Raw genomic sequence first — 72089 nt, forward strand, 5'->3', positions numbered from 1 at the left:
TGAGTGATAACAGTTTAGCCTACTAGAATTGGTAGTGTGGATTAAGAAGTAGGCTGTCTCCTCTTTTTGGCTCTGTATGTGTTAATGGAAGGAAAAGCTGGACTTGGAAAGAATGGCAAACAATGAGATGTGTCTCCAGGAGAAAGCCAGGTCTTGACTGGCTACTTTCCCTTGGATCTTGGCGTCTCACTTTCCTGCTCTGGATACCAGTTTATTCCTTTGTGAAATGAAGGAATTAAATTGCATGATCCATTCCAGTCCTAAAACTATGATCTTAAGATCTAGGAAGTCAAAGTGGAACATAAATTGCAGCAACATAACACAGTTGTGGGGGAGATCATGCTACATTGCATAAAACAGACTCAAATCCTTCATTGTCTCCAAGTCAATTAGGTCTTTAAACCAACACAACAACAAAAATTATTCTAGTATGCACTTACTGAGTGCAGAACATAGTAGAAATGGAAGATATACAAGTTTTAAATGAGATATAATTTCTGCTTCTAAAGTGTTTATATTGTGGAGGGGTGGTGAGGGCAAAAAATAAGACATTAACATAGACAGCTATAATGTCCAATATTATAAGAAGGAGTCACAAAACAAAGAAAGTATTACACAAAGTCTGAAGGGGAAAGTCATTGCTTACTAGAGGAACAAAGGAAACTTCATGGAAAAGTAGTTTTCAAGCTGAAAGGATAAAGGAATGTACCACTAGAGAAAAGTGTCCAGTTTTTAAACTACTACATACAATGATAACAAGAAAAGGGTTCAGAAGAAATTCATTTAGACCAGTAAAGTTTTAGGAAATAGGACAAATGATAGCTTTGTCATAGATGTCTAAATGACAGTCTACAGTATATTAATTGAGGTTGAAGAAAATATTCCTCATCCCAAAAAAATAATCCTTTTCTAGCTTCTCCCTCAGCTTGTTGATAATTTAAGGTCTCTAATTAGTGAATTTTTAAATAATATATAAAAAATAACATTTGGAGATATCACTCAGGCCAGAGCTCCAAAGAAATTCTTGGCATTTTTCGACCATGTCTGTATAATCCTGGGAACCTAATTCTATGAGATCAATTTCCCTCCTGACTTATTGCCTCTTTAAAATACAATCTAAGTATACTTTTTGCCTCAATTTCCATAAATGAAGGTAACTGGGGAAAAGAGAGTTTAGGAAGAAAAATAAGAGTTTTCTTTTAAGCATATGGAATTGGAGGTAACTATGGCATATCTAGTTCAAAACATTCAAAGACATTTAGTGATTTGGACCTGAAATTAAGAAAGAGACTGGAGGTAGAGGAGCCCACAACTGGTAGGCATGAATTAGATGAAGATCTAGCAAAGGAAAATGAGGAGCTTTCAACTTCCCAGACTTTATTCTTACTACATTAGGAACTTTTTCATATTTCCCCCATTTGTATATTTTGGATGGGCTTTGAGTACCATTTTACTCTGAGGACTAAGTTAGGAGGAGGGAGAGGGGAATAACCTTGTCCTGAATTGGTTTTTGATTTGCTTTATTTTGTAATTCAGTTGCCACTGTACATTTTACCTGATTAACAGCTTTTGTTGTTATTATTGCTTTAGCCTAGAATTGTAATTTCATCTGTACAAGGGACTTTCAGTGTAGAAACTTCCTTTGTCAAAGCAGATCGACAATTACTATTTAAATTACAGTTTTAGAGAATTACATATAGTCACCTAGCCATTTGATGTCAGAAACAGAAATTAAGTCCATTTCTAACCTAAATGTCTGCTATTTTATATTGTCTTGCACCATCCTTGCTAGCATGGAAAACTAATAGAAGGCCAGTAATTTAGCTTGAGGTAACAACATTGAAAAACCTCCACAACCTGAAGCCCTAGTCCATGTAAATCCAAATAGAGTTGGTACAGGAATTCCAACAGTAATAGTCATTACCTACATGCAGAGGATCATAGACATCTGTTGTCTATATTCACTCAAGCCAAAACAAGAGGAAATAGATTCACAATTCACTATTGTGGAGTTAGATTAGATCCAGGGATAAATTTCTACACAGAAAACAGAGACATTGAACACTGAGATAGGCCTCTTCTTAAAAAAATAAAAAGAAAGAAAGAAAATCACCATCTGGAAACCTTTAGCAAGAAGCCAAATTCATGTGTGTGGGATGACTAAGGTGTAATCTTTACTGAATTTCGGAAAGTGGACTTGATCTGTTTAGGTCCTTTCCAGACTCCATTTCCTCCCTGAAACTTGACTCAAAAGATGCAAAAGATCTTTCAAACAATTAGAAATGAGGGATGGAAACATTGTAATGACAGATATGATTTGTCTTTGGCTGAAGCTGAATGTACTGTAATAAAATGTTTCCAAAATGCAATCTGAGTAGAACTTTCAGTCTAGCTAATTGATTTGTACCTACTGCCAGAAGTCCACAATTTCATGTCAAAGGTACCATGGAGAGAAATGTTTTTTCAGTGTAATGAAAAGAGGTCATGTCTCTCCCACATTTGACAACCCTTTTTTACCTGAGCCAAAGGCTCTCGTGCTTTCTTCCTTATTAAAAATACGTATTTAGGCTTTTTATACCATAATTATTTACAAATACATGATTGATTACCTTCCCTTATTCCAGGGCATAGTATTTTTTGTTATTGTTGTTTTCTTCGTGGTCACATTTGGGCCTTTCTTGGCAAAAGTACTAGAGTGATTTACCATTTCCTTTTCCAACTCATTTTATAGAGGAGGAAACTGAGGCAGACAGTTAAGTGACTTGCTAAGAATCATACAGCTAGTAAATGTCTGAGGCTAGATTTGAACCCTGAATACTAATTTCCTGACTGCCTCTTTTAAAATTTTGCCTCAAAATTATCTCACTTATTACTATTAAATCTGTCTCTCAAAGTGACCAGTAAAAAAGGAAAAGAGCTTATATGTTCTAAAATATTTTTAGCAGCGTTTTTTGTGGTGGCTAGAAGTTGAGAGGATGTTCATCTATTGGGAAATGGCTAAAGAAGTTCTGGTATATAATTGTGATAGAATACTACCATGATGAATTGACTCTAATGTATAAGAAATCAAGCCATTCTCCAATTGATAAATGGTCAAAGGATATGAACAGACAATTCTCAAATGAAGAAATTGAAACTATTTCTAGCCATATGAAAAGATGCTCCAAGTCATTATTAATCAGAGAAATGAAAATTAAGACAATTCTAAGATACCACTACACACCTATCAGATTGGCTAGAATGACAGGGAAAGATAATGCGGAATGTTAGAGGGGATGTGGGAAAACAGGGACACTAACATATTGTTGGTGGAATTGTGAATGCATCCAACCATTCTGGAGAGCATTTTGGAACTATGCTCAAAAAGTTATCAAACTGTGTATATCCTTTGATCCAGCAGTGTTATTACTGGGCTTATATCCCAAAAAAAAATCTTAAAGAAGGGAAAGGGAGCTGTATGTGTATGAATATTTGTGGCAGGTCTCTTTGTAGAGGCCAGAAACTGGAAACTGAGTGGATGCCCATCAATTGGAGAATGGCTGAATACATTGTGGTATATGAATGTTATGGAATATTATTGTTCTATACGAAATGACCAGCGGGATGATTTCAGAAAGGCCTGGAGATACTTACACAAACTGATGCTGAGTGAAATGATCAGGACGAGGAGATCATTATATACCTTAACAACAATAGTATATGATGATCAATTCTGATGGATGTGGCTCTTTTCAACAATGAGATGAACCAAATCAGTTCTAATAGAGCAGTAATGAATTGAACCAGCTACATCCAGTGAAAAAACTCTAGGAGATGACTGTGAACCATTACATAGAATTCCTAATCCCTATATTTTTGTCCGCCTGCATTTCCGATTTCCTTCACAGGCTAATAGTACACGATTTCAAAGTCTGATTCTTTTTGTATAGCAAAATAACTGTTTGGACATGTATACTTATATTGTATTTAATTTATACTTTAACATATTTAACATGTATTCAACCTATCATCTAGGGGAGGGGATGAGGGGAAGGAGGGGAAAAATTGGAACAAAAGGTTTGGCAATTGTCAATGCTGTAAAATTACCCATGTTTATAACTTGTAAATAAAAAGCTATAATTAAAAAAAAAGAATACTACCATGCTTTAAGAAATGAGCTGGTTGGTTTTAGAAAAACATGGAAAGACTTGCATGAAATAAAGAAAAGTGAAATTAACAGAATCATAAGAGCACATTCAATAACAGCAATATTGTTCAAAAAATAATTGTTAACAAACAAGTTGTTCTGAGTATTATAAATACTCAAATCAACTAAAAAGGACCTATGAAGGAAGATACTGTCCAACAACAAAGAAAGAACTGATAAACAGTATGTGTAGTATGGTTTTACATATATTTAGAAATCTATGTCAGATGGTGGCCTTCTCTAGTGTTAGGTGGGGAATTCAGAACTTAAAATGTAAACAAAAAAATTAAATTTAGGGGTCTGCAAATTAAAAGACACAAACCACTGTTGAAAAGTAGTTGAATCCCATTCCACACTTAGTAGAATCCTTTTGTTGTTTATTCATCTTGTTCTGGACTAAGAGTTGACTGGTTTAGGAAACATCCCATCTATCAAGAACCTATACTAATCAGCAGCTCATTTGTAAATTTAGTCCAGGAGAGTTTTGGGGGGGCATCAAAATGTTATGCACATTACCATTGTTATTACAGCTGATATGTTGAAATCAGGTGTTGAACTCAAATCTTTCTAACTCCAAGAGTGACTATCTACCATATCACTGTTTTTTTTTCTAGGAAATTAGAATATCTGATATATCTAGATACAGTCTGTTAGAGATGCTGATCATAGATTTAACTGGACATTACAAATGGAAGAGTTCTCAGAACCATTCTGCTACCATGCATACACTCAGCATGTATCACTCTGCTATTTCCACCCTTCTGGAACTAACTTGTCAAAATGCATGAATTTTTTAAAACCAGGATATATAAGATAAAGCTCCCTAAGCCTTTCCTTCAGTCTTGTTTCTCTTTACTGTGCCTAAATTAGCATTATACAGAAATATCAGCATCATTATGACAATATATTGGTACCATTAATGGTCCTGCTTAGGTCATTGCTATTATAAATCAGAAGAAAGTATTAATAAGAAGATATTTTTCTTTTAAGTCATGAGAAATAAATATTAGCCTAAAAAAGAATTTAAAGTGCATTACAGATAAAAGCTAGATTTTTTCTTTCTACTTTTAAGCTTCAAATTATTTTATAGGAATATACAGATAATGTATTGTGGTGTGGAAAAAACTGACAACAAGCTTCTAGCAGCTGAATCTGAACTGAAATTATCTTAAACAAAATTCTAAAGAGAATTAAGTCATATTTGTTAGCAGCAATTGTAAAACTTCGCTACCTTTTCAACAAAATTCCAACTTTTATTGGTTTCACACTGATTTTTAAAGGTCTTATTTGTATATTATTTCAAATTTTCATTATATATTGTGTTTCTTAGTATTCTCCCTGATTATGTTTTCACTGAACAGATGTACTACAGTTTCACTGAAGCAAATTCTATGATCCATAATTAGATGTCAATATGTTTTCTTTATGAACTAAATACATTTTTAGTTACTTGGACATTAATTAAAATCACATGCTGGATTGTTACATCCTTTCAACACATTTTTGAGGAAATATTTTTGGTTTACTTGAATGCTATAAAACATTTCATTTTAATACTGTATTAGTTCTTTCCCTATATGATTCTTTTCCATAAGAGCTGATATTGTAGCTAATGCATAAATATTAATTTTAGACTTACACCCAAGAGGCCATTAATGAGATATAACCATTCATATAAAAAAACAAGTGGCATTTGATGAATTAAGAAAAATAGGATGGTTTTTTGTTGTTGCTTTTTAAATATAACACAATCTGTGTTTTTATTCATATAACTCCCGGTAAAATGAATGAAATTAAGTGATAATTTCATTCATTGATTTAACAATATTTATTTAATGAAGCACCTACTGTGTATAAGGAGCTTTAGATCTGTTGCCAACAATATTCCATTTTGCACTTTTCTAATGAGTTTATCATATATTATTGCTTTCTGTGTTCATCTCTGATGTCTCAAGGTGCAAGCTCTATGAAAGCAAGATCAATGTCTCATTTAAATTTTTCATCTCTCAGGACTTACTGAAATGCTTTGCACATAATAAGTCCTTAATACATGTTTGCTGGATTTAAATTTACTATGGATACTAATTTATGAATCAGAGGTTAAGTTCTCCTTAGAGCTCAGTCATCACAAAATATATGTGTTTTGCAATTGTAAGTATGAAGTCTTTTTCTCCCTTTGAACTATACTAGAGAGCAATTCCCAGTTTATTAAGTATGAAAATGAAAAAGTCTTGGGTTTGCCAAAGTAGCAAATTCAAATAAAAATGGATTCTAGAGGGATGACATATTAACTTTAAAAATACATAATTAACATTATCTATGTTGCATTCCATATTTTATTTATTTTGTTAGACATTTCCCCTTTATATTTTAATCTGATTTAGGCCTCACTTGGGAGTTTTCTGACTTCAGATAAGTAGTGAGCACTGAGTTTAACACCTCTGTCCTAGAGAATAGATAGTTTTGCTAATCTGTAGACAAAACTTTTGCTATGGGACAGCTAAATGAGGTTCTATTCTATTTTTCTGTGTTTTATATTTGTAAACTTTGGCAGAGATTGGGAGAGTGGGGGGGAGGGATTAAAAGGGATGAGAAATCCAAAAGGTTATAAGTAAGGGAAAGTGACATCCTGGATTCAAAGAGCCTGGACCGGAATTTCAATTCAACTATTTACTACCTGTGTGATCTACCTTTCACCAGGAAGACAATGCTCCTCCTTTTACCAGGCTTTTGTTTGTCCAACTTTAAAATAAGAGAATTTTGATATTGTGGGGTCTCCACTAGGGAAACAGAGATTAATTAAGCTGAATTAATTAATTAATTAGCTTAATTAATTAAGTTGATTCAGGGGTTTTGTTTTCCAGTGAGTTAGCTGATCAGATGTCCACAATAGGTATAGAATCACTATGAGATCAAGAAGTGGGGAGCCAAGATAGGATCCTGAAGTCAAAGATGGACCTGGTTAAAGTTTTGTGCTGACATACACTGTAATCAGATCTCTGAAGGACCACTGTCACTCACAATCCACTCGAGATGGGGAGATCTAATCTTAAAAAAAAAAGAAAGAAAGAAAATGAGGAAATTAGCTTAAATATATTGAAGATCTTTTCCAGCTCTAAACTTACAATCTTATGACCTCTGATGTGGAATTTCACAGAAGCTTAGAATTAATGAGAAAAAACTTTAGAGAGAATATAGATGATTGTGGTCCCCACCTGAAACATAGTTATTTTTCCTCCATGTATCGACCTGTGATTTTTGTGGTGTTGGGCACTCTGAGTATGAAAACTCCCTCCACTGATCCAGATTGCCAAGTTATCTTTAATTCAGTTTCTTCAAGAGCTGCTAGGGACTTGTGTTTTTTGTGTTTTGCTCATTGTCACATAACTAGTAAGTTCCAAAATGTGAAATCAGTTTATTCTCCTTGTCTTGAGAAAAGGTGATATATAGAAAAGAATGGGCCAGAATTAAATTTTGGAGAGTTTTTAAATATATATTTGAAATTATGGCTATCATAACAGCCAAAGTACTTGCTAAAAGTTAAAAAAATGAAGAATCTACTTCTTTTTTAAAAAATCGAGAAGCAGAAATATGGGAAAGTGTTTCTTAAATCTTCCACATTCAATGAGAAAACTAGGTTCCATCTTTATAATCACAAATAACCACACATGTTCATAGTCCTGATGCTTTGAAAAGAAAAGGGACTAACTAGACATATTAATCAAGAGATCACTATTAATTGAACACTACTCTGTGCTATGTACACTGTGGGAAATTAAAGCTTGGGTATATTATAAAGAATCCAGAACCTTATCACTAATCATGAGTTAGAATATTAGCTTAGTTATTGAATGTAATCAAGTAAAATTACATCTGGTTTCCAGCTTAGTCATCTATAAAATGACTAATAATTGATCTTTGAGGTACATTTAGTTCTAGATCTATAAATCTGTTTCTTTAAAGAAAAACATAGTCCCTGCCCTCAGCATGTTCATAGTCTATCTAGGGACACAAAATTATGACTCTTGGAGGAACAATTAGGTTTTTAGATCGATGTAGAAGTAAATAATAATAAATTTGTGAAAAGAAATGATCTCACCTTTAAACTAAGTTTCTATATATTATAGGATAGAGGTGGAAAGTAGGGATTGAATTAAATAAAGTTCAACTCTTAAAAGAAAATGGATTTTTCTTTCCTATAAATTTTATTGAAAACTTTCCCCTGATCTAAAGCTAAATGAGTTTTCTTACAGATTCAATAAATATCTGTAGAATACCAATAACTATATTTTGAACATAAACATACCAAAAGACAAAACAAGTTGTGGGCAAGTTTCCAAAGTCAGCAGAAATCTACAAACTTGAGAAGATTTAATACATATGTCAATTTATTCCAAGGAAAAGCTTTTTTCAACTACGTTTTTTGAGACATTTTACCTTAAGTGACCTGCCCAGGATTACTCAGCTATTTTGTGTTGTGTCTGAGACTGGATTTGAACTCAGCTCCTCCTGATTCCAGACTCAATGCTGTATCCTTTATACCACTTAGCTGTCTCTCAACTAAGATTCTTATTGTTAATGTTCAGATTAAAACTGGCAATAAATTCTACTATCTCCGATCTGTATCATTAGGAAGAGTTTTCACTTTCAGAGTCTCCATGCCAAAATCGCAGGTCCAGATATAAAGGGGAAAAACACTCATTGGCAGGTGGGGATCACAGCAGGCTATATACTCTTCTTAAAGCCCCTTCCAATTCTAAGATCCCATGAAATACCACATTAGAAATCATAAGATCGTAAATTTAGAGCTAAAAGAGACCTCAGAGTTATTTTATTCATGCATGCATTGTTATCCAAAGGATGCATTTATTCAATTTAATTCATCATGTGTTAAAATTTTATTATACATAAAGCACTGTTTCTAGGCATGGGGGAAGATTCAAAGTTTAGCTAAGACCTGTTGTGCACTGTGTTTGACTTATATCAGTTCTCTGGTGTATATTTATACAGTTTATAATTAGACTTGGAACCAAAAAAAAGGCCCCTATAGGTTTACTCAGCCATTATCTCTAACAATTTATTTTGTCATAGCAAAAGAAGACTATTCAATGAAGACATGCATAAGGACTGCTCAAGATAATTCAGCTGAATTAAACTTCCTTGCCAGAGCTACCTATCATCTTCCACTATCTAAGTATCGGCATACACCTGGAGCTGCCAGGTTTCATACCTGGAACCATGTAAGTGATCACAATCAGTGGGTAATCCTTGGTAACCAGAAAATGATGTCAGTAATTTATGTTTTTTAATCCTCTGAGTTAATGAAGTCTCAAAGATAGTCTCAAAATCTTTAATGAAAAACTAACCTAAATCCCATAAAGATAGATTGGGATATTGCTCCTACCACAATTACCCTCATGAAAACTAAGAAATCTAGACATTAATAAAATAAATAAAAAGACAATCTATTAAGTGACTACTATGTGTAATGTGTTGTAAAAGCTGAAACAGGGAAGAATAATACATGGTCTCTTCCCTCAAAGAGTTTACAGTAGAATAGGAGAAATATTACATTTTGCCAATGAAAATTAATAATCCACTAAATTAAGCTTAAGAGTTAGCTAGCTTAGAATTATACCCTCTAAGAAGAAACTGTTTATGATCCAAGAATGGATAGTGGATGGAGACTCAGCCCTGGAGTCAGAAAATCAGATCCTGCCTACGAATCCTATCAGTTGTAGACAAATATCAACTTGTTAGTACCCCCTCAACAAACTTCTAAGATATAACATGCAAAGGAAACACTGATCAGCATTAATAAAGAAGATTTATTCACTGATACCAGTGAAATCACAAGTTCAGTCCATTTCTACCCTTATTCCCTGAAAAGTTCTCTCTTACCCAAGGATAGAGAGTACCTAATGAAGGTTGGTATCAAATAAGAATAACCAACTATTGAACATTTTAAACTGATATAGTGTAAGCCTCTCAAGATCAAAATAGAGCTCATATTTTTTTTCTAAAAATCTACCCCTCTATAGTTTAATTAAGGGTGCCATAATCTTTCCAGTCACTTAGGTTCATAATGTACATGTCATCCTCAACTTCTCATTCTCACTATCCAATCAGTTGCCAAACCTTGTAATTTCTCTACAACACGTCTTGCATACATCCACTTTTCTCCATTCACAGTGTTCTCACTCTTCATCAGGTCATCATATTGTTAAATCCGTACACTGCAAAAGCCTCCTCCTATCTTATCTTCTTGCCTAATTCTCTTCAAACTTTAAGCCATTCTCCCTAAGATTGAAAATGTTTTTTCTAAAGGACAGATCATTTCCCTTATTCAAGAAAGCCATAAGCACTCTGTCTCTAGGACAAAATATGAACACATTTATTAGATATTTAGATCCCTTACAACTTGGCTCAAATATATATTTTCTAGTCTTATTACATGTTATGCCCTTTTCCATATGAAATGGTTTAGCCAATCTAGTTTTCTTATTTTTCTTCATATGCTTTCTTCATTCATACACCTTATTCTACACATTTTTCTTCATACACCTCATTTCCTAACTTCATGCCTTTGTGCTGGTGCTATCATGTGTCCTGAAGATACTGGGATGCATCTTCCCATTATCTCTTAGCATTTGTAGCTTCCTTCAAGCCTCAGCTGAAAAACCATCTTCTACATAAAGCTGTTCCTGATATACCTCGCTGCTAATGTCTTTCTTCCAAAATTATCTCAAATATTTTTGCATACTTTTTAAAAATATATATTCATGTTTTCACACTAAACTTTGTAGTAAATTCCTTGGCATCAGTTAATGCTTCACTCTTGTCTTTGAATCACAAACACCTAGGAAAGTGCAAAGGATCTAACAAGTGTTTAAATAATCCTAGCTTCACTTATAAAAATACATTTCCCTAAAGTTTATAAAACAAGAAAATTTTAAACTAAAAAGAAATTAAAAGGGTAAAGATAGCCTATATACTATATATTTGTCATTCTATATTCCACAGAGAATAGTGACTGTACCAAAAGAATAGAAATAACAGTCTCAAATATCTAGTAACTCAGAGATAAAATGGAAGCTTAGATAGCTTGTATTTCTCATACAGAAATTCACATATATGAATGACAAGCAAGGAATAGTCAAAATTTAAGGTAAGAAGATACAAGTAACTTTACTAATTATTATGAAGAAATGAACTAGGACTCATAACTATTGCTATATGGAGATGGAAGGATGCACTTACTTCAGAAGGAACAGAATAATGGAAAAATGAGTTCAAGTGCAGGGAACAGAATCATACCATATATGAATAAGATAAGTATGTGTAAGGAAAAAAGGGACCAAAAGAAGAAGCATGGTGCAGACCTGGTAGGTGAAGGCAATTAAATTAGTTAATAATCAAAGTATATTTGTCATTGGAGCATAAAACAGGCAAATTGAACAGAAAAACAAATAAATTTAGAAAAGAGATCATGTGCCCTACATGGAGGTCTAATATAGTAGTGATGAGAGATTTCAGGCTACCAAATATCTTCTTTTATTTCTTTGCCTCTGTCTCTGTCTTTCTGTCCGTCTCTCTGTGTCTGTCTCTGCCTCTGTTTCTGTTTCTCTGTCTCTATCTCAATCTCCCTCTCTTTCTCTCTCTCTGTCTCTCTCTGTCTCTCTCTCTCTTTTTCTGTCTCTCTCTCTTTCTCTCTCTCTGTCTCTCTCTCTGTGTTTCTCTCTCGGTCTCTCTCTGTCTCTCTCTCTCTCTCTTTTTCTCTCTCTCTGTCTCTCTGTCTCTGTGTATATGTGTGTCTCTCTCTGTCTCTCTCTCTCTTTCTCTCTCTCTCTCTCCCTCTCTCTCTCTCTATCTCTCTGTTTCTCTCAGAATAAGCATATGAAAGATTTTGCTTGTTTAACAATTTTGTTTTTCAAGAGGTAAAGGAAAGATAAAAAATGTAATGAGTCTAAATCTAACTACTGTCAGGCCAAAAAAAAAAAAAAAAAAAAACCTTAAACTCTAAGTCATATACATACATAAGATATAAGATTTTACAATTTCCATAACAAACAATATGTTTTGTGAAAAGGAGAAATACCTTCAACAGCAATCAAGTTTTATCAAGTCTGAAAACAGGATTACTCCACCTTAACAAGAAAGAAATGAAGAGAATGTAATAGTAAGTAGTATGATATGCAAAAGAGTAGAAGGTTCAAACTTCAAACTAAATATCATGTCTGGCAAAACTGAACATAGAGAGCAATGAAAATATTGAACCCATCAGCCAAAAAAAGGCATTTGTGTCTTTCTTAGAAGTAAACAAAGAATATTCAACTTGCAAACACCTCAAATTAGATATTTACAAAAAAAGATAAAGAAGTATGATTTTCAGGAAGAGACTAAGTGATTTTAAAATGTTTTAAAATGTCACAATATTAAATACTTATTTATAGACCACAAAGAAAAAATAGAGTGAACATAAGCAAAATATACAAAACCAAATGGAAATTCAATAATGACAACCTGAATAATTAGTGGCTCGAGAACAAATTATAGGAATGGTTACTTATTGTGTGAAAGAGATCTATAACAAACAGCATACTGAAAATTTCTATGTTACAATTAAGTTGCCCTCAGAAGAAAAATTTTATCACTGAAAATATATATTAAAAAAAATTTAATAAACAGAATGCTTTTAAAACTAGAAAACAAACCAAAATAAGCACAAAATAATAAATATTAAAAATTAGGAATTAATATATGTACACACTCAAATATATGTACTTATATATGTAAATAATTAATAAAAAGCACATTGCAAAAAAGAGAGAAATAACAGATAATTGGAAGTGTATTCATTTTTCATAGCTTGCCATGCAAATATAATAAAAATGACAATAGAAACAAAATTAAATTTAAGATCTATTGCTATACATTTTAAAATAATAAAGGCACCTTATAGAACTAGAAAAATAGCAACAGGATTCATTTGAAGTAAAAAAGGTCCTCAAATGAAATATGAAAAATAGCAATATTAAGGGAATTGCAGTATCAAATGCAAAATTGTATGAAAAAGTAGTAATCATCAACATTTTTGATACATGTTAATACAATTAGAAACATTCTCAAATGGATAATGATCAAAAGATATGAATTAGTAGTTATCAAAAGAATCAAAAATTATTAGCAACCTTATGAAAAATTTCTCCAACTTATTAATGATATTGTAAATCCTGAAAGTTCACTTAGAGATGATAAAATATAGATATCGCCTAATTAGAGCAGCTGCAGAAATACAAGAGTGGTTAAAGGAGCTATGATTGATCTACCTATTCAAAAAAGAAATTTGAAATTATATTTGAGAACTAAAAGGTTAGGTTTGAGCGGCCATAAGGGAAGATGATTTTATTAGGTTTTCTGGTTGTCTATGAAAAGAGAGGGATGACAAAAACTTGAAGGGCTATATGGGGAAAGTGCTATTCTTTAAAGGATGTTGAATACAAAATATTTGTAAGACCAGAAAAGAAACATTGTGTAAAGATTAGAGAAAAGTGTAGCTGTTTAAAGGACCAAGATCTCAGAGTAAGTGGGATGAAATCAAGAGCACTAGTAGAGGGCTTGGCCTTTTCCAGGGAAAAGGGTCATCTCTTTTTCCAAGACTAGAGCTAAATGGTAGAATATAGTTGATATACTTGAAAGGATTTAAGGTATAAAATTGGAAAGAAGGGAGAGCTCACATAGCAGATGTCTTCAATCTTCTTAGCAAAGGATGAGGTGAAATTCTTTTGTTGAAGAATTTAATTGCGGTTAAATTTAATCTTCATGAAAGTTCTGTACTTGGATTCAAAAAATTAGTTCCACAAGTAAAAGATTAGGGAGGTCTAGGCTGAAATCTCATCAGTCCTTTACTATCTGTATCACCAAGTTCTTTTATTCATTCTCAGTTTTTGAACAGAATAGTCACACTAAGGAAAACAACAATTTCTAATGATGGACTCATGTCCAGAGAACTTTTTGTGTTCTAGGGAGACCATCCTAATATACTGCATTCAATTTAGAAAATCAAATTTTTAAAGGTAACATTTAAAAAGAGCAGAGATAATGAGGGGACTAGAGGTTTTACACATATGTGTTAAGAAGCTAGAAATGATTAGCCTAGGAAGAGAAGTTTTCAGGGTAACATGAAAGTTCTTCTGAAGGATTTCCATATTTATCCAAATAGTTAAGACATAATATGTTTGCTGGCTGATCTACTGACAAAATTTCGAGGCTTTTTAGCCTTCTGACTGTAAATATGATAATAGTGACAGTGTTCTTCCATTTCTAATTATTGGTGTCAGAAAGTTAAATAAAGAAGGTAGAAACAATTGTACATCTGTCGATTCTCATTTTTTTTAAAAAAAATTTATTGAAATTTGGTCTTCTTTTAGATCTTTATACTCTGGCAAATCAAAGGTCTGATTATACACAGAGATTTGATTTAGAAATAACTCACACAACTAATATGGCAGAAACTAGGCAATGATCCACACTTAACACCATACACCAAGATAAGGTCAAAATGGGTTCATGACCTAGGCATAAAGAATGAAATTATTAATAAATTAGAGGAACACAGGATAATTTACCTCTCAGACCTGTGGAAGGGGAAGGACTTTATGACCAAAGAAGAACTAGAGATCATTACTGATCACAAAATAGAAAATTTCGACTATACCAAACTGAAAAGCTTTTGTACAAACAAAACTAATGCAGAGAAGATTAGAAGGGAAGCAATAAACTGGGAAAATATTTTTACAGTCAAAGGTTCTGATAAAGGCCTCATTTCCAAAAATATATAGAGAATTAACTCTAATTTATAAAAAATCAAGCCATTCTCCAATTGAAAAATGGTCAAAGGATATGAACAGACAATTCTCAGATGAAGAAATTGAAACTATTTCTAGTCATATGAAAAGATGCTCCAAGTCATTATTAATCAGAGAAATGCAAATTAAGAAAACTCTAAGATACCACTACACACCTGTCAGATTGGCTAAGATGACAAGAAAAAATAATGATGATTGTTGGAGGGGATGCGGGAAAACTGGGATATTGATGCATTGTTGGTGGAGTTGTGAACAAATCCAACCATTTTGGAGAGCAGTTTGGAACTATGCTCAAAAAGTTATCAAACTGTGCATACCCTTTGATCCAGCAGTGTTACTACTGGGCTTATATCCCAAAGAGATCATAAAGAAGGGAAAGGGACCTGTATGTGCACAAATGTTTGTGGCAACCCTTTTTGTAGTGGCTAGAAACTGGAAACGAAGTGGATGCCCATCAGTTGGAGAATGGCTGAATAAAATGAATATTATGGAATATTATTGTTCTGTAAGAAATGACCAACAGGATGATTTTTAGAAAGGCCTGGAGAGAATTACACGAACTGATGCTGAGTGAAATGAGCAGGACCAGGAGATCATTATATACTTCAACAACAATACTATATGATGACCAGTTCTGATGGCCCTGGCCATCCTCAGCAATGAGATCAACCAAATCATTTCCAATAGAGCAATAATGAACTGAACCAGCTACGCACAGAGAAAGAACTCTGGGTGATGACTAAAAACCATTACATTGAATTCCCAATCCCTATATTTATACCCACCTGCATTTTGATTTCCTTCACAAGCTAATTGTACAATATTTCAGAGTCTGATTCTTTTTGTACAGCAAAATAACAGTTTGGTCATGCGTACTTATTGTGTATCTAATTTATATTTTAATATATTTAACATCTACTGGTCATCCTGCCATTTGGGGGAGGGGGTGGGGGGTAAGAAGTGAAAAATTGGAACAAGAGGTTTGGCAATTGTTAATGCTGTAAAGTTACCCATACATATAACCTGTAAATAAAAGGCTATTAAATAAATTTTTAAAAAAATAGAAATAGAAAAGACCATGACCATGAAAAAAAAAAAAAAAAGAAATGACTCACACTTTGGTAACCAATCATTTCTAATCAACATGTAATTAATACTTTTGTAATGCTATTCAATGTTTTCCATGATCAGCATCTTTTGAGGTTTTTTCCTTTAACAAAGTTTTCTAATATGCAATGAGGAAATAAAACTATTATTCTTCACAGATGATTGATGATACACTTAGAGAATCCTAGAAATCATCCAAAAAACTATTGGAAACAATTCACAAGCTTTAGCAAAGTTGCAGTATATAAAACAAACCCACACAAATCATCAGCATTTCTATATATTACTGACAAAGCCCATCAACAAGAGATAGAAAGAGAAATTGCATTTAAAATTACTGTAGACAAAATAAAGTACTTGGGGGTCTACCTGCCAAGATAAACCCAAGAAGTATATGAACACAATTACAAAACACTTCTCACATAAATAAAAGTATATCTAAACAATTAGAAAAATATTAATTGCTCATGGGTAGACTGAGCTAATATAATAAAAATGACAATTCTGTCTAAATTGTTCTACTTGTTCAGTGCCATACCAATCAAACTGCCAAAACATTATTTTATAGAGCTAGAAAAAATAATAACAAAATTCATCCGGGAGAACAAAAGGTCAAAAATATCAATGATATTAATGAAAAAAATAAGAAGAATGGTGGTTTAGCAGTACCAAACCTAAAACTATATTATAATATAGCAGTCATCAAAACCATTTCATACTGGCTAAGAAATGAGTGGTGGATCAGGGAATAGATCAGATACATGCGACACAATAATCAAGGCCTACAGCAATCTAGCATTTGATACAACATTAAATTCCAGGTTCTGAAATAAGAATTTACTTTTTGACAAAAATTGCTGGTAAAACTGGAAAAATATTGTGTCAGAAACTCAGAAGAGACCTACATCTCACACCCCATACCAAAATAAGGTCAAAATGGATATATGATTTGGGCATAAAGGATGTTATCATAAACAAATTAGGAGAACCAGGGATAATTTGCCTATCAGATCTTTGGAGAAGGGAGGAATTCTTACCCATAGAAGAACTAGAGAACATTATGAAAGTTAAAATGGACAACTTTGATTACATTAAAATAAAAAAGTTTTATACAAACAGAACCAATAGAAATAAGAATAAAAGGGAAGTATAAAACTGGGGAAAATCTTTACAGTCAGTATTTCTGATAAAGGTCTCATTTCTAAAACATATAAAGAACTGTGTCAAATTTATAAGAATACAAGTCATACCCCATTGGATAAATGGTCAAAGGATGTGAACAGACAATTTCCAGATAATGAAATTAAAACTATCTATAATCATATGAAAAAAATGTTCTAAATCACTATTGATTAGAGAAATGTAAATTAAAACAATTCTAAGATATCACTTCACACCTCTCAGATTGGCTAAGATGACAGGAAAAGATAATGATACAAGTCGGAGGGGATGTGGAAAAACTGGGACACTAATGCATTGTTGGTAAAGTTGTGAAATTATCCAATCATTCTGGAGAGCAATATGGAACTATGCCCAAAGAGCTATAAAGTACATATATTTTGACCCAGAAGTACCATTAATAAGTCTGTATCCTAAGGAAATAATAAAGGAAGGGAAATGACCCACATGTACAAAAATGTTTGTAGCAGCTTTTTTGTGGTAATTTGGTAATTTGGAAAATAAGTAGATGCCCATCAAATGGGGAATGACTGAACAAGTTGTGATATATAAAGGTAATGAAATATTATTGTTCTATAAAAAATGATGAGCAAGCTGATTATAGAAAGGTTTGGAAAAATTTACATGAATTGATGCTGAGCAAAACAAGTAGAATTTGGAATACATTGTATACAATGACAGCAAGAATGGGTGATCAACAATGAAAGACTTGTTTCTTCTCAGTGATTCAGTGATCCAAGGCAATCCCAATAAACTTTAGACAGAAAATGCCATTTGAATACAGAAAAAGATCTAAGGAGACTGAATATAAATCAACATATACTATGTTCACTTTCTTTTTCTGTTTTTTTCCTCTCCCAGGGTTTTTTCCATTTGCTCTGATTTTTCTCTCCCAACATAATTCATATAGCAATGTATGTTAAAATAAACAAATAAACAACAACAAGAACAACAACAACAACAAAGTTTTCACCTTGTCCCATTTTATTGGCTCAAAAGTTAATCTAAGCATGTAGGGCCTAAGGTCTCTCAATTTATAAAATTGTCCGTCACCAGATACATCAGTTAAAGTCAAACCAAGAACAGAATTGACCAAGAGACTGAAACCGACATTCTTCCTTTTAGAGAAACTCCCAATTATAGTTATACAAGCAGTCCAAAAAAAGGATTCCCCCCCAAAAAAAATTGTGATTACCAGACCAGAACCAGTTACAGAATTTGTTAAGTATGATAAGGTCTCTTCAAGGGCGCACTCTATTAGAAGTAGGCTCCTCAGTATCTCCATGTGGGAAGATGCTATCAACGTCCTTTGCAATTGTGTTGGTCTCCATTACATTTACCTGGAAAAAGATAAAGTAGGATGAAAATCAGTGCAAATCCTTCTCTTCTATTTTCCTTTAAAAAAAATTACCAAACCTGTTATTTCACTATCCTAGAAACTTCTCATCAAAATAATTCCCTCTACAAATTCAGATCAGGATCTACTCTTAAACTTATCAAGTTCCCTGGCTCATGGAGATGTTAAATGATTTATCACAGGTAATATACTCAGTATGTGCCAGAACTGGGACTTGAATCCAGATCTTCCTTATCCAGAGGACAGTGTTTGATCCATGATGTCACGTTGCATGTTAGTGTCCTTTGTACATAGAGAGAAAATAATCATTTGATTTTACATTTCAAAAATGCATTCCTCTTAACTTTTTCTGCCATTTGCCCTTGTTAAGATTTTATTATCTCATGCTTAGATCATTACAGTAAGCTTTTACTTGGGTCTCCCTTGCTCTGTAGCCTAGGATCCTATAGAAAGGTAGCATGGTATGGTGGAAAGACTATTGGAGTTGGAGCCAGGCAAAAATAAGTTTAAATCCTATCTCTATCACTTATTACCTGGGTAAAATTAGATAAGACACAACCTCTCTGGGTCCCAGTTTTCTCACCTGGAAAAATAAGGTAGCTAGACTAGATGAGCCATAAGGTCCCTTCTGGCTGCAAGTGTGTGGTCTAATGATCCTATAATGTTGGGGTGCTCCCTTGAAACCAGTTAGAAGTCCAGCAAGCTAGTCAGGCATCAACATGGACTATATTGAAGAGCAGATTGAAGTCACATTAACACTGGCTCCCTAGAAAGACAATTGATTAAAAATGCTATGATGGCAGCAGGTAAAGAAGTGGGGGGTGGGAGGAAGTAGTCTTCATATTGTGTAATGAGTATTCATGAGAGGTAATATTCATATTGGAATTCAAATATTAGGATTCTGGAATATGAGCATCATTTTTATTCATTTTGCTCATTTCTAGGATTCTTGAAATATTTTAGAGATATACATTATTAATCAGAATCCCCTATGAGAAAGAAGAAAAGTATCAAGAAAGACTGTCTGCACTTCACAGTGAATTACTTAGAAATTTGTACTTGAATCAGTTTCCTTGGCTATGAAGAAAATAGGAAATGGACTTTTATGCTACTCTGTAAATCATTGTCAAAAATCATTAGGTCTGCCAAAATTCCAGGGATTGGGGCACATAATTTGCGTTCGTCTGCCCCCCAGTTCACCAATAATATCTCTACCCTTTCCTTGCTAACCCCTCTCTTGCAGCCCTTGATAGCCTAGAACAAAAGAACTTGCCTGAAGAAAAAAACAGTGAGTTTTCCTTGAAACAAAGGCTTCTATAATAAACTAAAAACAATATTTTTACATGGTACAAAGAGGAGGTGAATATATTAAATTTCTTTCTGTCCCACTACCTCATTTCTATTTTGACTATTCTTATATTTTTAGGTCTTGGGCACATGGATCAGTGCATATTTTTAAGACTGTATTATATCCATTTTTATAGAGGGGATGAGCAAAGCACACAGAAGTTAGGGAATTTGCCCAATCAATGAAAAAGCCAAAAGTGGAATACCAGTCTCCTACTCTTATCCTTTGCTCTAACTACTCACTATTCCTCCCTGTGTCTTCTTTGTAATGATGACTAATGCCCCCCCCAAAAAAATTTATAGCACAATGATGATTCAGAAACTATAAATATCTTTCTTCAACAGGAACAATGGAGAGATCTCTATTTCTCTGTCTTCACCCACTTCATATGCTGTTTCTAATGAGTAATCCTTTTTTTAAAAAACACATTCTCTTGGTTGAAGTATTCTTATCTCCAGTAAAAGTTATATTTTCTAGTAAACAGTTTTAACCACATTCCACAACTGCATGTGTGTATCTATCTGTTTCTGCCTCTGTCTATCGATCTATGTGTGTGTCTGTCTCTGTCTCTGTTTCTGTCTGTCTCTATGTTTCTCTCTCTCTGCCTCTCTCTTTCTTTTCCTCTGTCTCTGTCTGTCTTTGTCCCCCTTTGTCTCTCTATGCGTCTCTTAAAAAGCAAAAAATACTTTTTTATATCAGCATAATTGATTTCTTCTGTAATCCTGCATATTTCATTTTATGCATTTATAAATATTATTCTACAAGGGATGCAGCAACTTCATCAGACTGTCTAAAGAGTATGTGACAGAAAAATGAGTTGAAAATCCTAAGTCTAGGCAGTGATAATGTGATTGCATAGATATAATGGGGAAAGGGATGAATCAGTCCACTACCTCATTTTGCTCATTCTAAAATGCAAATCAGATATAGGGTATCTATTTATTTCTTCATATGTACGTGCTACCATTTGTAAGCATCTGCCAGTATGATACTAGGGACAAGAATCCCTCTCCATCTCATCTTCTTAAGAAGTCCTAAAGAAAAATGTCCATGTAACATTTTCCATAGAGACTAAGAAAAAATCAAATGGAAAAATCTCTCTCCTTTTAATCTATTGAGTGGATGGCTCTTCTTTTCTGAATAACAGTCCTCTTTGTTGCTCCCTTTTCCCCAGACCTGACACCATCATAGGGATCAAAGCATTACTATATTATGCATAAATTCCCAGTACTTCAATGCTGAACCAGAAGTTATAAGCATAACCAATTGGAACTGGCTTAGCTCAGCTCCATGCATATTTTCTATAAAAAGCAATAGAGGTAGGGGGCTTGTCTCTCCCCTCCCCATTATGTCTATATCAATGACATTGATATAGCTTAGATACAGTCTAGACTTAGGATTCTTAATCCATTTTTTCATCATATTCTCTTTTGACAGTCTGATGAAGCCACTCAATTTCTCCTTAGAACAATCTTTTTAAATGCATAAAGTGAAATATGTAGTATTGCAGAGGAAACCTACTATATCGACATAATGAAGTAATTTTTTTCTAATTCATGGATCCTTTAACATCTATCTTCAAACTCCAAAAGGAACCCCAGGTGAAGAACTTCTGTTTTAAATGTATACACACACACACACACACACACACACACACACATGTACACACACGATTACTCTTTCTAATTGGTGAAACATAGCATGGAGTAAGAATGACATTCATGTTTCTAAGTAATATCCTACTGGGTTAATCAGAAGAACATTAGGAGTGTGATGACATTTCTAATGTATTCAGAAAATCATTGCCCTTTTCTAAGGGATAATATAACAATAGAGCTAGAGCTAGACGGGTAGCAAAGATCGTTTTATCCAACTTCCTCATTTGATTAATGAGAAAACTAAGGCCCATAAGGTCCGGTAATTTGTTAAATTCACAGTCAGTGGGCAGTCAGTAAATATTTATTAAATGCCTATTATCAGGCCCTATGCTAAGTGCTGTGATATAAAAAGAAGCAAAAGACAGTCTGTCCTCTCAAGCAGCTCACTCAGAATAGGATATTTCACTATATCACTGTTCTATAGAATTTCTCTTGAAACACATATAACTACTTTAGTTATTGAAATACTTGACTTGCAAATGAAATAGTGATCAATAAAAATTATTAAGTGCCTACTATGTGCCAGAGAGGAAGCAAGTAGGTAGCTCAATGGATAGAGTACTGGGAATCAAGAAAATTAGAATTTAAATCCAATCTCTAAGACACTTGCTAGCTGTGTAACCATAGGCAAGTGATTTACTTAGCTTCTATTTGCCTAGGAGGCAAGTAGCAGGTTCAATGGGTAGAGTGCAGCACCTGTATTCAGAAAGACCCCAGAGGCATTTACTAGCTGTATTACCCTGGGAAAACATAATCTCTGTTTGATTTAGTCCACTGAAGAAGGACATAGTAAATAGTTCTAGTGTCTTTGCCAAGAAAACCCCATGGATAGATAGGAAGTCACAAAGAGTCATCATAAACAACTGAAAAATTAAACAATAACAATAACAAATGTGCAAAGCGCTATGCTAAATGCTGAGGATACAAAGAAAAGTAAAAGACATTTCCTGCTCAAGGATTTCACAGACTAATGGGGGATACAACTATGTATAAACCAACTATAGACATGATAAATAGAAAATAATCAAGAGAGAAATTACTAGTTTTAAGACAAATCATGAATAACTTCTTGTTAAGTCAAAACATATCTCATTGCAAAACCTATTTCCATTCCTTAGCAAGGTGTGTATGTATAGAATTTATAGCTACTATTCTATATAATTGTTGTTACTCATTAATATTCCAGCCAAAATTCCTTGTGTACATGTAACCTGAGGCACAAGCTCATTTGTATAAAACTCTGCTCAATGATGGAGAACAGTAACTCCATACTACATGTTGGAAAGAATTACTGAGAGCTTGCAAGAGAAGAGATCCTTCTTCTGACTTCTTATTTCAAGAAAGGAAACATGGGGTTCCACATAACCTTACATAGACTTTGAAAAACAAATAGTGGCTCACCTAACATTGACTACATTTGAACTAAATCATTTGTGGGGTTGTCTTTGGTCAAATTGCCGCTAAAGAATATCATTGAATAGGAGTTTCTTTAGTTCATTGGTCATGAAAGCAAATATGGAGGGCATTACCTAATGAGGCAAAAATGGAACTGGAAATGTAAATAGGACAGTGGTTAACAGAAAGTTAGGTTTTTGTTGACAGATTAATGTAGAACTTAGTGTATTCTGGTGGTTTAAATATGAAATTAAGAATTTGACTAGGAATTCAGCAAACAGAAGGCAGGGAAATGAGAGCAGATTTGTGAATTTCCCCCCTTCTGGAAAAACTTTAAAAATAGGATGGCTGTAAGTCTTGCCTATGAGCATAAGGTAAGCATGACTCAATTCATCTTACAAGTTCAACAAACATTTATTAAGTGAGTAGTAGAAAGAGAGCTAGATCTGGAGTTAGAGGGCTTAGGTTAAAATCCTGACTTTCTGATGCCCCATCTCTTTGACCTCAGTTTCCTCAACTGTAATATGAAGTAGATTAGACTTGTTCTCTACGGAGGTTCTTTCCCATTCTAAATCTATTATCTTATGTAACTATATGTGTAAGGATTATATTAGGCCCTATGTGATGGAGATGCAAAGGCAAAAATAAGACAGGATGTCTTCAAAAATTTTACATTCTACTGCATCTTATGAGGTTTCTTCTAACTCAATGATCATTTCTTTAACAGGAAAGTAGACCCCAGTGTCCCTAAAGCAAGAGAACAAACAACATATGGGAGAATCTTACCTGATACAGGATGCAGCTATTTTATAGAGGGTGCTATTTAAGCCACAACCTGCTGCTGTTTTTATCTAGATTGGACAGAATCATTCTGCAGGATCAGCAGGAAATGTAGTCTCACTTCAAAAGACAAAATTAGAAAGGATTTCCTATCCAAGAGAGTTGATGTGGTCATGATTGCCCTTGAGTTCTCAGATGCTTTCTGAACCTTTAAGTCACAGGGTAGGTCACCTCAGCTCAAAAAGAAGCTCAGAGGTTTGTTTGTGTTCTGTTTGTTTTTCTGGGGCATGAATGTTTCTCTTGCCTTGGACTCACTTTTTTTCCCATTTGACCAGAAGCAACAGGTTTCTTTTTCAATAATAGTTTTCTCATTGATGATGGCAATATCAATGGTATTTCCAAAGATTTCCAAAGAAAACAGAAGATTCTGTTTTGTTGATTTTTCAAATATTCAGACAACAGGTCTCATTTTAGAAAAAAGGATCCAAATAACAATAGCTAACATTTATGAAGCTCTTTAAGGTTTGTAAAGTATTTTTATACATTATCTAATTTGATATTCACCATCTTACAAAATATGTGTAATTATTATGCTCATATTCATGAGGAAACTGAGGCTTAGAAAGGTTCCCCAGAGTCATTGGATTAATAATTGTCTGACACAGGATTGAATCTCAGTTTTGCAGTTCTCTAATTCCTCTATGTCACTTAGTTCCCCAAATCCTTGTACATGTCAAATTGTCAAGCTATTTGTGCATTCAACAAGCATGTACTTTGACCTACTACATGCACAGCTGAAAGGCACTAATGGAAATAAAAGATTATGTGACAATGAATCCTGTCCTTCAGAAAGGTTCTCGTTTGAGACATGGGGTGCACACACATATGAACAGCAGTACAGTAATAAGTGAAAAGTCAATGTTTAAGTAGAGTCTGGGGGTAATGACAAAAGAACTTGGAATCCAGCTAAATCCAGCTAAGAGTCTGGCACATAACATGATTTGTGGTAGCAAAAGGTCACAGCCAGGAGACCAAGTGCTATTGGGAATAGTGTGCAAGTATTTAAGGGTCCAAAATGGAAACTAAATTCCAAGTTCAAGAAATCCCTTTTAGAAGGAGGAAACAGATGCAGGATGAGTTCCAAGTAAGCATACTGGGTTTGTTGACTTGGTTTTCAACATGGTTAAGAAAAACCACAAGGCAGTAGCTTCCGAATAGGCAAGCCAGGATTCAGTACAGACAAGAGGGAACAAATAAGAAGCAGGGTTCAAGTTGACACTTGGAGTTTCAACATCCATAGGTTCAGTATAGATAGATTCCTAGGTCCAAGGTAAAGCTGTAATCTTCTGATGATGTGTTTGCCCTGCTCTCTGCTGACTAATCAATGAATCAAAATCATTTATCAAACATTTACTGTGTACCAGGAAATTGTTCTGAAATGAAACTAAAAAGATAAAAATTAAATAGCAAATACTCTCAAGTGGTTTGTGTTCTATCAAGGTAGCCATCATTCAGGAGAGCAGAGCCCTGGGAAAGAAAATTTAAGGTTGAAAACCATATCAGTCACCAGAGCATAGTTTCTGATGCAGGTTGATGAGCTTGTTACAGAGAAGGTTTAGGAATAGGAAGGGATATGAAGCATGACTGGAGCCTTCTTGGAATATTGGCCCAGGAAAAGCCATCATTAATCCTGAACAAAGCCTTAGAGTGGAAAGTCCAGAGATGAAAGGATTGAAGTGGATGGTACAGTGGAAAGAGCATCAGCTGCATACAATAGACTTATCTCTCTGACAAATACCTTTTTGACAATGAACAAGTTCTTTTCCCTATGGTGGTCTCAGTTTCTTCATCTGGAAAATGAAAAGGTTGAACGAAACAGCCTCTGAGAATCCCTCCAGAACTCAGATCTATGAATCTATCCTGTGACTAAGCAAAGAGCAGTGGATTTGCTGACATAACCTTTGAGAGAAGTTAGCAATAAAGAGAGGGAAGTGAGAAATAAAACAGAGGGTCAAGAGACCTAAAAGGAAATGAGATGAGGAAGTAGAAATAAGGGGTGTAGCCCACTCCTGATGGCAATGATAATGCCTCCTTGTAGAACCATCTATACATCTTATTTATTAATTTCCCATTTGGAAGAACATCCAGAGAGAATCATTTGCAGAAATAAGAATTAGAAAATTTTTTTTTTTTTTTTTTTTTTTTTTTTTTGCTGGGGAGAAAGATAGGAAAAAGGTATAATATGTAATTTCATTTATCTGAGGAACTTCTAGAGTGATAGTTCCTATATCTATTCAGATCATTACCTAAACTTACAAATTTGCACTAAGACAAGTGAGTAGAATAAGTCCACATAAGGTATATAGATCCAAGGCACAGCAAACCAAATCTTCCATACCACACAGGCTCTGTAAGGATTACTATATGACAAAGGGATTTCAGCTGCTCATTTTACAGATAAAGAAACCTAAACTAATCAGAGTTAAGCAACTTGCTTGAGATCACATTATTAGTAAATAGCATATTGAGATTTGAATTCAGATCTTCTGACTGCAACATTATTATTCCTAGAAGAGTTACAAAGGATTATCAAATTAATTAACTTGATAATGTGTACCATGAAGTTTGAAGGGAGTTCATTTCAGCAAATTTCATACTTTTAAAAAGATATGTAAAACTCTTAAAAAAAAAAAAAAGTAGTGCTAATCAGATAGGAATTAAGTCTTCTAGATTTTGCCTGTTAAAACAAATTATTCAAGTAATGTCTATAGTCAAAGTTCCATGAGAACTATAAATCTCAGTTTGGTCTGTGTTAAATGCTATGAGAGACCTCCATCACTATCATGACCAATACTTCCTAAAGAATGAGGTAGGCCTTAAGGGTGAATTAATAGGATACATATGCATGTGGTCCTTCAGTTTGGAATTGAACTCTTGGAAGCTCTTGCCCCTGGCATATACAATATATCAACACGCCAAGTCTATTATTTTGTCTTTCACACCATCTCCTCCTTAGTTTCCTATTTCTGTTCATACCCCAACTGCAGCTCTGCCTTACTTAAATTCAAATTCATATGCAAGTCTCCCTCATGATGTCATTATTCTTGAAGGGTGAACAGCAAACAGACAAAGCAAACAAGTCATAACCATCTTTTCAGCTATTCAGTCTCAAACCATAGGAGGCAACTTGTAGTAATGTTAGAATCAATATAATCTAACCTATCTAAGAAGATAAACTTCTTATCTATAAGACATAAGACAAAAGGAAAAATAATAAATGGTCATCCAGCCTTTGTATGAAGATTCCCACAAATGTAAATGACTTAAACATTATGGAGCATTTTTATTCCCTGTAAAGGAAAATATAAGCCACATTCAAGGTATTGAAGTGGTAAAGGTATATCATGCAGTGCCATTTCTCATCAGTTTTTCTTAGGAGTCCAAGCTATCTTAGCTGAAAATGTCAGGGTCCTATGGCTTTTTTAGTATTGATTTTGCACCTCATTCTCGCATCATAGCAATACACCTGCTTCAACTCAATTTAGCCAAATCAGTAACTCAGCAGTAAATGTGTCTTCATGAATATTTTATGAAATTGATCTTAGCAAAGATTTCAAAGTGACTCAAATTCTTATCTTGGATCCTGCAAATATACACAACTGTGTACCAAATCATTTCTAGACAGAGAAATAGAGACTGTCAACTCTCAATTAACTACAAGTGGATTATTCTATTTGTGGATTGTCCATAATAATCTGAGGCCTTCCCCTAACTCTCAACCATCAGTTTCTAAGATGCTAATAATACTGAGAAATTGTCAGAGATAGACAGGAAGAAAATAGGTGTATATCTAAGCATATATCATTTATATTTATGTATGCATACATATATGTATAGTATACATGGCTGATTAAAACACGTAAGGATAACTACAACAATAGCTAGCATTTACAAAGTACTTTAAAGTTTACATTCTAAGCAAACTATAAATGACATTGTATTAACTATTGTTTTGATTTATGGGTAAGTTTACCTTCCAAAAACAAGAAATGATCACTACCCAAATGTCTATGAAGACTTATTTAAAGCTCTAATCAAATAAAAGTTTATATTTTCAAATGCTGCTTTTCCAGCATAACATAATTAAAATAGTATTAGATTTTGCATCAAAGAGAATATATAAAATAAACTATAAATATATAAAATTATAAAATAGCATCTACTATGTTCCAGGCACTGTTCTAAGAACTTTTTTTTTTTTTTAACAAATATTATCTCATTTGATTTTTCCTGTAGGCTAAATGCTAATATTATCCCCATTTTATAGTTGAGGGAAGAGAGGCAAACAGAAGTTAAGTGACTGGACAAGTCAGGGACTCACAGCCACTAATTACAAATTCAGGTTTTCCTGACTGGAGGCCCAGAATTCTATCTACTACATCACCAGTTGCTTCTGGGACATCAAAGTATCTATAATACTGAATAATATAAACTATGTGACCTTAAGCAAGTCACTAAAACACATGGGATCCCAAGCAACTTCAAAAGTTGCAGAATAATAGCTCATTTACATAAGTAGGAGTTTTCTTACCAAAGAAATGAGAAGTATTTATACAAAATGCAAGCATGTGCACAATTTGTGCATATGTATATTGTACAGGCATGCATGTGTAATGTGTGTGTATTGTATATATGTGGATATACATATATTCCTATACATGCATATGAGGCTAATATTTATATAGCAATTTAAGGTATGCAAAGTGTTTTACAAATATTATTTTATATTATCCTCCCAAAGTTGCCCATCTACATTGGCAGAAGAAGTTTCCTTACAAAAAAAAAAATCAGAGGCCCAAAAAACATACATAAATATATATCTATATATGCTTACATATATGTGTGCTTGTATGTATTTTACATGTGTGTTTGTATATGTGTATATATGTCTGTATATGTGTGTGTACATGCACACACTCTTGTACATTATTACATAACTAAAATTTATATAACACTCTAAGGTTTGCAAAGTGTTTTACAAATATCATATTATTTCATTTGATCCTCATAAAAACCCTAAGCTAAATGCTATTTTTCCAATGTAGGTCAATACTTTTTCTTCAGCTTATACCTAGAGCACTGAAGCATTTGTGAGTTGCTCAGGATTAGAGTTGTTATGTATCAGAGGAGGATCTTGAACTTGAGTTTTCTTGTCTTATAGATATTACAGGATCCTTGTGTCCCCAGCTCTTTACACACTGCCTGGCCCATTAGTAATTGCTTACTGATTACAAGTCAATTCTGCTTATTGACTTGATTTCTAGGTCAGTAGGCTCTGTCCTCTAGACCTTCCTTTGCCTCTTGTTCTCCTTCTTTCTCTTTCTCCCTCACTTCTCTCTTTCTTTGTGTCTTTCTCTCCATACATGTGTGTGCATGCAAGAGACCATTATTTGTATATATAAAACATATATTACATATACATATAATATCCATATGTACACAAAAATATTTGAATTATTTGTGTGCATGTGTGTCAGTACATTTGGGTCAGCATAGCCTAGTTTAAGAGAAAAAAGAATGAGGGGAAAATTAATAAGATTAGCTCTAGCATTCCCAGGTCCCTTCCCAGCTAATAACGAGAAAGCCTCCATTCTTTTCAAAATCTCCAAAATGCAGGTACTTATTCCAAATTTTATTTTGCTTCTCTGTACCTGTAAAATTCCAGCTGAAAATCTCATTAGGAGTTAAGAATGTTCCTCTCTTAAGACCTTCAGGTTTTCGGCTTTCAAAGACAGTAGGCCTAAGTTCCTTTCCCCTGAGTGATTAGGTTTCAAGGTCCCAGGCAGTAAGACATTTAGGCAAGTTCTCCACAGAAACAAGGTGCTCCCTGGAGAGTCGATTGTAATAGCTAAAAGAGATGCACTGTTTCCCTATATTGAGGCTTTTTTGTCCCAACTCAATCACAAAGTGAGAGAAAAATTGATGTGGGGCAGGGGACTTTTTCAAACCTCAGAAAGATCCTTTAGCAGTTCAATCTTTTCATTTCTCCATTGTGGTAACCGTCATTATGAGGGAGGGTAAGTAAAAGACAACAAAAGAGTAGTGTACAACTCTTTTCTGAAGCTTCTGAGATGTTGAAAAGTGTCTTTATTTTTAAACTCTTGACAATGATTGGCAGGATCTGAGGAAACCTCACAAGATGAACCCCACCCTCTGATAATTATTATCAAGAGAACAGTAATTGGGAGCACCTAATCCATTCTTCTAACAATTGAGGGATTATAACCTAATTGCTGCTTCATAGGTTCTCCTCAAATGTCATAGGAGGGAGGTGAACAAAGCACAAATCGATATAGAGCCCTCTTAGAGCAAAAGGAAAGCTTCCAAAGAAGGGGCAAAGTTCTGATCTTCTGAATTAAGCTGACAAAATAAAAACAAGTTAAAATTGCTTTGATTGACTGAGCAAATGAGTGATTACTAACAGGCCCATCAGACCAATGTCTCCCCAAGCACCTGACATTTAAAATCTTGAATAGGACAGGGCTAATTTGAAATTTTATAATTAGGGGATTTAATTTAAATGTGCAGGAGAACAGAGGTATATATACCAACCCAAATTAGTACAGTTAGAAAAACAGACATAAATGGAAATTAGCAAGTCAGTTCAGAATAGACATAATGGAGCACGTTGATATTTGATGTAAAATAGTTATTTGGAATGTTTATGGCCCACTACTAGTCACTGACCTTAGAATCATTTAAGTACTAACTTCTGAACTTCTTTTTTTTCTCCACAGCTTCCATTAACACCAGCATAAAAGAGCCCCAGAGTAGGACTTTAAGACATTGAGCAACAACAGTGTTTGTCACTCTGTGGTAGATGATTAATCAAATAACTCCACTTTAGTTTGTCAGACCACATTGGTAGCCCCCTTTGGTGCAGACCACTGTAGTATTATAGGTGTTTAACCACCTCTCCCAATACACAGCCATAAAAGCCAAAAAAACACAGCTGCTGGTCTGATGGAATGTCTTGTCTGGCTACCTGGGGTATCCTAACTTATGCTACATGAGTCAGTCATATAAACAAGTCCTCAAACAAAATTTCTGTAGAAAAAATCCTGAACCTTTGGCATTAAATTATAGATATTTTTAATCTTTGGATATATTAAAGGGACCTTATAAAAGGAGTTTTTTTAGTTTAAAAAAATTAAAGAAATTTAAATATTGCCATTTAAAATGTGTCCCATCAATTTTTATTTTTAAATGTCCATGGGAAAAGATCTATTGAATGCTGGAGCTTTGTTATTGCAAATCTATCAATGTTTACCTGGCTCTGACAAATATTCAAGAACAGATTGAGGTTTTTGGACAGAATTTCCCAAATGGCTATAAGCGAACAATAAAAACATTCTTTAGCTACCAATATATAATCATGTCTTTCTTTTCCACCACACAGCAGATGATATTTGTTTTTCTGTTTCATTTTTTGCTTTCTAACCCAAGCCACAGGCCAGATTCTCCTCCTCTGTAACTCTGCAGGGATTCTTCTGTTTGTACCTTCCATTTAATTCTGTTTGGCAGCCGAAATATGGTTGTTTCTCCTAGGCTGCAATGTTCAACTATAGACCTTCAGTGTGGTAAGTCCCAGTAACAAGGAGGAGGTTTAACATCTGAATAAATTGAGTATATTAGGAGGTCCAATTTGCTATAACCTTCTGTTTTTCTGCTATATCAGATCAGGGTAAAAATGTACTATCTTCAAAAAAATAATTACATCACATAGAAATTTAAACAGTAATTTAGCTTTAGAATACTAAACAACTGGGTATGGTGACACATGACTATAATTTCAGCTAGTAGGGCAGCTGAGACTGGAAGATCTCTTGAGTTCAGGAGTTATGAGTTTCATTTAACTCTGCTGATTGGGTGGCCAGACCTAGTTCAGTATTAATAAGGTAAACCCCAAGGAATAGAGGACTATGAGCTTGCCTAAGAAGGGGCAAACTGCCTCAGGATAGAAATAAAGCTAGTCAAAACTCCCTTTCTAGTCACTGGGGAAATCAAGCCTCTGAGAAGCCTTTGCACTTACTGAGCAAAATAGGGAGACTGGGTGATAAGAAAAAGAAAAAAAAATGTTAATGGTCAGGAAGTACAAGATTAAAGGATTATATGTTTAGTCAGTCATCAATAAAAATTTAGAAAAATTTTGTTATGTACAGGTTACTTTGCTTTCTAACCTAGAAGCTGATAAAGTCATCCAAAATGAATTTCTAACCATGTAAAGGGGAAATTCTCCAAATGCATTTAGCATATTCTAGTTCAATTAATCCCTATTTCTTCAAAAAAAAAAAAAAAAAAAAGGCCTGACACCTTTTCATTGCTCAGACCACTTGACTGAGAAACAATAATTCAATGAATCAGTTCAAATCCTTACATTCTCTCTGTATTCTTCCAAGAATATACTTTCCTCGATCTGGGTATCTTTTGCAAACAGTTGCAATACTTGAGCAATATGGAAGATCAAGAGATCATATAAACCTGCAAGATACAATTGCGTATTGAAAACTTTCTTAATCTTTCTGATCATTGTTTTTCTCTAGTCCTTTTTTATGATTCATAATAAAGTTGGAGGATAACATGACTGTATTTGTCCATGGAACCATAAAAATGGTCAGAAAATGTTTTCTTTTAGCCATAACTACTATGTATCTTATTAAAAAAAATCTTTTCAATGAGTTTTGATTGTATTGGAATTAAACAACATTCCAATTAGATAATGTCCCTTATATGTGGAACTATTTATATTTAAGTAAGAATCTATTTTTACTGAAAAAATATATTTGATTTAAAAAATCCATCTAACTTAATTTTCCCACTTCAAAACTTAATATTGGGATTTATTTTATACCTAGTTAACATAGGAATTTTTCTTTTAGAGAACAATGTCATAAGCTAAATGAAAATATGTAAATCATAAATTGCTTCTCAAAGTTAATTTTTGAATGCTAATAACTTTTCTCCATATTTTATCATTCTCCAAAATAAATGCATATAATATTTTACATATTATACATGTTTATACACACGAACACATATGCATAATGCAATTGAAAGGCAACATGACAAAGAAAATAAAAGGCCAATTTTGGATTCAAGAAAACCTAAGTTCAGATCCTGATGGACATATAATAGATATGTGATAATCAATAAATCATATCCCTTCAGCAGAGCAGGCAAACTTTGGAGATGAATTGCAATCTACATTACTATATGGAATTTTCACATCAGAAGTTTCTTATAACAATGAAATCATAGGTCCAAACATAGATACACAAACATATATGCATTTAACATATATGTAGATGTGTATGCATATTTTAATATAATACATACCTATACATATATGATAAGTTGTATATGTTATACAAAATAATTTGGTAAGCATAGCATATATAATAGTTCTGTATGGTAAAATAGTGTGTATAAATTTATGTATTCACATCCTATGAATATATGTATTATATATTGCATTGTGAATATGTGTATTACTAAATTACATACATACATACACACACACTCCATCAGCAAATTTTTGTCTCCATCTTCTATTAACTTAGTTTCATCCCAATAGTTAATTCATTTTTGTAAAGATTTTCCAGAATAGATGCAGAGATTTATCTGAAAGAATATATATATATATAGAGAGAGAGAGAGAGAGAGAGAAAGAGAGAGACAGAGAAACAGAGAGAGACAGAGACAGAGAAAGAGAGACGGACAGAGAGAGAGAGAAAGAGAGAGACAGAGAGAGAGTGAGAGAGAGAAAGAGAGAGAGAGAGAGAGACAGAGAGAGAGAGAGACAGAGAGAGAGAGAGAGAGCTCCTCATGGTGGGAAAAGAAGTGAAGCATTTGGAAGTTCATTTAACTCACAAATCAATTAAATTATAAATATCAAATAATGCCCATGCCCCCTGTACAAGGGTAAAAATTGAAACCAAATGTATAGGGTTGCCTGAAACTTCCCACAAAATCCAGGTTTAAAAAATTTCTATTTGCACAATATTTTAAGGATAGAATGGAATGTGGATAATTTTCTTTTTAAAAATGGAATATGAAAACCCCACGAGAAATTCTTTTTAGTGAAAGTCAATTTGTACAAACTCGTTACAAAACTGAAATGGCAATAAATATGAACTCAAAGTATTATTGTTAGTCATGGAAGCTGCTCAACTTTAAAAAAAAGTCTCACAATAAAAAATAGAAATGACCTTTTATAGTCATTTAAGTTGTTGTAATAAAATAGCTACAGCTTATTATGAATTATTACATTCCTGAGACAGATTTGAATTGTATTTTAATATTGTTGGAAATTAAAATTGCTTTGAAATTCTTAGGAGAAATTTATTACTCCAATGAGTAATAAGTATGACATGTAAGCTCAATGGTTGTTTCTTAGGATGACAAATAAAGAATTGTGCAGTCACAAATTCTAGATGTGTCATTAATAGAAGGAGGTATCATTATGATTTCACCAAGGAACAATATGATGTGCAAGAAAAATAACATAATCTGGACTCTACCACTTAAAATAATCATCTGAATGTTAGAGCTTGAAGAAATCTTAGATATCATCCAATAAACAATTTTCTTATTCAATAGATCACAAAATTGAGACCCAGAAAAGCAGTGATTTGTCCAGAATCATTTAAATAGTAAAGACTAAACAAGAGTCTATGCCTCCTAACTGCCTAAAGGATGACTTTTCTCTCATATACTATGTTATTGCTACTGTTTATTGTATGACAACAAGCAACTCATTTAATTTCTGAGTCTGATTCTTACTTTTAAGTATAGAATAATTATATTTAGACAATCTACTTCAAAGGGTTGTTGTGAGGAAAGTCCTCTTGAAACTTGACTCCCCCCTCCTAAATCTGTCACCTAAAAATATAGCCTTATATTTTACTAGAAAAAAAAGCAATTAAGGCCATTTTCAGAGAGCTTTTTTCTTCTTTCTTCATTTCACAGTACACCTATGACTTCTACAATGATCTCCTTCCTTCTCTTTTATCTCACAGGAAGAAGTGACCTTTATCCTTTCTAAGGCTGATCCCTCTTCAAACACAAATAATCTCATTTCATCACATTTTCTTCAATAGATTGCTCCCCTGCCCCAATTATCCTCATTCTCTCATTTATCTATCTCTGCTTGTTTACTAGCTGCTTCTACCTAAAAACATGACCATGTCTACCTTATCCTCAAAAATCTCTTACTCAACCCATCCATTCTTGCTATTATTCTATATTTCTCATGTCTTTCGTGGCTAAATTCCTTAAGAAAGTTACTACAATAAGTGTTTCCTCTTTGAAACTGATAGCTACTCTCTTCTCTTTAACATTCTTCTTGCTAGCTATTTGGAATACTACTATGAGATTCTCCTGCTACATAATCGAATACTCTTCAATCTCACTTGCTGGATCTTCTTTCAGCTCATGCACACTAACTTTGAGTGTGCTCAGGGTTCTTTCCTAGACCCTCTTCCTTTTTTCCTCTATACTACTTCACTTGATAATCTTATCAGTTTCTATGTACAATTCCAAAATCTACTTGTCCATCCCTAGGTTCTCTGCCAGCTTCCAAACTGGCATCTCAAACTGAATAATAGATATCTCAAACTGTTGATATTTTGAATCCAAAATGTCCCAAACTGAATATAGATAGAATTTATCAACCCCAAATTCTAGATGTGTTATGAATGCAAGTATGACTTCACAAAGAAGCAGAGTGTTATACAGGAAAAATAACATAATCTTGGCTCTACTACTTAAGATAATGATATGTTAGACCTTAAAGAAACTTTACATATCATCCAGTCAACAATCCTCACTTTTAACTGAAAACTGAACTCCTTATCTTTATCTCAAAAGCCTTACCTCTTCTAAAAATCGTTTTCAATCCAATTCAATAAACATTTATTAAGCATTTATTAAGCATTTACAGTGTTCAGTACAGTAGTAAGCACTGAATTTACAAATTAAAAAAAAAAAGAAAAGAAAGAAAGGACAGTCTCTCCATTCAAAAGTCAATCTAATAGGGAAAGAAAACATGCAAAGAGGCAAAAATTGGGAGTAGAGGGGAAGAAAGGCATATGATATTTCCTATAGTTCAAACCAAGGACTGCTAATGAAAAATTGAAAATGAATTCATTCCCCTTCCCAAAAACTTCCCCCCCTTTCAAATTTCCCTGTTACTGTCAAGGTCACCATTATCCTCTCCTTGACTCCTCACTTTCTCTCTCACCTCCCATATCCAATGTAACTTTGAAACATTTCTGGTATAACTCCTCTTCTCTTCCCTAATGTTGTCATCACCTTGATGCAGGCCCTCATCAACTCATGCATATTATTTATTACAATAGTCTTTTGTTTCCCACTCCAATGCATCCTGCATTGAACTATCAACGTGATCTTTCTTAAGTACAAGTCTGACCATACTCCCTTCTACCTATTTCTCAGTAAGCTACATTGGTTCCCTGTCACCTATATAATCAATCATCATTAGCATGAAAGGTCATCCTTGCTTATCCAGGAAGTGGAAGTGAGAAAGAACATTCCAAGTATGAGCACAGTCAATGAAAATATCTGGAGTTGAGATATTTATTAAATGTCTTGTTGGAAAAGAAGAAAGGAAGTGAGAGCCTTTGGATTGAAGAGCAGGTTATGAAGTTTTGAACTTCCTAGCTTCCTCTGAGTCCCAATTAAAATCCTATCTTCTACAGGAAGGCTTTCCAATTCTTAATTCTTATTCCTTTCTTCTGTTTCTTATTTTCTATTTATACTATATCTAGATTGTATGAATAGTAATTTGTATGTGATCTCTTCCTTTAAATCTCCTAGATCAGATTTTTGTCATTTTCCTTTTTCCTTTCTCTTTAGCATTTAGACCATTCCCTTGTACAAAGTTGGCAATACACAAATGTGGAGGTTTTTTCAGGAAAAGTTAAGTGACTTGCCCAGAGTCACATAGCTAGCAAGTGTCTAAGGTTGATTTTGAACTCAAGTCCTCCTAACTCCAAGATCAGGACTCTATTCACTATGCAAACAATACAAGTTTATTGAGAGGAAGCTAGCCGGCTCAATGGATACAGTATCAGCCCTGAAGCCAGGAAAACTTGAGTTCAAATCTGGTCTCAGACACTTAATGCTTCCTAGCTGTGTGACGTTAGTTAAGTCACTTAACCTCAATTGCCTCAGCTAAAATAAGATAAAATAAAACAATAAATGTTTATTAAGTGACTAACTAAACTAGAAATGTGTTATTTTTTGAAATTTATTATTTCATTAAGGTATATTTTAACAGCGAACTATTGTATTCCTATTCAAAAATATTAAGATATGGGGCAGCTAGGAGCAACAATAGATAGAGCACCAGCCCTGAAGTCAGGAGGACCTGAGTTCAAATCTGGCCACAGACACTTAATACTTCCTGTGTGACCCTGGACAAGTCACTTAACCCCAATTGCCACAACCCCCCCCCAAAAAAATTAACATATCCACTCTAAATCCACCACTTATTCATTTGTAGTTTATAAACACATTTACATATTTGACATCATTTGATTTTCATTATAATCATATGATAGGCTGGTCAAAAATTACTATTATTATTTTATAAATATCAAAACTTTTTTTTAACTTTCAATGATTTATTGAAGGAAAGTGATGAGATTAGTAAATGATGAAACTTGTATTAGAATCTAAGCAGAATCATACTCTCTCCAGCCTTACTGAAGTCTAAAAACATGAATTATTTAATATTTTAAAAGAAAAAGTACTTTTCTTCATTGTGACTATCTTTAGTAATTTGCATTAATCAATAACAAGGCATTTGATCCTACTAGATCTGAAGTAAATATAATCAATGATTAGGTTTGTTTCTAGTTAGCACTGTCAACAACAAACAAAAGCATATGAATCCTTAAAAATATCTATACTTCTAAGAGTTATCTAAATTTGTTCTCCAATGACTTTGCTTTGCACATTGCATTTCTAAATAGTTTGAACAAACACAACATTCCAGTTAAATCCAAATGGATTAATTTAAATTAGTAAAATCATAATTAATGGGGATTTGCTGATAAATATGACAATTAATGAATATAACTATGCAAAGAAAACAAAGGAGCTTGATCCTCTCGTAACTATTTCAGAACAAAACATTGAGATAAAGGCTTAAAGTTATTAAAAATCTCTATACTGTCAGATTTAGTTGTTGACAGATACCAGTCCATCATTTAACATTGTTTCACATGTATGAATTGGGTCTGGAGAGTAGTTTCCTTGTTGATTATTTTTAAAATTTATTCTATACAATACAGACTCTCAGTACCTGAATAGTATCTTATACATTTCCAAAGAAAGAAAGAAAAAAAAAAAAGAAAACTTGACATAGGGCACAGAATTTAATTATTTGAATTGGCTAATAACTTATTCTAAAATGGCTTCTTTCTTGACCAAAACTATTCTTGTGGAATATCCTCAAGGTTTTGAAATAAGAATTGTGTTGTTAATAAAGTTAACATTTTCAATTCAGATTGACATCACTCAAGACATAGGAATGACTGTTATGTGTCCAGTAATAATAAGATGTCATAAAATCTTTGTGAAATGTTTGATACCTATAGTAGACCAAGAGGCAAGTGCTGGGAAAAAATATGTTCTTGATTGTTGCAAATGTTCCTAGATAAAATAATATTCATATGAAAAATAATCTGGGATTTTTAACCAACACAAAAGGAGAATTCAGTCTTCTGGACATGTTTCTCATTTCTTTGAATTTCATATTAGCTCTTTAAGGGAAGGATCAATGTCTTAGTTCAACTTTGTAGCAACTAGTACCATGCCTGAAGCATAGCAGATATGTAACCAGTGCTACTGAATTGATTTGAATTTGTTAGTATGAGAATTTGTAGGTATAATATGTCAGAAGAAATTAATCCATTTGAATTTATGATACATTTTAGTTATATAAAAGAATATGATGACTGGTATTTTCATAAGTTCATAAGATTTAGAGCTAGTGGAACCTTGGGAAATCATATAGTCCAATCCTTTTTTTTTTTTTTTTTAAGATAAAGACCAAAGAAATCAAGATAACTGCCAAAAGTCACACAAGGTGTAAGTAGAAGAACAAGAATTCAAAAGCAATTGTTTTGACTCTAAATCCAGCACTCTTGTTTGTGTATCACTGCTTTCCATTTTACCTTTTTTATTGACATTACTTTTCTAACTGGTCCACTGATTACTAACTATAGAATTCATTCAGCAGAATAAAACCATGAACAAAGCCTTTCAGTGTTGACATAAGATCTCTACGGGACAACTTAAGAAAAATTATGTGGTTTTTAAAAAGGATAGTGAAAAATTAGACAAGGAACTAATTTTGGAAGGAAAAACATAAAAAAGAGGGAAGAGGCAATCTGCTACAGGACTGTGTATTTGGTACCATGCTTTTATGCATGTCTTAGATAAAAAATATAATAGGCAGGCTTTTCAAATTTTAAAAGAGTAATAAATACAAAATAAAGATTGAGGGTAGGAATAGCTCAAGATATAGCAGAGACATAGAAGCAAACTTTAGCTTAAAACTTCAAGTGGATGCAACAATGTAATGTGTCTCCTATAGTATCTAATAAACCTTATCCTACATTAATAGAAATATTACCTTCAGTTAGAGAAAATTAAGAGTACCATTATAATGTCCACTGACAATTAAGACCATTTGTATTCCATTTTATGATAGGTGGATCCAGGAAAAAGTGGCTGATAGGATTTGAAAATGGAAAGATAGCGATAAGTTAAGGGGATAGCAAAGCTTCCTTCTGATAGTTGAAAGGTTTTCATACTCATGAGATATTAGACATCCTGTATTATTCTAGAGGATGAAACTAGAACCACTGGGTGGAGATTTCAGGGTGGCAAATTTGGGCTCAATAAAAGAAGATTTTATCTTGCAGAACAAAATTCCATTGTTAGAAAAGCACTGAATTCCTCTCACTAGAAGTGGTCAAGCAGAAGCCAAATGACCATCTGTTGGGAATGCTTTAGAAGAGATTTTCACACTGAGTGGAAAGGCTGAATTAGAAAATCTACAGTCCATTCCAATGTTAAGATTCTATGAAAATGGGAGAAGAAAACTAAGAGATAATTAAAGAAACCTGCCCAAAAAAATGAAGAAAATGTAATAGGGAACCTTAATAAATGAAATCTGGGAAAGACATTCTTTGATTCAGTGATTCCAAGCCTTAGGGAAGATAAATTTTCAGAACTGAATGGATTAATGTGAAATACAAAGGAAAAGTTAGGAAATGTACATATAAAGAAAACTAGGAATATATAGGACTAAAACTTTTTAAATATTATATATTGGAGAATAGATCAGGTAATACTTCTTTATGAGTCTTTTACTGGAATTTTAGAATATGAATGTGACACGTGGGAAAAAGTTGAATAGGTGGAAAATGTTAGTGAAGTAAGTTTCTTCAGAATCCAAGGGAAAGAAAAACATTAAATAAATATAAGGTATTATTACATTATTATCATAGAGTCATTTAAACACAGTCTGCTTACATGGAACAAGTTACTCTAGAGAATTAGTATAATCAAGATAAGAATTTTTCCCTAAACTTTTATACCTAATACATTAACTGCAGTCATTTCACCAGCCAAATTAATCAAACAGATATATAAACTATTTAAGACGTTTGAGTGGGAGAGCCAGAGCCACTCTTTCTAAGCTCGGTCTGCCAAAAACCATTGGAGGCGTCTCTATTTCTAATATTAGATACTACAATTGGACCTCCGCCTCCTGTCTCCAGATAGCTACTCAGTAGGGTTGACTTTCTCTATGATTCCGCAAAAACAGAACCTGACAAGGTTTCTGACATTTGGAGATTTTGCCAGGCTTTGGTGGGCAGTAGGACCAAGGCCAAAGGCCAAGTGACAATACATCTCCTCTTGTTCTATGTTGAATCAACAGCCATATTATTTGTATTCAGAAAGAGAAATAAAAAAGAGAAAAAGAAGGAAATAATTTACTTTTTGAAAGTGTTACTCTAAGAAAAATAATTCCAAGTTAAAGCCAATGTACTGGGAGGAAGAAGGGAAGCTAAAATAAAAAAGCTTAGCTTTAGTTCATTAACTTTAATTGGTTTTTGTTGCCTCTTTTCAGGTTTCCTGGATCTTTCAGCCTTCTCCTCCCCCAACTTTCTGCTTCCCCTTCTTCTACCTCTCGCCTCCTCCCCCTCCAATCTGGCTTCCCCTCCTTCCTGGCAGCCTTTTTAGCTTTAATTTGATAGTAAAAAGGCTGAATCCAAAGTTACCAAATACTTTAGATTCAACTTCTAAGGGAAAAAAAAACACAGAAAAACCAGAACTATAGTCAATTTTCTGTTTACTAGCTATTATTTTACCAAGTATACACAGAATCAAGAGGCCAGTTTCATCAATGGGGTTAACCAACCTCTAAGCAACTATAATAATTTAAAGTCCCTCTGGACATGGACTCCCTAAACAAAAGCTTATCATCATCATCATCATCATCATCATCATCATCTTCATCATCTTCATCATCTTCAAACTGTCCTGTACCATTCAATTCAAGCTATTTCTTTTTTTCTAAATATTTTTAAATTGATTTAATATCTTTGTTTTTAATATTCTCTATGTTTCCCAAAGTGCCCCTCCCACTTTCAGAGTTATCATTTACAACAAAAATAAAAATAAAACAATAAATAAATGAAAAGAGGTCACCAAAACTGACAGATAAAAAAGCACAACTTTTATTGGCAATGTTCTACACTCAGATTACTTCACCTTTAGGGAAAAAAATTTGCTTTCTTTGGGGCCAAATTTGGTCATTATAATTTTACAGGATGATTCATTTTTGTTATTGTTATTATTTCAACTTATTTTTAGCCATGTGTATATTTTATAAAGTTTTGCACGCTTTTCTGTAGTTATCATATTTATCAGTTCCCAAAAGGAAAGTGTATTCCATTATGTAAGGAATCTGCCTAGTACTTCTAGTCAAACCATTTCACATCACCTAAATTAAAAAAAAAAAAAATCTTAAGAACTTAAAAGTCTCAAAGTTCTTAGAAATCATCTAGATCGAGGGTTCTTAGTCTATTTTTGTGTCATATATTCCTTGGCTCTGACTAAAAAACAAGTGAACAACAACAGCAACCACATTTTGGAAAATGGATGGAAGGTTCTCTGCTCTTCCTGTTATTTGTGCTTAGATTTTAATTGTCAGTCATGGTTACCATTAGAATTCTTAGAAGTATTGCTAAATAGCTAAGCCAATGCCAGTTTAATCAAAGTGAATTTCAGATTTCCATCTAAGGAAGTAGAAATGTTTTCCTAAAAAGCATTAAGTATTGCTGGCATTCTTCTCTAGAGTTGTAGAGAGAAAGTAAGATCTTGGGAGACCATACCATCCCTTCACATCTGCACCCAAAATTATTGCTGTATATCATCCAAGTAATAATATATTTAAATGAAAGCTCAATCCAGAATTCTAAAATTTGGTCATCCTATGAACTATATCCCTATGAACTTCACAATCAAAGCAGATACCAACTACCCCAAAATTTAGTTTTAATCTATCTTCTCATATTAAAAACTCATGAAAAAGTGCCCCAATCAAATTTATGGCCTCAAATTTAAGATATAAAGTTGCTTAAGAAGATTCTTAATAGTATCTACTTCCTGACAGTGATTTTCCCCAAGATCACAAATCTATTTAATGGCTGAGTTAAGATTGGATCTATGTTTCTTGACTTCCAAACAATTACTCCTCCCTATGGGCCTTAGTTTCCTCACCTGTAAAATGAAAGGAATGACTAAGAGACGCCCTTTATTTAAACTCTACAGAATTTTTGACATGCAGAGGACCTTCTCTGATCTAAAAGATAAATAGATGACAAAAGGATTTGGGGGGAGGAGAATTCAAGGATGATAAACTAATAAAAGATGTTAAGATAATGTACTTTGATGCTACTAATAGTCAGTGTGAAGATAAATGAAGAACAACAATAACCATGTGTCATTTCTCAATTATGTTGAGCCAAAAAAAAAAAAAAGGAAAGAAAAGAAAGAAAAAGAACAAATTATAAAATGAACGATATACAGATACAAAATCTTTATAGTAAAAATACAATGAAAAGAATGGTGGGGATGGGGGGACAGAAACAGATAGAGAGAAGAGGAGAACACAGGAATTCAAATTTTTAAACACAAAAGAAAGGAGAAATGTAAAGGTATGTTTGAGGGTCATGAAACAGACACAAACTCTAAAATGCTAAGACTAAAGAAATTGAACTATCTAATAAAAGTTGAGGTGTATGTGGGGAAAGATGAATGCACTAAATATAATTTATTTCCATATCCTTGGAAACAAAGCCTCCATTAACTTTAAATGTTTGAGACCAAGTTTTTCCCTGGGGGCTATTGCTAGGGCCAAAGAAAAGAGATTTGGAGTTTTAGTGCCATTTTTATCACTTACTCATCAGGAAGAAAGGTTACTCTGCTTCAGTTTCCTTATCTGTTAGGTGAAGACAAATGCAGGAAAGTAAATACATCATCTAAGTGAAATCTTTAGGAGCATTTGAGTGGCACAAGGGATAGGGTACCAGGCATGGAGACAAGAAGACTCTTCTTCCTGAGTTCAAATTGAGCCTCAGACATTATCTGGGCAAGCTAAGTAAGCTGGGCAAGTCACTTAACTCTTGTCTGCCTTAGTTTCTTCATCTATAAAATTAGCTGGAGAAGGAAATGTCCAAAAAAAAAAAAAAAAAAAACCAAAAAAACAAAAAAACAACTCCAGTATCTTTACCAAGAAAACCCTTAATGGGGTCACAAATAATCACACATAACTGAAAAATGACTGAACAGCAACAACAAAAGTAGCATCTTTGCTAGAGAGACAGGAATAGTGGTCTGCTAAATATTCCCTTCTTGTTGGTCCCATCCACTTCATTTTACCATCCTTAAATTGGCTGGTTGTTGTTCTTTATTCTTGAAGAGGACCAAAATGACATGTTAGAGTCAAGTTACATTGTTTCTGATTGAGGCTGATCAGACCAATATGAGCTGCGAGTGCTCTGCCACAGGTAGGACACAAATAATCCATGTGAACATTTGAAGTGGATTTGCTACTTTTATACATCTTGATTTCTTTTGAGTTTCTTCAGTTTTGCTTTGCTCATAAAATACAGTATCTTCTCCCTCATCACATGATTAGGCCAGTGTCTCCCACATCACATAATCAACTCTAAAGTTCTTAAGAAAAATTTTTGAGAGTGTCTTTGTATCTCTTCTGACCACTGTGTTTCCTCTGCATGAATTCTCCATAAAATAGGCAAGCATGTGTTTGGGCATTCAATAGGAGTAGTTCTTTCTTCAGTAGAATTTGAATGCTAGTTCAAGAAAGGACTCCAAAACCCTGTAACTTATCTTCCTAGATGCTTTTCAGAATTTTCCAAAGATAATTAAAATAGAAACAAGTCATGGTGCCAAGTAAACTGTTCAGATTTCATAGGTTTACAACATTGAGGTCACCACAATAGCTCTGTAGTCCTTCAGTTTGATGGTCAATCTAATGCTTCTTCTCTCTTAGACTTTCCTTTGGAGCCTCCCAAACATTGAGCTAGCTCTGGCAATGCATACATCAATCTTATTAACCAACATGTACATCCATGGAAAGTCTGTTGCCAGAGAAGAGGAAGAGAAAAATGAAATAGGAGTATATGGGAATCCCTGTCATCTCCTGCCTTCTTTTCCTTGTGGTTTAGGAGACAAACATTTAAGCATTTTTTCTCCTTTATCCTCCGGAAAAAAAGGACAGGTGGTAGAGATTAAAAATTGTAATTATTTTAGATAATCCTCAAAGTTTTTTTTTTGTTTTTTTTTTTTTGGTTTTTAAAGAACTTTTCTATCATGTCTTATAACTATTTCTCTCTTTTTTAAGAGTAAAATTAAATGTCCTAAAGGGCAGGATCTGTCTCATCTTGACCTCATATAGTGTCTTACCTATAGAAGGCACTGAACAATTATGAATGAGAACAAAATTGTAATTAATAATGAGACCCTTCTTCTTTTGCATACCTTTATCATCTCAGCCAGCTGAGATGGGAATCTAACCAGATCTACTAATACTCCAAATCCAGTGATCTTTCCTCTATACCATGATATCTTAAAGTATGAGATCTTAACCTTTTTTGGCATCATGAAATCCTTTGACTGATAAAGTTTATGGACTCCAGAAAATAACATTTTTAAATGTATAAATTTAAAAGTATAGGATTATGAGGGAATTTGATTATACCAACATGCTATCAGTTTTTTTCCTATTTAAATTCATGGATCTCCTGAAATTTATGAACCTCTTAGGGTTCAAGTTAAGAACCCCTATTCTAAAAGCAGTTACATTTTTATAAAGATAAAAATGTTAACATAAAAATGAAATTCTAATGTGCTTTCAGGCACAATCCAGCAGATAAGATGATTTGAGGATTTGGTGATTGATTGGTACCAGTGATATACTGGTAAATGTTTAACTGATTTTCCAAGTTATTTACATATATATTATATATAAATATGTATGTGTATATACACATATATGTGTGTTGCACACACAGAGACCACACTCTATGTTTAATCTGAATTATTAGCATCTTCTCTCCCATTTTCATAAGTCCAAATAATAAACACACTTCTAAGACATAAATATGAACATTGAAAGTTTGACAATTGAGCTCTCTCAATCGGGTTAGAGATCGTTCAGCACACCCTCATCAGTACCATATAAGCAACTACTTCAAAATCAGCATATTACATGATCACATTTTCAGGTACCCCTCAAAAAGTATTATTATAGACAAATAACTGACTTGAAAATAAGAAGTCACAAAATATATTTTACATGCTATTTAGTTAGTAAAAAGTCATCATAGATTCAAATTATTCTTATAAGACTCAAACCAGATAGAAATATAATACTTTCATAGAAGTATTATTGTTCATAATATTCCTTCTTTCATTTTAAAACTAAAGACCCAAGATTTGGATTTCAAGTTTCAGATGTTTTTTTTTTTTTCCATTCTTATAAAAGAATTGTTTCAAAAATAAAATTAATAGATGGCATATATCATTCTTTACTTTGGACAACTAACATCTTCATAAAGTACTAGAAGATATGTTTGATCTACTTATCCCCCCCCCAAAAAAAAAAGAAAGAAAAAAGAATGAGGAGAAGAAAGAGAATAAGGAGGAAGAGAAGTAGAAAATAAGAGATGGGAAAGAAGACAAAAAAATCGAGACTCAGATAAAAAAGAATAAAGAGGGGAAAAAAAGATAATTTTAGAAGAGAAGAAAATAAGTACTAATTAGTTAAACCTTACTAAAATATTCCTAACATATGAATCCCTCTTTGTTTTAAGATAGGAAGGAGGAAGTCTAAGGAATACAGGGGAAAATTAAGTACTCTAAAAAAAAGATATCAAGGAAAATTAAAATTTATAATATATTAATTTACTCTTCTGTACCACATATCAAGCCTCATTTAAATATTAATAATTAAATTTTTCAGTATGAAGGATAAGAAGAAGTATGAAATAGTAGAAAGAAATTGCTAGAATTGAAGTCTGGAAGTTATGGGATCAAATTCTGCCTCAGATACTTATTAGTTTTATATCCCTGAATAAGTCTTTGAAGTTTCCTAGGTCTCAGTTTTCTCACAGGAAAAAGAGGGAACTGGACTCATTGATTACTGGAGTCCCTCCTAAGTCAAAATCTATGATTTATGTGATCATCCTTCTAAAAATCAAATTATTTTTCTATCATCTAGATAGATATGGAAAAGGTATGAGATTGGGACACATATGGAACTTTTTTTCCTGAATAATCCCTCACACTAACAAAATTTTTGTTTTGTTCCTCCTTCTAAAAAAAAGAAATCTATCATTCTGAACATTCTTATATTAAGTGCTATAGTTAAATTTTGTCTTATCTTTTGATTAAACAGAAAATGGCTTGATATAATAGAAAATTGGCTAAGAATAAGTATGATCTGAATTAAGACATGCCTCTGATGCATGCTGTTTGAGTCACTGTGGATAAGTCACTTAGTATTTTATAGAATAGGAAAAAAAATAACATATGGAAGCAAAAAAAATTAAGAATCTCAAGGAAAGTAAAAGAAGTCAGAACAAAAAGTATAACATTGTTGAGATCCCAAAATATATTACAAAGAAAATTGCAAATATAACAATTTGTTATTGGCTAAAAAGTAAGTCAATCAGTAAAATTAAGTATACATTATAGAACATAAAACATATCTAATATATTAATATTCAAGTACAAATCCCAGCTAATAAGATAAGGACGCATTACTGGAAGGAAAAAAAATTAGGAAAATTGGACATCCATATTGAAGAAATTAAGTTTAGATCAATACATCATGTCTTATCAAAAAAAAAAAAAAAGCTCCAAATAAGTAAATGATCTAGAATAAAAGATCACATCATAAACAAATTAGAGAAAAAAGGAAAATTACCTATCAGTTCTATGGATAGAAGAAACATTCATTATAAAGAAATAGAGAAGATCATAAAAAAATAAAAATTATAATTATGATTGAATTTTTTTTTAATTTGGACAAATGCAATAAATCTAAAATAGAAAAGGAAACAACTAGAAAAAATATTTGCAGTAACTTTCTTTGATAAAGATCTTATTTCCAGAATGGATAAGGAACTAATGCAAATTTGTAAGAGTAAGATTCACTCAATTGAATTGGCAAAAAAAAAAAAATAATAATAATAAATTAAAATGATGAATGTTTGAAGACCTGTAGGAAAACAAGCAAGTTCATGCCATGTTGGTGGCTATGAATGAGCCCAACCATTTTGGAAAGCAATTTGTAAATATATGCAAAAAAAATTACTTGACATCAAATATTATATACTTCAAAGATAAAAGATAGAAAAAGTCTCACATATTCAAAATATTTATAATAGATTTTTAAGTGACAAAAGAACTGAAAACTAAAAGCATGCTCATCAATTAAGGAGGGATTAAATAAGTTATAATATATGAAGGTAAAATATATTATTGTACTGTAAGAAATGAAGAAAGAGAATTTCAGAGAAATGGAAAGACATGAAGTAAGCAGAAGCAGAGGAACTATTATATTATAACATCAGTATTACAAGGATTAAAAAAGTTAAAGGTCTTTATAAAATAATGAAAATGAAATAGAGCAGGAGAAAAATTTATGCAACAACATGGCTTTTTATTGTAGTTTATTAATTCTTTGGTTTATTTATTATAACTTTTTTTAAAACTTTGAGTTCCAAATTTTCTGCCTCCCTCACATTTCTCTCATACCCATTGAAAAGAAAATAATTTGATATCAATTTTATTGTAAAATCATACAAAGCATATTTTCATGTTAGCCATGTTGAAAGAAAAAGCAAGAAAAACAAAGAAAGTGAAAAAATGGTTCAATCTGCACTCAGAATTCATCTGTTCTCTCTCTGCAGGTAGATAACATTTTGGATCATGAGGCCTTTGGAATTGCTATGAATCGTATCAATAAGAGTAATTAAATCTTTCTCAATTGATCATCATTATAATATTGATATTACTGAGTACAATGTTTTCTTGGTTCTGTTCACTTCACTTTGTATCTTCCCAGGTTTTTCTGAAACTACCCTGTTCATCACTTCTTATAGCACAATATTATCCCATCATAATCAGAGAGTCCACTTGTTCAGCCATTCCCCAAATGATGAGTATTCCCCCAATTTCCAATTCTGACACCACAAAAAGAGGTGCCACAGATATTTTTGTGTACAGACATTTTTTTCTCTTTTTCTTAGATCTTTTTTTGTGATACAGACTTAGTACTGGAATTAATTTTTTTTTTATCCCTTTCTACATTATTCCAAATTATTCTCCAGAATCTCTAGGCCAGTTTAAAAGTCCATCAACAATGCATTAGAATCATAACAAAAGTTGTTTGTAAAGACAAACAACTTTAAAAACTCTAAGAACTCAATCCGAACACCAGTGACAAAATATCCTAAAAATTTCTGAAAGAAAGGAAATAGATTAGGGTAGAGAATGAGACATACAGACAGATAGACAGTACATATAAATATGCATGTATATATATATATATATATATACATATATATAAAACCTCATTAGATATATATGTGTGTGTTATTTGTGTATATATGTGTGAGTATGTGTGTGTGTGTAGAAAGAGAGAGAGAGAGAGAGAGAGAGAGAGAGAAACTTGTATGTCTAATATCAGTAAGGGAATTTGTTTGGCTTGACAATGCATATGTGTTACAATGAATTTATTTTTCTTTCCTCCTTTTTTTTTATTGGGATGGGGGTAAGAGGGAGAGAAAACAGATTTCTGTTCGTTAAAAACAAACTTAAAATAGGTTGAGGGAAGGCTATAGGTGTGAAATACAGGTGAAATCACTGGATTGTTAGTTTAAAAAAGACAATTCCTGTGCTCTTTGCAGCACAGGAAACTCTAAAAATTTAAAATGAAAAGCTGACGACCATTTAGTTTTGTAGTTTGAGTCCCCTCACCCAAAATTGTCTATAGCAATGAGATCACAAGGAAAGGTTAAAAGGAATCAGGCTTGTCCTATAGTTTATATGTCCACAAGGTCCAAACAAATAAAAGTAAAGGATCCTTGGAGATACCTTTCTTGTAATCACTGTTACTATTTTGACAAGTAGTATGTGCTCTATTCATTCTCCCTCCAAAATATAAAGAGGTGAGGAGGAAGAAAGTCAAAACTCATCATAGGCTATACCTCTACCTGCCCATTAGGGCTTGCATAGGATAGAACTTTAAATCAACAGATATTTATCAAATGCATACTATGTACCAGGTACTTCTAAGTTATGGGAATACAAAAAGAAGTAAATGGCAGTCCCTGACCTCAAGGAATTCACAATTTAACAGAAGAGATAGCATACAAACAAATATATTCAAAACAATCCATATAGGATAAATAGGAAAAAATAAACAGAGAGAAGACATTGAAATTCCCTTCTAGACACATCCCATTGTTCCAGCTTGCCTCCTCCTATCTATCAGAGCAGGGCAGAAGGGGAAGTGAACCCCAGAAGATAGTGATTAATAATACAATTTATATGGCTGGATGATTCGGAGGAAGGTGTCTGATTTTTTTTTTTTTTTTTTGAGGGATTTGTTGTCTTCTTTTTTGCTGTCAGTTTGTCATCTGTCTTTCTTGCTTCTGTCTGGGTGCATGCCTGTTGAAGCAGCCCTTAATTCCCACTTCCACTTTTAAATGGATTATGAATACAGATAATAACCATGCTTGCTAGAAGCATGTCTAAAAGCAGAGTTAATAGGATCTGAGAGTGGAGTATAAAAGCAATTTTTCCCCCTGAGTAAAATAAGAAAGAAAGAAAGAAAGAAAGAAAGAAAGAAAGAAAGAAAGAAAGAAAGAAAGAAAGGAAGGAAGGAAGGAAGGAAGGAAGGAAGGAAGGAAGGAAGGAAGGAAGGAAGAAAGAAAGAAAGAAAGAAAGAAAGAAAGAAAGAAAGAAAGAAAGAAAGAAAGAAAGAAAGAAAGAAAGAAAGAAAGAAAGAAAGAAAGAAAGAAAAAGAAAGAAAGAAGGAAGAGAGATAGGAGAGAGGGAGGAAGAGAAGGAGGAAGAGAGAGGGAAAGGGAGGGAGAAAGTGAGGGAAAAAAACGAAAAAGAAAGAACGTCCTGGACATTTTGACTTCCTTTGAGGAAGATCATAAGGTTCTTTTGCTTCCTTTTTGGTTCTCAGCTGAGATCTGAATTTAGTGAAACTGAATCCAAAGGACAGATAAGCAACTACTGAAAAATTAAAATATTACTGTAAAATAAAACTGCAAGTGAGGAAAATCTTGTCATTTTTTAAAGCATACATTTATTTCTATGCTTCTCTTCAATGGCTTTTATTTTTTCTAAAATATTTATTTTGCATTTTCCTTTACTTTTTCAAATCTTACTTTGAATATATCCACTTCAAATAATATACATTTAGAAGAAAAAGCAAATTTGAGGGCTTTTAAAAAAATTTCTATTTCTATCTTTATTCCAATATACTTCAACTTCTTTCTTCCCTAACACAAAAGACTTTGAAGGGACAGAGGTTTAAGAGTGTAAGGACTGAGGAAAAACCCCATATGCTGACCAACAGTTAAAATTAGCACCTTTATTGGCAGCTTCCCAAAGGCTCCTAGAGGTTGGACCACACCCCCCAATCCCATTCTCCAGAGATAATCTGCCACATGTCTAGAGAGAAATTTTAGCTGCCTGCTACCTCTGGGAAAAGCTTTGCTTGTCTTTGCTTATGCTGCTTACATAGTATTTCACCCTCCCAACCTGTCAATCTGATACCTTTCAGTGATTACTAAGTACACAAACAAAAAATTCAAAGATAACAAAAACACGATTACCTCTGTAAGGAAGACAGCAATGAGTGAAATATGGATACATTATCGCTGATTGCTTTTAGTTTAATAGAAATATTTTTGTAACAGCAACTTGAGTTATGTACATATCTGTGATTGTGATTGCTGTATACAAAAAATAATGAATGCATTTTTTTTACATTCTTTCAGGCATATAATCAAAACTCAATAGTTTTAAGGAGATTGTTTTAAAGCACTCTTTCCTATTCCCAATCATGTAAACATACTAAAGGTTTCCTTGTGGCTTAATTTATTTTTTGTGTGTGTGTGCGTGTTTCCCCTCCATTTTCAGTTTTCTAATTGGTTGGGTTTTCAATAAAAACATATTTCTTGAAAGACCTCAATTACATGTTATTCTTAAATGTTTTGCATTGCAAGGATTAGAGGTGATAAATCACATTCCATTTATCTCCTACGGTTTCTTCTAGCACATTGTCAACTCCCCTCTCACCCGCACTCACACACACCCCCTGCATCGTGCCTGCATATGGGACACTGGAAAGGCTGTGGCATAAGTGACACCATTAGCACAGTGTGGTGGCTTTGATGTGTGGCTCTCGGCAGGGTTGCCAGCAGAGTGACAGACTCCTGCTCTAATGCAAAGATCATTTCTATTCATTTCATTTCTAATAGTCCTATATTACCATCAGTGGCACAAAGCAGACAGAAGTACCTCATGGCTTTTTTTTTTAATCCCATATCCCTGAGGATTAGCTTTGCCCTCTGAGTGCTAGTTCTCAGGCCTCCAGAGGACATTTATCAAAAGAAAAGAAAAAATAAATAAACAAAAGTACAATAATGATCTTAATCAGGTCATTCATTATTACCATTCCATTTAGCAAACTTGTTTTTAAGAGAAAAAAAAAAGCTACAACTTTTTACTCTTCCTTTTTATATCTGGGGTTAAGACAATATTTTCTTTGCTTGTGCTGAACCAAGGAAGAGTTTTTCCCCTTTTCCCAGCTCCTAAGAAACTTCTGCAAAATGTATCCTTGAACAAGTTTGTGTTTGGTCTTTCTTTTGTTTGGCTTTGTTTTCTTTTAATTGGAAACTCAAGCCTAAAAATACCACATTAAGTTTCAAAATTGGAAAAGATCAAAAGAAGTTTAAAAAAAAAATTTAGGTAAGACTGGTTTCCCCTGTATGTGAATGAATGAGGAGTTAACCAATGAGCAGTTAACCAGCAGGTTTAAAAGTAGGAGCCACAATACCTATAAATGTGGGAACATTTTATGTGTGAGAAAGCTGTTAAAGGGGACTTAAAAGAACAAAAAGTACCATTTGTTCCCCTAATTAACTTTGAAGAGTCTAATTAAGGGCAACATAAAAGCCTAAGAAATGCTTGTTATTAGGCATGTACTTTCACTTGATCAGTGAGATGGTATTCTTGTAAACAAAGATGCTAATTTAACCCAGCCCAAAATAAACCACTCTGCAAATATCTCACAACATAAGCATGCAGTACCTTGGGAGCAAAAACCCCATCTAGTGCACATTGCCTCTTGAGGGTCCTAATTTTGGGCATTAATGGCACTCAATTTAAAGATGCAATAGAGGATAAAGAACATTCTGATAATTTAGTCTCCTCCACTCGGCCACCCCTGTGACTACCTGAACAATGTTGTAACTAAAGGGGACTGATCTAAGTATTGACCTTTTCTGTGTAAAGCAGATATAGCTTCATGTGTTTGTATTTGATTAAAACACTTTATCAATATTCATCAAAGGTAAGTATTCAGGTTTTGCTATTGTTCTGAAAAAATCCTTAGATTGAGGGGGGTGTGGTTTTCATATACGAGACTAGGAAAAGGAGATGGTTTTCTTGCTCAGGACAGAATATATTTCTGTGTGTGTGTATGTGTGTGTGTGTGTGTGTGTGTGTGTCTTGTTCTCTCTCTCATACTCTACACACACACACACACAGAGACAGAGACAGAGAGAGAGAGAGAGACAGAGTCAGAGAAACAGAGAGAGAGAATTATATGACAGACTATCTTAGTCCAGTTTCAAACTTCCAGCTTTCTAATTAGGGATTATAATTTAAACAGTAGTCATCAGCTCTGATGTCAGTGACTTACTATCAAAACCTCCCTTCAGTTTCACCATCAGTAAAATTAACCTAAAGATGTTTGTTAAGAATATCTCATGGGGAAGCTTTATCAGGTTTATGTCCTGAGTTTCTTATAAGAAAGGTGTTTCTTGTTTGACTATTGCAAATATCAATACCTAGTACAAGGAAGTAGGAAAGGAGAAGTGATAGCTTAGTAATAGAAAAGGATCAATTGATATTTCCAATCCTTTTTAGCATTTGAAATTAGTTATAGCCTGCAGTAGAAAAGATAGTATGTCATTAAAAACTAACCCTACACCTAACAAGTAGAAGAAGATGGAGAGAGAGAGAGAGAGAGAGAGAGAGAGAGAGAGAGAGAGAGAGAGAGAGATCTAGTTGCAAAGCTTTGAGACTTCTCTTCTAACACCAGTATTAAAAAGGACAGGTCTCAAGAAAGGACAATGTCTAACAGCCTGGAGCATAAAGTTTATAATCTATAAATAGAACAGGCTTTAAAAATACAGTTTGGCATGCAGAAACTTCTAAAGATTTTACACTCCTAGACCTACAGCAGCTGTATTTGTTAAATAAAAATCCTTGTCTTTAACCTGGTAAGTGGAGAGAGAAGAATTTCTTAGATGATGGGTTCTTACTGCTTGAATTTTGTCCCTGAAAGTTCTATTGCATACCTGGGCATTTGAGAGCTCCCCTCTTCCCCCTAACCTCCTGAAAAAAGATCCAGAACTACTTCTGCATATGCCTTTGAAGAGTTCTACCCAAAGAAACTCCTCTAGGCATGGTGAAAGAGCCACACACAAAAATGCACACCTTAAGGGATGTCTTTTATTCCTTTTTGCATCATTATGAGCTTATGGAGTGCCCAAGGTGCACATAACATTGTAATTTAGCACAGAGGGTAGCCAAGTAGAGGGGGCATAATTGACATAAGAAAAGTGAAGGTAGAGAAAGCAGAAAACATTGCCTTTAAGCTAATGTCTTTTGGTCAGGCATTACAAATGTTTTCTTTTCTTTCTTTTTTTTTTTTTTTTTTTTTTTTCAGAAATCATTAGAGCCAAAACACATCCAGTGGTCCTGTCAACAATTTGTGCCATGCCCTTTATGATTCAGTAACGCCCTTCTTCTATTTCTTTTCTTTCTCTTCTACCAGAACGCAATCATCTGACTAGAACAAGTCCCACAAGTTAACTCCATGGACATAAATTTCCATGAAAAACAGCAAAAGGGAACAGAGGAGAGGTATTTTATATAAGTTCTAAATCATTGACTAAATTCCTTCTATTATTTTAACAAAATTATCTTTTCTGTTGTTAATAATCATGGACAAAAACAAATATATTAATATGCAAAGGGTGAAAAGAGGCTGATATAAGAAATTGGATAGCTATGTAGCAAAGATAGAGCACTGGGCTTAAGGAGGACCTGAGTTCAAATCGAACATCAGATAATTACTAGCTGTGTGACCCTGAGCAACTCATTTAACCCTGTTTGGCTCAGTTTCCTTATCTGTAAAATGAGCTAGACAAGGAAATGGCTAACCACTATAGTATCTTTTCCAAGAAAACCCCAAATGGAGTCACAAAGAGTCAGATACTGCTGAATATCAACAATAAAATAAGATACTGAGATTTTATATTTTGTAGTTTTGGTCTATTTATGTTATATTATGTGTCTTCATTATCTCTATCTATATTATATCTATGCATTATAAATGCATACATTAAAGTTGTCTATATTTATTTGGCTTCTCATGACTTCTTTTAAGCCTTGAGCATGCACATCCACATTTATTCTCATTGCTATGTATAAATCCCTTAAGGTCTCAAGAGTAGCTACGAAAGGATAGGTATACAAGAAGAGATTCCATTTCACTGAAACAAGGAAATTTAAAATGGTCACATCTTCCTGTCCTAATTGACAGTCGTTGGGCACTCTAGAAGTGCATGGCTTTCACTGGTGCCTGCACCACTTAAAAACATACTAAGATATGTGGCTTTCCTTGCCAATAGTGAGAGACTAATTTAGTGCTAATTGTTCAGTGTTGTCTGAAACACCTCCCTACCTATGCTTAGCACACTGTTGGAATGCTTATTCTGAAAACATACATATTTATTTGCTTTTTGATTCATTTACATTCTACATTTATGCCCTGCCTCACTCCAATGATATTAATTACCAAAGCTTGAGAGAGTACTTGGAACATAGAGACTGGTCTCCTGAATCCAGATAAAACATAGATAACCTCCCATAATGGCCTGAATTTAGCAACAACATAAAGGGCAACCAAAAACTCTTGGAATATTCTGTGGTTCCAGGCATGTAATTACTTCTCTTTAAAACTTCTTTGATTTAGATTTTCTTTAAAAAATAATAATAGTAATGCATTTCCCAAAATATGTCTATGAAAGTTGTGCTCTTGTAGTAGAGAGAGTGATAAATAAAAAGAAATTATAGTGCAAAATGATCCTATGTTGCTCATGTCTAAAATGAAAACAAGAACTATTTTGAGGTTTCAATAATATTAAAAATAATAATAGCATTTATATAGCACTTTAAAGTTGCAACATAATTTAGATGTATTATCTCACTATATCCCTCATTGCTCCCTTGGGAGACAGGTACTATTACTATTTCCATTTTACAGACAAAGAAACTGAGGCTGAGAGAAATTAAGTGAATTGGCTAGGATCACATAGCTATTAAATGTCTAAAGCCGAATTTGAACTCTAGTCTTTCTAATGATAGATCTGGCATTCTGCCACATAGCTGTCTTTAATGTTTATAAAACATCACATATTTACTTTACATGGTTATTTCATTTGATCCTCACAATAATCTTGGGATGTAGGTGCTATTATTGGCCCCATTTTACACATGAAGAATCTGAGGCTGTTAGCAATTAATGATTTGTATAGGACCACACAACTTTTGGTAGCAAGATTCATTCTGGTCTTCCTCGATGTAAGATCAGCACTCTATCCACTGAACCACCCAGCTGCTAAAATGCAAAGACCAACAATTACCATTGTTTCCAGCAAGACACCAAAACTATGGATATGCTTACCCAGATTTTTATTCTGATCTTAAAATCAGAAACAACCCACAAAGCATCTATTTTCCAATTCATTTTATCTGCAGAGTGGAAGAAAGAATATCTATGCATTTGTTGAAGGTGGAATTTTGAACTAGAACTTCGTCAAATAACATAATTTTGCCCAATGAACTTCCCTTCCCAAATATAAATGCTGTGTTCTCTTTTGCCAAAGGTTTAAGAATTGCCAAAAGAACTTCAAAATGTTCAGATGATCTTGAAGATAGGCTTTTGACTTCGGTGTACCCGCAATGAGATATGTTCTCATAATAACTCCAATTCAGTTCTATTCACATCAATACATATTTATTAACGCATTCTTCGTGTTTGAGACAATGGGAATAAAAACATGAACAATCCTATGCTCATCATTATGATACGTCGGATGTTCTGGCTATCCTCCATGACAGAAAAAATTAGCTGGGTGTGACAAAGCATAATACTGGGCCAGCTAGAGATAGAGCTGCATCAAGAAAGAATGCTGGATTTATAATAGGAATTCCCAGGTTATGACCTGGGGTAAACTGTTTCAAAGTTCTAGTCTTCATTTATAGTTTCCTCATCTATACAATCAGAATTGTGGTCTATGTGATAACTAACTTTTTGACTAACTTTAACATTCTAGAAGTTCTCATTCCCAATTCAAAGCTGTCTCCATGAATCATACATTTTACACCCATATACATACATATAACATGCAAAAGATATACATGTTTTCTCTTGCTTCTATTTTTTTTTTATCAATTGCTATATCAAAGTTTTGAGCATTTGTGAATCTTAGGATACTCTATACTAAGACTTGATACAGCATGATCCAATGGCATCTGAAACCAAAACACCTACTATAGAACAGATCCTGAAAGTTTTTTTTTTTTTTTTTTTTGTCATGGGTTCCATTCTCAAAATTATGTTTTTAAGTGAATAAAATAAAATAGATAAGGTTACAAAGGAAATTGATTATATTGAAAAAATGGTTATCAATGTCTAATGTTAAAGAAAAATTCATGAAACTTTAGGTAAGAAACACTGAATAGAAAATAGGATTTGAACTCTACACTAGACATTTTTCGTCAGAGAATACCTTTGACAAGCATATTTCTCCCTGTTTTAAGCCTCACTTGATTTTAATTATCAGAGTAGTATCAAACAAATTATCTCTTTCCTGTTCAGGAACTTAATACAACTTTAGCATATATGCAGGGGAAGAACTTTATTAAAGAAAGCATTTTAAGGCCACTTTTTGTTTTTCCAAATCTAATATCTTTTTTTTAATAGTCAACAAACGATAATTATAATGGGATCTTAAATTCTTTCTACTTTTAGTATGTGGCTATAAAAATTTATATAATATCATTTTTTAAAAAAACTGCCTCTCTCCTACATTTCCATTAAGAACATCATCTTTACCTGTATAAATTATTCTCAAAAATGAGGGAATAAATGAAAAGGGTCAGTCGTTATTGATATCTCCCTGACTGCTATTTTTAGAGAAATAATATCCATGATTTCCCCCAATCACTTGATATCTCATTCTCCTTTTCCTGCTCCTTTTAATAGGATAGAATCTATACCTGTAATTTCACTAGTATAAGAAACTCCTGTGTGAGGAATTTTTTTTTTTCTATCAAAGTACAGCATCTCCTATTCAGTACCAATCATTTTACAGAATTGTCTAGAGTGCTTACAGGTTAATTGATTTGTCCAGGGTCCCAGAGTCAGTGTGAGATAGTGCAGCTGGTTATCCTCAATACTTCTTCCATTCTCTTTAATAAAAATAAATAATAATACTCTATGTTTACATAATTCTTTACAGCTTATAGAGCTTTTGTACATATATTTTCATATAATGCCGAGATAGAAGTCATTTTTTGATATCGTCTCATTCAATCTCCTCATTTTCTCATTTAGGAAGTTGAAGTTGGGAAAGGTAAGGTCACTTTCCCAAAGTCAAAGAGCCAAATCCAGTGAGCACCACTAGACCATAGTGGCTCTCTCTTTCTATTCTCCCAACATACATTTGCAAGTTGAGTATATCTATAAAGACATCTATACCTGGACAACTAATTGAGGCAGTGAGTAGGGAACAGGGCCTACAATCAGGAAGATGAGTTAAATTTAGCCTCAGATACTTCTTAGCTGTGTGACCATAGGCAAGGCGCTTAACCCTATTTGTCTCAGCTTTTCATTTGTAAAATCAGCTAAAGAAGGAATTGGCAAACCATTCTAGTGTCTTTGCCAAGAAAACTTCAACAATGAGCTGGGCACAACTGAAATGACTAAAAAACAAAAATACCTGTACATGCCAAATCATTCTTCTTGGATCATAGGACTGGAACAATCCTCAAAGGGCTTTTAGTCCAATATCCTCCTTTTACAGATAAGGAAATCAAGGCCCAAACAGGTTAAGCACCTTGCCCAATTTCACATGGGTCATAAATGGCAAAGCTTAGATTTGAACTTTACCACATAACTCTATATTCGTCAGAAAAGTCCAGACATGCTCTTTCCACTATGTTATTAAATTTTAAGTTATTCTCTAAGCAGGGACAATGTTTTATTCATCTTTGTGTCTTTCATGATGCCCACACACAAAATTATTTGGTAAATGTTTCTTGAATAAAAGAATACAATTGAACAGGAAACCATATTGGCAGTAACTATGCTTAAACTTTTCAACAGATTTGATCCTCACCGTAATCTTGTGCCGCAGGTAGTATAAGTACATAAGTCTTTTTAAATCTTGTTTACAAAGGAGAAAACAGGTTGTGACTTTGTTAGAGTCACATGGGAAAGGATAGAGTTGGAGCCCAAACCAAAATTCTCTCCACTATATTATCCCGTTTTCCTTTTCCCAGGTCCCCTTTTGATATTTGGCACAATCTGTGGATATTGGGCAGAGTTTAGGAAGATAACCAGTAAACCCAGAGCAGAGTAAAACTAAACTTTTGTGGGAATAGAAAGAGAGTCTAGGGCCTCCTTACCATTGGGCTTCTACCAACTGACCTAACCAGCTGGACAGGGGAAAGGTTGAGTGGCAGTGGGAAAATGGTGAGGCGTGCACTTTCTAGTCTAAATAAACTTTGGTTAAAACTAATGCTCTCCATAGACCCAGATAAGCCTTATGAAGAGATTTCAAAGTGGGGTGCCAAAGCAATCTATCGGTACTTGCTTTAAAAAAATGAAGGTGTGAAAGAGAAAAGTACAAATCTGCATGACTTCCCCTAAAAGTTATTAATTATCCACATTGTGAAATACCTGAAAACCATTTGTGATTTCTTTATGATTTATTTTTTAACAAAATTCTGCGTTGGTGTTAAACAGATTTCCAACCCTCAACAAACCAGATGGCTAATCCAAAATTATTACATGAAATATGAATAGGAAGCTCAGAACTGTATTCTGCAAAAAGATAATGAGTATTTTTCGGCCTTTATAACTTAACAAATAAATTACATTTCTATTTCACTGGTATCTACTTTTAAATTGTAACAAATAGTTCCAGTGATAATTACCAAATGTCTATATTTAGTGAAAACTAGCACATGTGTATAATAAATAATAGCACAATTTGATATTTCTGAAGTGCCTGTTTCTCTCAATATAGACATTTGGTAATTATCACCAGAGCTGGCATGTAGAGAGGTGTTTAGACAATTTTAAAAATGCATATTGCTTACTCAATAGAAGATGCGCTCATTACATTTGGTTATGAAAATCCATATCCAGGTATTTTTACAGGAAGATGGGTTCTTGACCTGGCAGATATTAAAGCAGACATAAACATTTTGGCTTAGTGGCCGTAATCACTGCATTTTAGGATCACTGCTCTAGACATGACTGACAAATCGCTTGCTAATTTAGTAGTGGTCCCAAGGTGGAATAATTGTGACCCTTCAAGCCAAAATGTTTACTGCCCAAGTGTTATTCTTGTATCTTGGCACAAAACACTCCATTAATTCTGCCTTGCTCTGTCTGCCTTCTGCATCTTTTAGTATCAACTTATTGTAAGACTGGCAAAGAGCAACTTCCAGCAGAGACAAGCTTAGCACAGCTTGGCCAGAGTGAGGATGCTTTTGGCTCATCACCTGGTAGAACTGATGGCTGTGGAAGGAAAGTTTTCTTTTCAGTTCAGGTAATCGGCAAGAGTCTGAGCAGACAGCAGATGAGAAGTAGACTTGCTTGTTTCAGCCCATTTTAGTAACTGGCCAATTCTTGGCATAAACAGCTCCTATAATAGCACAGGGATGCAGGTGAGGCATTGATGACTATATAAAACTATGGGCTACAGAATTAGCAACATAGATCAAAGTGATGGGAATTGGGGAAAAAAACAAGGGAGGTACCAAATGACAGTAAGTGATCACATAGGCTTACCTAACTCACCGCCTCTGCCTGGAGAGTGGCAAATGTCATCAATGGGCAATGAATGTAGCTGAAGTTAAAGAAAAAGAGATTGATGCTGAGAATTAAGATATAAACAACACCATGAATAATCAAAGTACAAAAGTTCAAACTCAGAAAATCAGTAGCACCAAGAATTAAAACCTACTCAAACAACATACTCAGACAACAGAAGAAACTTCATAGATAATTGAAGGGCAAGGAATCTTAGAGTCATCTCATAAATGCCCGTTATTTATAGCTAATAGAATCAAGGCTCAGTCATGGATGAGAAATAATTTCTCCAATATCACACAGCCATCTAGTAACAAGAGTGAGTCTAGAACCCAATTGTCTTTGCTTCCAAGCCAGTGCTATTTTCCATTTATATATTTTTATTTTATTCCTCTCTTTATCTTAAATCTTTCCTTTCAAGTCTAACCCCAAAACTGCTCCATTTAAGAGGCACTCAGTTGTCAGAAGTTTCAGTGAAATATTCCTTAGATGGATTATTCACTTTCTTTTTGTACAAAGTAGATATCACAGAGATAAATAGCTAGAAGGGACTTTAGAAATCATATTGTCCAAGTGTTTCCTTTCAACAGACAAGAAAAATACTGACCAGGTTAAATGAATTTTGAAGGTCACATAGCTAGAGAGGGCAGAGCTAGATCTCCAATTCAGATTTCTGAGAACTGTTTGCTCCAATAACCATGAGGGCAAGTGAAGATCTTGAGTTGTAGAGCACTTACAGCTTGGGCAGACATCAGAGACACCATTCATTCATTGTACCCCAAGTCATCAGCAGGGAATTTTGTTCTACCATTGGACTTTGAGAATTGGGGCTAATGATGCGCAATACTGCCTCACATGTATCTAAGTGACACATTACTCAAAATATTATCCCATGGTATCATTAGTTCTCTTTAAAAAGGATGAGTAACACTAAGTTACCAAAACAACAACAATTGATACATCTCAAGTAGAATAGGGATAGGAGCCTGATAAGTAAGAACCTCAGGTCAGTGGAGAATGGGGAATTGAGGCTGTGTTGGAGACAAACCCCAGTATGGATTATTGCCAAAAAAGTAGGCTATGATCCATATTCCTAATAGGTTGATCATGTAACTTTTGGGATCATGTCACCCTACCCTACCAACTAAAAAAAGACCAAATTATGTATGTTGGAGACCATGATCCTAAAGCAAATACCAAACAATGGAGAGATTCATTCTGTGGGTGGAATTCAGGGCTTGCAGATAGGAAAATGAGTTCAAAATTGGCTTCAAATAATTACCAGCTGTGTGATCCTGGGCAAATAATTTAATTCTCTTTATCTCAGTTTCCTCATCTGTAAAATAAGCTGGAAAGGGGAACTATTCCAGTATTTTTACTAAGAAAATCCCAAATGAGGATATGAAGAATTAGATATGATTCAAGAACAACAACCAAAAACACAAACTTTAAAGTCAAAGAGTTGAAGGAGCTACTATCAAATTCACCACTAGGGAAAAAAACAAAAACAAAATTCTGTATGCTACCTTTTCCAATTGAAAAGCAATTCTATACAATTTGCAAGATGAATAGAAAGCCTATAAATACTCTCATTCAACTATCTAATCTTACTGGGCCAATTTCTGTGTTACTGGGTTTTTAATTAACAGTGTCAGGGTAGATATTCTATCTTGTCCACAGTTCTACAAGCCTACCTGTTCCCAAATGTTCCCCTCCCTGTCAGTAGCATTACTGAGAAAAATTCTTCCTTATTAGAATTTTGTCAGAAAGAACAGTTAATACAAACCATTTCCACTGAAAGAGTATTTTCCAATGATGGTTTTCTTTTTTATTAGAAGATGATACCATTTTCATTTAAATGTAAAATATTTTCCAGTAATCATAAATAATAATAACAATAAGCATTAGCAATGAAAAGACTTTGTGTTTTTGGAGCTCTGAAATCAGTCCATTAAAATGGGGTAAACCAGTATTGAAACAGTTCAATATTAAAGCTTTTTGTGATTAACATAAGCATTTCTTACTCTTGATAAAGTATCTATCATCTTTGCTTTTTCCATTTTCATTATCCATATAACAACTTTAAAAATTCAATAAGATGGGAAAAGGGAGGGAAAAGAAACCAGAATTTTTGCCCCCAACAATCTTAACAGTCTTTAGTCAGGCATTTCTTTTGATTCCACAAATGGAAAAATTCAGCTTATTTAGTTCTTGCAGACCTTAATTAACTATTTTTCTATTTCATTCCAATTAAGTATAAAATCTAAATGATAAATTTAAGAAATATATATGCATATGTTTAAATACATATATTATAAAATATGTACATATACAAATATAAGTATTTGTGTTGAGTAGGGTTGCTGTGATCAAATAACTCTTCACCATCCCATCAGCCTGCTTGAAAATGAATATCTCCAGACCATATTGGTCCTCAGAAAACAAATAACCTTCTACTAGAATTCAGTTCTAAGTCTTTCCTTAGATAGCATGATATTACCTGCCAGAGTTTGATCCTTACCAATTTAACTCTCAAGAACCTGGGGCCACCTCCACAGCAAGATGAAGAAATGCTATAAAAGAAATCCTCATAACAATGATAGATTAGAAAAAAAAAAAAAAAAAAAGCGGCCAGATCATGATGCAATGAAAATGAAGGCAATTCTTGTACTCCATTGTTATCCATTCAAAGTTAAAAAATCTAGAGCAAGGGTTCTTAACGGGGTTAAGCTTTTTAACTTAGTTTTTTTAACAATATATTTTGATAACTACATTATACTATTATTAATTTTCTTTATAACATTATGCATTTTATCCTATACATTAAAATGTGTTATTCTAATAAGGTTTCCATAGATTTTGCCAGACTGTTAAACAAATCCAGGACTCAAAGAAGTTTAAAAACTCTTGATCTAGAGGAGGATTTAGAGATCAATCTCTCAGGATGAAGTGCAGATAAGTTGCAACCTGTACCTTTGAAAAGAAACCCACATCATTAAGATCACCAAAGAAATACATACTTGTATTACTTTCTAGAACAAACAGTAAATAAATAGGCTGGCAAAGTCATTCATTCATTTCTTAATTCACACTGATGCCAATGAGGAACCCTTAGGGGATCTGTCTTAATAAATGGTAAGAGTGATTTGCAATTAGCACATTAATTGCTTGTATATAAAATTGCTGCTTCTTAAATGCCTTAAGGATGCTTGAAAACAGTTTTTGTTTTTCAATATTTTAAACATCCCAGTGAAATCTTGCTTACACTATTAACTTGCACTATTGATTAAGGTACCATTTTCTAGGCAAAAATACATTTCACTTAACTTTTGTCCAAATGACCTCAAACTCCTACTTAGTGGGATTTCTAAAAGTTTTATTGTATCTCAAGGCCATTGTCCCCAGCACTCTCCTGTTAATAACTTCTAATGGTAGAAAAAGCTACTGTTCTTTGTTGGGAAGGCTTTCACCAATATTTCCTCTAAACTTGCTAAATTTTATTCTACTACTTTATATTGCATCAATTCCTGTAAATCCTCTTTGTCTTTTTCTCTTTCACATATATTCATGGACAGCTGTTCTTTCCTGACCCTTTCTTTCTCTACACACTTGGTTGATGTGTGATGGATGTTTATCATCAAATAATCAGTACAGCCAAAAATATTTGCCTTTTATATTGAAAATTAATCTCCTATTTCAGAAGCTTAGTGGTGTAGAAGTTGAATAGGATTTCTGATTAGTGGATAGCTAGAAGGGTTAAGCTTTTTTTAATGCCCAGAGGATAGATGACAGGAACTGAGATATTGGCACTCCAAGCAATTTGGGAGAGCTCCCTAAAAAGTGAAGGAATAAAAGTATTAATACTGGAAATGAATCAGCAGATTAATGGTAGTAACTTGTCTTTTAACTATCGCTCCAGTTTTTCTTTGACATTTAACCATTTTTGGTGCCTTTTCCTTCCTTTTCTTACCTGTAGATTACACTATTAAATCCCCAATACTGAGATTTTTTTTTTTTTTCTAGCAAGACCATCAAACACAAACAGGACCAAAATAGATCTGGCTTATAGCCTCTCTTACAGAGGGTTTTACAAAACTCCTTCATAATATTTCCAAGGTATTTTTTCTCTTGGGGCACTAAGTTTTTAATTTTTTTTTACAAAAACTTGTTATTTTTAAATATATGTAAATGAGAACAATTATACCTTTTTCTTAGAGGTGAGAAGAATCAACTTTGTCCAAAAACTGGTGTATTCAAGAGCAGCTGAGGTGAGTGGGAGGGAGGGGAAGTCTTCTGAGGCCGCCTTGTGGTTTTACTGCAAAGCTCAGGAAAATAGAAGCTTTCTATGCCTTAATAAATGTGGGCCCTATGTCATTCCCCCCATAAACATGGGTACAGCCCTGCACCCATATAAAAACCATAGACCTAGTTGACTTTTTTGTGTGTTCATCCACACACCTAGACCCCAAAACCATGACCACAGGCCTCTCTTTAGCAGACTCACATCTTGTACTGTTTGCCCTGTGATTTGGAAAACCACATGTAGCCTAAACCTTGCACATAACTTCCATATAAAAAAATTTATTTACAATCACCCAATGATATTTTCAATGACCATTTGCCCAAAATAGCAATACTATGTTTTGATTTCCAAATCGTTTTTAAACATAGACAGATAGAAAGGCAGAAAGAGGTGTTTTCCTTTCTTGGCTTAGGAGGGACATCAAAAAAATCATGTTCCCCTTGTAGGATGTCATTGAAAACATGCTTAGGGGAAAACATGCTATAAGATTTTAGCATGTTTTCAACCAAGTTTTAAAAAAACTTCTTAAGCACCTGCTATTTGTAGAGTTCTATACTTTGGGCTGGTGGAGGAGAAAGTTTCAGATACATTTTTGTTGATTGTTCTTTGACGACCAAGACATCAGGGAGGTGATGTCATGCTGTGCGAGTGAATTGGATTTGAGTGAAGGAGGGCAAAGTCACCTGTCCCTTCCCCTCTGGAACCACCTGGGTCCAGTGGCCAATATAGATCAGGAAGACTGGATGTAGTGGGAGTCCTTGGATTTTTTTAAGCCAAGATCTTTAACAGATCCATTTGACTGAGGCAACTGACTATTCTGTAATTAAGGCTAGATAAAAAAGAAATGGAGTAAAGCCTTTTTTTTTTTACCTAATTAAAAAAATAATCAATCTGGCAGGCAAAGACCCTCAAAGTTTCTGGCCAGAACAGAAGCAATTGGTATTTAGATGTGAGGTAAGTTCATGATATTCATAGTTTAATAAAGGATTATAGGATCATAGATTTGGAGAACAAGGAGACCTGTAGTCCAATCTGGTTATAGTTAAGTAATTAGGTCCATTAAGATGAGAGGAATTGTCCAAAGTCACACAAGTACAATAAGCACCAAAGTGAGATTTGAACCCATCTCCTGTTCCCAAATCCATGCAGCTGAGAAGTCAGTCAGGCAACAAACATTTATTAAACACTTATTTGTGGCAGGTTCTGTGTTAAATATTGGGTAGATGTCAGTCAATAAACATGCATTAAGTACCTATTATATCCCAAGCACTGTGTTAAATGCTCAGGATACAAAGAAAGGCAAAACACATTCCCTGCCTTCAAGAAACTCACAATCTAATGGAGAAGACAAGTTGAGAAAAAGTTATATGCAAACAAACTATATATAGAATAAATAGTAAATAACCTACAGAAAGAAGGAACTGGAATTAAGAGGTACTGGGTGAAAAGGCTTCCTATTGTGTAGATTTTTAACTGGGATTTGAAGAAAGCCAGGGAAATCAGGCAGGGAAGATGATGAGGGACAGATAGAGAAAATGCTGGATAGAAGATATAAAAAACTCTATGAAGGATAGTGTGACTGAATTGAAAAGTTCACAGGAAGGGGAGGTGATGAAGACAATTATAATGTATAAAGCAAGTAGAAGGTGGGGAGAGTGGGGAAGGACAAGGCTAGATTATGAAGAATTTTGAACAGCATTTGGAAAATCTTATTTCATGCTAGAGATAACAGGAAGCCGGGGTGGAGAGTGGGGAGTTGTTGCGTAGCACAGTAAAATGGTCAGGTTCCTGGAAATATATTTAGGAAAATCATTTTGCCTCTAAACGAAGGGTATAATGGAGTGGGGAAATCTTGTGGCCGGCCAGAAAGCTATTGCAATAATCTGTGAATGAGGATGGTGATGGCAGTGTCAGAGAAGAGAAGGGGACATATTTGAGAGAAACTGAAAAGATAAAATTGACAAGTCTGATCAATATATTGGATATGACAGAGGGGAAAGATAGTAAGGAGTCAAAGATGACCACCGTAGACTGAGAAGATGGTGACAAATTTGATAGAAAAAGATTCATATTTGAGAAGGGAATTATTATTTATTAATGCTTAAGGAGGTTTTCCTGTTAACAGGAAGCATTTAAGTTGGGGAAGAGGAAAAAGACATAATAATACTGTGCAAGCCAAGTCATGGAAATGGGCAAGTCCATTCTTACAAATGGATCATGTAGTCAGAAAGCAAAAAATCCATTTTGGTAGAAGCATAGAGATTATGCATGGAGGAGAATAGCAGGAGAAAACTGAAGAGCTAGTATAATACCAGATTGTAGGGGTCATGAATTCCAGACAAAACAATTTGAATTTAATTTAGTAGGTAATAAATAGAAAATAACTGAAGGGACCTGAGCAGATAAGTAATAGTAGTATTAGTAGTTGTGATAGATGTAGTTATAATAGTAGTAGTAGAAGTAGTAGTAATAGCTATCAGACTCTGTGCTAAGTCCTATATAATTATTTCATTTGATCCTCATAACAACTCAAGTAAGGGGGAGAAGGAGGTGCTATTATTATCCCCATATTATAGATGACACAACTGAGTTTGCCATCTCAAACATTTCAGAGGCAGGAAGAATGTTTAGAAGCATAATTTTGGGGGAGTTGAAAAGAATAAAGATAGAAGACCCGATAAGAGAATGTTACAGCAGTCCATAAGAGAAGGTCTGTTTTAAATGTTTGATTGTAGGAATCAGTGGAACAGAACAGAGGATAAAAATATCGCATACCTTTCTCACACATACCTTGGTGTCTATTCCAAACCTCTTCACACAAGTTGCTTACACCTATTCCCCTCCTCCCCCTCAACAAGAGATCTTGAAACAAAACTGAGGCTCTCCATCACTAGCTCCCACTTTCTGCCAACTCTATAACTCAAATCTTTTTTATATCCTCCCTCATTATCTCTTCCTTTGTTTCAGACTTAAAAAGGTGACCCTTTTAATGTCCAAAGCCAATCCTTCTTGTGTCTGTCATCTCATACCCTTTTCTCTCCTCTAAGTGTCTACCCCTTCAATTATCCTTTCTCTCATTTAAAAAAAAAAATATTTTCTTACCCACTGACTTTTTCTCTTTTGCTATCTAGAAATAAGATTAAATGTTCTCATCCTTAAAAAAAATCTTCATTTAACCTTACCATTTCATCAAGTTATCATCCTTTTTTTCTCCTTCCTTTCACAAATAAACTCCTAGCATAATTGTCTTTCAACAACTATTTTCTTAGCTCCCACTCACTTCTCAGTCCTTTTCCTTTTCAGTATAATTCATGACCTATTACTTAACTGGAGCTTCTCTCTTCAAGATTACTAATATTCTGTTTTGCTGAATCCAATGGTCTTTTCCTACTACTCAAACTTCTTGGCCTTTCTGCAGAGAGATTCAGTGTCACAATTCATAATCTTCCTAAACACTATCTCTTCCCTATATTTTCTTGTCACTGCCCTTTCCTAGTTCCCCTCCTACCTGTATTACCATCTTTTCAAAGGATCATAGCATTGTAGTTAAAGAGCTGAAAGAGACTTTAAAAGTCATTGAGTCCAAAATCCTCATTCTATAAATTTTATAAAAGCTAAGAGACTTATTCAAAGCTATCCAGGAAGAAGGGTCAAAGGCAAGATTCTCAGTCTCTTTTGATGGATTATAAAACATGTTAATCATCTATGTATGGATCTGAACTCTACACTAGACATTTTCATCAATGACAACACCTTTAGCAAACATATTTCTCCTTTTTAAGCCTTACTTGATCTTAATTATCACTTGCAGGTCATGGTATCACCTCCCTGATGTTATGGTCCTCTTCGAGAATGAAGGACAAGCAACTATCTGTGAGTAAAACTGGCCTAAAGCTGATCAATTGGAAGATTTTCTTCCATTCTCTCTCCCTCTTTCCAATTCCTGGTAGGATAGAAGTTCTTTGAGGGCAAGAACTAGGTTTTTATTGTTTTTGTTTTGTCTTCCTATCCCAGGAACTTAAAATAGTATTTGGCATATAGTAGTCACGTAATAAGTGTTTATTGAATTAAATAGTCAAAGAAAACTACAAATATTGATCAAAGACCACATAATGGTATAACACAGATGAACCAAAAAAAAAAAAAAAAAAAAAAAAAAAAAAAAAAAAAAAAAAAAAAAAAAACCAAACGGTATGGGGAGAGAAATAACAAATTCAGTTTTACACATTGAGTTTGTAAAGTTAGTGGGACAGCCAGGAAGAGATGTCCCATAAATAACTGGGAATATAGATGATAGCTTAAGAAAAGAGGTCGGGCTAGGAACTATAGATTTGGAAATTATCTATATTGAACTACTCATAGACTACAGTTGCTTCCTCTTCTGAACTTACTAATCATTGAGGTGACTAAATTAAGAGTTACTGATACAAGGGAAAGAGAAAAGTTAATATAAACTTTTATTTTTACCCACAATTGCAAGAGTAGACCTGAGAAGTATCTCAGCAATTAATTTAAAGATGAGTTTCTTCTATACTGAGTTTTATGGGATAGTATTACAAAGAATTAGTTCAGATGCCAAAATTATTTCAGATACATACATACGCAAAGTAGTCTAAAAAATTGATCTTGAAATGTATTCAGAATGTAAAGTATAAGATTCATTATCATTAATTAACATGTAATAAAAACCACTGACAAATTGGGGGGGGGGGAGGGGAGGAGTTAAGTTTTGCATCTGCACTCTGTACTGCTGCATTTTTTCCTTTCTTAACTGCCACAGCTGTTTCTGATTCCTTGACTATTGTTTTCTTTAGCAACCAAGAAGTTTGTTTTTGGTTGTCATTTTCTTATATTCTTAAAGTATTTTCAAGAAACCAAATTCTAATTTTTGCTTTAGGTGCTTTTCATATTAGCAAGTAGTAATAAGTGGACTGTTATGCTTGCATTCTGAACTAGCTTAAGTAAAATTATTTCTAGGATTGTTGGATTTTTTTCCCCTTCTGAGGAAAAACAAATCCCAGATCCTAAGGCGGTAATAAATTGTTTCACTTACTATATTGTTTAATTCAGTTTGGTTACAGAAAAATCTTAATATGATGAAAATAATCCATCCATTATTACCCTGGAGAATTGGGGATTTGTCCTTTACCCCCAATCAAATCAACCATTCTTCAGGATAATAGTGGCTGGATTATTTTCATCATATTAAGATTTTCTATAACCAAATTCTAATTTCTGCTTTGGGTGCTTTTCATATTAGATAGTAAACAAACAAACAAACAAACAAAAACACTGAAATCAAAGGAAAACAGTTAAACATGAAAAATCAAAAGCAGTTGAGCAAGTTCAGAGTGGAGGGGGGAAAAAAACCCTAAACCCCCCAAATTTTCTCTTTGAAGAGGTGGAGAGTTTAGGTCCTTATAATGGAGAGCCTTCTATTTAAAAGGCTTAAATGCTATATTGAAACTTTTTATACAATATGAGTTAGCTGAAGGCATGTATCTGTAGATTTGATGGATTTAGTTAAAACTGGGTAGCAGGAAGAAAATAGGAATTCAGTAATTTACAAAAGACAAGTAGAAGAGTGTCAATCACATCTCCCTTGGTAGGGCCTCCACACTTCTCTCTCAAGCTCTGGCAGACCTTACTCAGCACACCTGGTGACAAGCCCAGCATTCCTGATTTTCTACCCCAGAGAATTGAGTTCACCTACCTGCTCCTTCTCTGTTGGGATAATGGCAAAATCCATCACCTCCAAGGGCTTTTCTCTCTGTCACAATTACTGCCATAATGCCCTCTGGAATCACATAATTAACTCTGTCACTAGAAAATACTGTTTATGCTTTTAGAAATATCACTTCAGTCCCTGTACTTGATGACCCTACCTCTGTTAATAGTTACCCTGCTGATTTTGTTTTGAGGTATGATTGTAATCCATCTGATAGGGATGATTATGAAATTTATCTGTAATGGGGGGAAGGCTAAATCTTGTGGGGAACTGATAATCATAGAACTACCCCAATATGTCACAAACCCAGACAAAATTTTTGTAAATAGTAAAGCTCCCAAATTTGAATTACTTCCTCCCCCTAGGTGGGAATAGTTTTTTTTTCTTTCCCTGAAGAAAAATAGTTTTGGAAATGATATAATTTTATACCAAATAAATGAAACAATAACATTTGTGAATAGATAGCCTAAAAATGTAAGTGTTCTATGTATCTGCATGCCTTCTGATAAATTCAAAATCAGACACAAAAACTGGTATTTCACATTTTGAATCAGCTTCTATAAGCATTAGAACAGGTGTGGTAAATAGCATTTCTGGAGTTGAAATGACATGGTACAAGTTATATCTCTGACCTATACTGGCTATGTGAGTCTAGGTGAGTTCTTTGATTTCTCATTGTCCTACACAGGTCTCTACAATTACAAATTGCTGTGTTTTTTTTTTTTAAATGCTGTCCTGTGTTTGCAAAGGGGAGTTTTTTTTTTTTTTTTCATCCAGGAGTTCTCTAGAGCAGTATAATCACAGGTCCAGTCCCTATCACTTCTGCAAGGATTAGTTTTAGGTTTTTTTTTTTTTTTTTTTGGTTTGTTTTGGATTTTGTGAAGAAAAATAAAATCCAGCTCATGAAAAGGAAATAATTGATTTAAGACTTTTTAGTGCAACCTGTTGATTAATTACCCATAATTTGTCTTCTGAAGAATCACATTCACTGCAGAATCTGTGTTGTCACCTCCCAGAGTGCCTCACTGCGAACTTCAAGTTCATGGGAATGACCAATGCAAAC

This window comes from Sarcophilus harrisii, chromosome 1 (genome assembly GCF_902635505.1).
Source record: "Sarcophilus harrisii chromosome 1, mSarHar1.11, whole genome shotgun sequence".
NCBI lineage: Eukaryota > Metazoa > Chordata > Mammalia > Dasyuromorphia > Dasyuridae > Sarcophilus > Sarcophilus harrisii.